At 42.0% G+C, this 72,089-nt stretch overlaps 1 protein-coding gene and 1 pseudogene across 2 annotated transcripts; both read left to right on the top strand.

Moving 5' to 3' along the window:
• The first annotated feature begins 45,137 nt into the window (after positions 1 to 45,137).
• On the top strand, positions 45,138 to 48,064 carry LOC109794055 (E3 ubiquitin-protein ligase JMJ24-like; annotated as a pseudogene). The gene is made up of 4 exons (XR_014433549.1): positions 45,138 to 45,143; positions 45,613 to 46,235; positions 46,368 to 46,719; positions 47,252 to 48,064. The product of XR_014433549.1 is annotated as an E3 ubiquitin-protein ligase JMJ24-like (transcript).
• Positions 48,065 to 50,471: 2,407 nt separating this feature from the next.
• Positions 50,472 to 54,374, top strand: LOC145957295 (uncharacterized). The gene has a single exon (XM_083073523.1). It carries the CDS (start codon positions 50,472 to 50,474, stop codon positions 54,372 to 54,374), a length of 3,903 nt encoding a protein of 1,300 aa, XP_082929649.1.
• Positions 54,375 to 72,089: the final 17,715 nt, after the last annotated feature.

Genomic DNA, 72,089 nt, shown 5'->3' with positions numbered 1-72,089 from the left:
CCGAAAGAATACTCTCAAAATAACTGAGCCTGGAGAGGCTTGCCGAAACAATACTCCCACAGAATAATTGAGCCTGGAGAGGCTTGTCGAAATAATACTCCCACAGAATAATTGAGCCTGGAGAGGCTTGTCGAAATAATACTCCTTCAGAATAATTGAGCCTGGAGAGGCTTGTCGAAATAATACTCCTTCAGAATAATTGAGCCTGGAGAGGCTTGCCGAAATAATACTCCTGCAAAATAACTGAGCCTGGAGAGGCTTGCCGAAATAATACTCTCTCATAATAACTGAATTTAATTTCTTTAGCACTTTTAATTTCTGTACAGCAAAAGCCAAATCAGAAGAAAAGGCAAAATACAGAAAAAGCCGAAAATGAAAAAAGGCAAGGATATAGAAAATCCAACAAACAGTTTGAACCGAATAACTAAGCCTGGAGAGGCTTACCAAAATAATACTCCACATCCTCCACAGTATGCAGAATAACTGAGCCTGGAGAGGCTCGCAGAAATAATACTCCCCAGAGAAACCTCAACTCAAGCTCACAGGCCAAATTTCCCAGCGAGAGCTATCAAAGCAAGATCGTCAAAATCCCCAATGGAAGTACGATCTCCCAAGCAGAATATCCAAGTCAAAGGACTTAAACTTCCTCAGTGAAGATAGCTCTCCAGCTCAAGCGTTGAGTGAGGCTAAGCCTGCAGAGGCTTCCTAAATAATACTCTGGGATACATAAGATCCCTAAATCCCGAGTCGCCTACTCAGAGGCACCCCTTCAAGAAAAATCACAAAAAGATCAATAACCATTCCACAAGAGGAATCCGGCACTCAGCCGAACACTGAACATCAAGATAATTCGCCTACTCAGAGGCACTCTTCCAAAAAAGGAAAAAAATATATCAATAAATATTCCCCAAACGGAATGTGGCATCCAGCCAAGCACCAAACATCAAGATCATTTGCCTAACAGAAGAGGCCAGTCAAGAAATGAATGACAAAATCCCCAGCGGATAAACAGCCTACACAGAGGCTACAAAAATCAGAAAATTCAAAAGAGATACCCGAATAAGGACAACCGGGATACTCCACCCACGTCAAAAGGACGTCAGCCAAACATAAGGCATCGCTCAACTCAGAGAGAGAGCATCTGTGTCTACACCCCAAGGAGTCAAAAATTCCCCATGGGTACCAACAATGCAATGCAAGTTGGGGCACAAGAACCTATGAATGACTGCACATCCCCTAGACGGATCCCTGCGTTATCCAGCCCTCAGCGGCACAAAATCAGAAAAACCGTCGAAGCAGCATCGTGGACTGTGGAGACAAAAATCATATCAAATCATTGCCGAAGTGATCAGAAGACACGGAAGCAGGCCTGGAGAGGGTAAACTCAACTGCTGAATGTTAAGAGGCAGGACCTGGAGAGGGTAAACTCACACTGCTGAATGTTAAGAGGCAGGACCTGGAGAGGGTAAACTCACACTGCTGAATGTTAAGAGGCAGGACCTGGAGAGGGTAAACTCAACTGCTGAATGTTAAGAGGCAGGACCTGGAGAGGGTAAACTCACACTGCTGAATGTTAAGAGGCAGGACCTGGAGAGGGTAAACTCACACTGCTGAATGTTAAGAGGCAGGACCTGGAGAGGGTAAACTCATGCTGGAGAGGGTAAACTCACACTGCTGAATGTTAAGAGGCAGGACCTGGAGAGGGTAAACTCGCACTGCTGAATGTTAAGAGGCAGGACCTGGAGAGGGTAAACTCGCACTGCTGAATGTTAAGAGGCAGGACCTGGAGAGGGTAAACTCACACTGCTGAATGTTAAGAGGCAGGACCTGAAGAGGGTAAACTTAGCTACCGAGGTTGTCAGGAGCGCCGAGGTATGCAACAACCTGGAGAGGTTACTCAACAATTTTCCACCGGAAGACGCTACAAGTCAGAAGGTCGGCGCATCACCCGGACAATTGGGTCAACTCCTTTACTTGTCAGCCGGTACACCAAAAGACCGTTTGACTAAGTAAAGGGGGGGCAGCTGTAGACCCCTAAAATTGTCCGGGTCGGAAATAAAGCTTGAAGACTCTCGAAGACTGAAGGAAGATCAGCCAGAAGGACTCCTGGAAGGCCCTAGGAGGGTTCTCTGTAGGTCTAGAGGTCTTAGAATAGCTCAAAATAAGGAAGTGGAGGGAATGAAGCCCAATACGGCCGTACTGAACTTAATACGGCCGTATTGAAGCTTCAATACGGCCGCAGTGAACTCAATACGGCGTATTGAAGTTTCTGAAACTTCAATACGGCCGTACTGAAATCAATACGGCCGTATTGAAGCTTCAATACAGCCGTATTGAACTCAATACGGCCGTATTGAAGTTCAAAAATTTCAATACGGCCGTATTGCTCCTGTAGGCCGTATTGCGCCTATTCCCTATAAATATGACGTCAATTGGACGTCATTCCACACTTTTGGAGATAGTTTTAACCCTCTCCTTGAGTATTCTGGGGTTTTTGAGCAGTGTTCTGCCCTAGAAATCACTCGGAGAGTTGATCCGACAAAGTTTTTGAGCCCCGAGCCATTTTGCTTGAGGATCGAACCTAGTCGAAGGGAAATCCTCCGGATTTCCATAGTTAAAAGTTTTTAGGAAGGAGCGAGCGAGCTTGTAGAGCGAGGGAACGCCAAAAAGCTTCCCAGTTTTACTCAATATATAAAAGCACGCTTCAAGAGGTTTCTTCTTAAATCCTTCCTTTTACTGCTTTCTGTGTGCATATTTAAACTGTCATCATGTAGATAATTAATTTATAATTGCTTATAATAAATAGGGGTAATTTAGTAATTTTACGCTGTTATTTTAGAAAATAATCTGTCATAGGGAACCCGAAAGGGGCGCTGTGGGGTGCTAACACCTTCCCCACGCGTAACCGACTCCCTTACCCGACTCTGGTTGTAATGGCCAAAGTTGATTTATAAAATCAATTGCCTTATCCCTTTTTCCAATGTTTTGAGTAAAACATTGGTGGCGACTCCACGAACCCTCCTTTTGCGAAAACCACTAATCCATGGAGGGTCCCGCTTGGGATTAATATGGATTGGTGAATCATTTAATAAAATTGCTCGTTTGACAAGGTCTCAGTTTGAGAATACGTCATTCTAGCAATCCATATTTTTAAACAATTAAACGAGTCCAACCATCCTTCGCGAATGCCGAAAGCCCGTTTGGGCCGGTGGCGACAATCCTTAACGGTGTTGGACCTTCCCCCTTGTTTGTCTTGATTACCAATAATGGAGTTGACGTGTTGATGGAATCATGCTTTGGAGTGCAAGAGGTGACATACTCAAAGATCCAAGAGGAGTTGGCTAGACATGAAGGTTTGGGCCTGTCAGGGCCCATCGGGCCCATTGGGCCTAGGAAGGCCCAAGTTGAACTTTTCATGGGCCATATTTTGTTATAGCTATTTTCATATGTTTTGTATACATCATGTTAGTATAGGTATCATATATTTTGGTCTTGTATTTTGGACCACATGATGGAGGACCATCCTTGAAGACTCATGTGGGCCCCATGACTAGGTCCATGGCTAGGAGGGTTGAAGAGGAAGAGGGTGTTCACACACCAAGGGACACTCTCTTCATGATCATAGAGTACTAATACTCTCCTAAGCTTCATTAGTTTAGGATTTATTTTGTTTTCCATTTTTACCCTTGTATTTTGGGGTATTTTAGTCCTAGGGTTTATTTCTTTGTATTTCCCATTTTTGCCCTTGTATTTTGGGGTAATTTAGATGCTTAGGATTTTAATTGGGCTAGGGTGCATCCAATAGGAGGTGACGCACACTTAGTGGTGTTGTTTGGTTATTTTTTTGGTGTTAGGTAGGCTTAGGCCCAATTGGAGGGCCAAGGATGCATGGACTTATCATGCACCTTGTTGTAGCCAACCTAAACCCTTAAAGATGCCAAACTTGGCCACCAAGTAGCATCTAGGGTTGCATTTGGCATTTCATTTAGGGTGCATTTCTCCCTAGTGAAATTCGGCCACTTACCCTAAATGCAACCCTAAATGCAAGCCTTCCTATATATACCCCTAGTCTAGCTCCTTGTAGATACTTTGGACATTAATGATAATGAGTGAGCTATTTGCCTCTTTGTCATTCTCCTTAGTCTAGGGACTCCACGGCCTCCCATCCCTTCTCCTCCTCTTAAACCACCTTGAGAGAGTAGAGTTAGGCCTTCCTTGGTTGGCCTTCCCACCTTAGGAAGTGAGCTAGCCAAAAGGAGCATCACCTCCACCAAACACATCCACCTCCACCTTGAGCGTCACCCTCCTTTACCCTAAACACCCATTCCTTTCCTTAGCACTAGGTTGCCTTTGGCTAACCTCCTCCCCTCTCCACCATAAAAGCAAAACCCTACTTAGGTTTCATCCTACACTTGGATGAGACTACCTTGAGCAAACCATCTTCACCTTCATTTCTTTGTGCTTCCGCCAACCATCCCTCCATTTTCTTCATCATTTTGGAGTCTCCTTGTTGAACCAAGATCAAGGGCGTGCATGGAACTAAGCCACATTCCATCAAGTGGTATCTAGAGCCATGGTTCTTCAAGGGTAAAAGTTTCCTTTCCTTGTCTTTATTTGAGTCATTTTTGGTTCTCTCTTATTGTTTCGGTCATTTTCTCTTCTTCTCCTTGTGACCGAAACTTTTCTTTGTGTTGTGGTTCATATTTGCTTCCTTGAACCTTCCATGCTTTAGGTTTCCTTGTTTTAGGGTTGTCATTTTCCATGTTAGGTTGAGTATAACATGATCATGCATTTTTCTTTTTGAATCTACCTATTGTTTTGTCATTTTTTACTTCCTATATTTGTCTTCCATTATATCCTTGTATGTGCCCAAACACTTTGCATGAAAACATGAAAAATACCATGATGCATACATCTTAAGTGGGCGTGCCATATAGAATGCTATCTAGGTCATTCATGCATGCTATTAGTTTCTAGCATGTTCCATGTTACCATGATTTTCCATGTGTGAATTTCCTTGCACATGCTATACAAACCGCCCATCCTTACCTTGCATTTTTCACTTGTTTAAGTTTATTTCTTGTTTACCAAGAACCCTAAAAAGAATCTAAGAGGTGCTGGACTTTTGTGCTAAACAACTTGACCTAAATAGTACAAAAACAAAATCCACTCAAAATATTCCTTAAGGACCTCTAAATTCACGCCACTTGTCTTGCTCCTATGCTATACATTTTGACCTAATTTTTGTGCCACCACAAGTGCAAAACCTAAGCAACTAATTGGGCTGAAAATTAAAAAAAAAAATTGGACCCAAGGACATTTTAAAGGTAAAAGGCCGTGACCAAAAGAGAACAAGAACAAAAAAAATATATACCTTGGACAAAAAGGACTTGTTGCTTGACTTGTGGACTTGGACCATTCCCTTTGCATTTGGAGTTGGACATATGACATTTTGGACTTATTTTGGGACTTATACCTTGGCTGGACCGAAATTACTAAAGGACTTAATCAAGTGAAACTTAAACACAAACCATTCTAGTGCCATTCTAGGTTTAATTCTTTTGAGTGCTAGCTTTTATTGATTGAGTCTTAATTTTTTTTGCTTGTCTTTCCTTTGATCTCTTTTGTTTGTCTCATCTTAATCAATCTGAGTTTAGCCTTTTATAATTAGCCTTTTCAGTTTTTATTCTTTGGAACTCTTGCTCTTGGTTGTTCTCATTGACTTGTAGGTGAAGCACCTAACTAGCAAAGTAGCAATCCTTTGGTGGATTGAGTGGAGGAGTGAACCAAAACCCAACCTAGCCTTTGGAAGGGTTTTCACTAAATCAAAAGGAGAGCAAACACTTTGGGGAGAGGTGCTAACCGTTTGCTTCTTGTGAAGGAACCCAAGTGAAGGAGTTTTGAAGACTTGAATTTTGTGTTACTTGTTTTCTTTGCTTAATTTTTTTTCGTTCTCGGCCACTTTGTGTTTTTGGCCTTGGTTTCTTTCTCTTGGTTTGTATTTGGCCATTATTAAACCTCTACAACTTGGGTTTTAGAGCGTGTAGAGAAGGTGATTTGAAAACCTTCACTAGGACCTCGACTAGTGTATGTTCTAAATTGCTTTCCATTGCATGCTTTATAGTTTTACTAGTATAATTGTTTAGGTTTTTATCTTTTGCTTCCAAAACGTTTAGAAGGCTTTTTTTTTGCCTACTAGGGGTGCGTGCACACACACACTTGGTAGTGTCAAAATTGTTTTTGTAAGAAAGGTAAAAGGGCTTAGTAATTTTTACTTGAAAAGGGCTTGGTTATTAAGTGATTCTTTGTAGTCCACCTCCCCTTGAAGGTTCAATTTGTATACTTAGGCCTTTTCTACTTATCTTGCACCTTTAAAACTTTTTGTGAAAACCTTTTAATCACTCAATCTTTGTGAAAACCTTTTTAACTCTTTGTGAAAATTTTGTGAAAACCTTTTGATCAAAGATGAGTGAGCATTCTAGTGTACATGGTCATAATTCTCATAGCACTAGGTCTAGTGTTAGGGATGAGCTTAGGCAATTGAAAGATTACCTAAGAAGAAAAGAGGAAGAAAATATAAAAAGAGAGGAAGAAATTAGAAGAAAAGAAAAAGAGCAAGAAAGAAATAATGAAGAAATAAGAAGGTTGCTAACTAGGTTAGTTGTGGGAGGAGAGGCTAGTGGTTCTAAACCAAGAGTCACTTCTCCTAAGTCTTCAAAAGGCAAAGGGACTTTGGTCCCTTCAACTATTCACGAAGAGGAGGGGCACCATACCTCCCCTCCAAGTGATGTCTTTTATAGTAGTCATCACAATGATGGTTACTACCAAAGACCACCTAGGAATCATAGAAATAGGGAGTCTTCCAATAGGGAACCCAACATCAATCTTCCCTCATTTCATGGCAAAGATAATGTTGAAACTTATCTAGATTGGGAAATGAAAGTGGAGCAACTTTTCTCTTGCCATGGAATAAGTGAGGATAGAAAGGTTTCTTTAGCAACCCTTAGCTTCCAAGGGCATGCTATGTATTGGTGGACCTCCTTAGAAAAAGAAAGGAGAATAAATCATGAGCCCCCAATCCAATATTGGAATGAGCTCCGTAGTGCCTTAAGAAGGAGGCATATTCCTCCATACTATGACCGAGAGCTTATGGATAAGCTTCAAAGATTGAAACAAGGGTCCTCTAGTGTGGAAGAATATAGGCAATCTATGGAGTTGCTAATGATGAGGGCTGGGATAAGGGAAGAAGAAAGGACCACAATTTCTAGATTTCAAAGTGGTTTAAACCTTGAAATAAGGGACAAAGTTGAACTTTTGCCTTATAGGGATTTGAATGAGTTAGTTCAACTTTGTTCAAGAGTGGAGCATCAACTAAAAAGAAAATCTTTTCAAAAAAACTCCACTCCATCTTATTCCAAGAATTTTAAGAAGGAGGGTCTTTCTTCCAAACCTTTTCCCAAAGAAAAAGAAAAAGAAACTTCTCAAAAGGCACCTTCCAAAGACACTAAGACAAGTGATATCAAGTGCTTTAAGTGTCTTGGCCGTGGGCACATTGCTTCACAATGTCCCACCAAGAAAACCATGATTTTAAGAGGTCAAGATCACTATAGTAGCCTTGATGAAGCTACTTCCTCATCTTCAAGTGATGAAGAAGAAGTCTTAGCACCCGAGGAAGAAACTTACCCATGTGAAGGAGACTTATTAATGGTAAGAAGGCTCCTTGGTAACCAATCTAGTGACTTAGACCAATCCCAAAGAGAAAACTTGTTTCACACAAGATGTAAAGTTTTTGATAACACTTGTTCTCTCATTGTGGATAGTGGATCTAGTTGTAACTGTTGTAGTTCTAGATTAGTTAACAAGTTAGCCTTAACTACTCTCCCTCATCCTAAACCTTACAAATTGCAATGGATCAATGAGGAAGGAGGGATTGTAGTTAACCAACAAGTAAATATACCTATCTCCATTGGCAAGTATAAGGATGAAATTCTATGTGATATAGTGCCATTGGATGCTAGTCATATTTTACTTGGGAGGCCTTGGCAATTTGACAAGAAAACCATCCATGATGGCCTCACCAATAAGATAAGTTTCCATCATCTAGGGAAGAAAATTGTCTTGTGTCCTCTATCACCTTCACAAGTAAATGAGGACCAAGTCAAAATGAAAGCCAAAAGAGAAGAAGAAGAAAAAACAAAAAAAAAACAAAAGCAAAAACAAAAGAGTGAAGAAAGAAAAGAGAGGGTATCAAGCTTAGAGGCTAGTGTTCCCTCTAAGGAAGTTGAACATAGAAGTCATTTTTCCCTTAAAAGTGACATTAAACAAACCCTTCTATGTGACCAACCTTTATACCTTCTCTACTTCAAAGAGACACTTGCTGCCACTAGTCATGAACTTGAGTCTCTACCTCCTAAGGTTCAACAACTTCTAAAGGAATTTGATGATCTATTTCCTCAAGAAGTTCCAAGTGGACTTCCACCTTTAAGAGGGATAGAACATCAAATAGACCTTATTCCGGGGGCTAGTCTTCCTAATAGGCCTGCCTATAGGACTAATCCCCAAGAGACCAAAGAGATAGAATCTCAAGTTGATGACTTGTTGAAGAAGGGATGGGTTCAAAAGAGCCTTAGCCCTTGTGCTGTCCCCGTTCTTTTGGTGCCTAAGAAAGATGGCAAATGGAGGATGTGCACTGATTGTAGAGCCATCAATAACATTACAATAAAATATAGGCACCCAATCCCTAGGCTAGATGATATGTTAGACGAATTGCATGGGGCAATTGTATTTTCCAAAATTGATCTTAAAAGTGGCTATCACCAAATTCGAATTAGAGAAGGTGATGAATGGAAAACCGCTTTTAAGACCAAGTTTGGTTTATATGAATGGTTAGTGATGCCTTTTGGCCTCACTAATGCCCCTAGTACATTCATGCGTTTAATGAATCATGTTCTTAGGGATTGTATAGGTAAGTTTGTTGTCGTCTACTTTGATGACATACTTATCTATAGTAAGACTTTAGATGAACATCTTGAACATCTAAGGCGAGTCTTAATAATTCTTAGAGTCAACCACCTTTATGCCAACCTTGAAAAATGTACATTTTGTCAAGAACAAGTGAAGTTTTTAGGATTCATTGTTGGCAAGGAAGGAGTCCAAGTTGACTCTGAGAAAATAAAGGCTATTCAAGAATGGCCCACCCCAAAGAGTGTTGGAGAAATTAGAAGCTTTCATGGCTTGGCTAGCTTTTATAGAAGATTTGTAAAAGATTTCTCCACACTTGCATCCCCTCTTAATGAGCTTGTTAAGAAGGATGTACCTTTCCTTTGGGGTGAAGCTCAAGAAAAAGCTTTTAAAACCCTTAAAGAGCAACTCACCAATGCACCCATTCTAGCTCTACCTAATTTTGAACAAACCTTTGAGCTAGAATGTGATGCATCTGGGCTTGGCATAGGTGCTGTGTTACTTCAAGGTGGTCACCCTATAGCTTACTTTAGTGAAAAACTCCATGGGGCTACCTTGAACTATCCCACCTATGACAAAGAACTCTATGCCCTCATAAGAGCTCTCCAAGTTTGGGAGCACTACTTAGTGACTAAGGAATTTGTCATTCACACAGATCATGAGTCACTCAAGTACCTTAGAGGGCAAGGGAAGTTGAACAAGAGACATGCAAAGTGGGTGGAATACCTTGAACAATTCCCCTACATCATCAAATATAAGAAGGGGAAGAGCAATGTGGTAGCTGATGCTCTTTCAAGAAGGCACACATTGCTTTCTACCCTAGGAACTCATATCCTTGGCTTTGATGATGTAAAGGAATTATATGAGCTTGATGGAGATTTCCAAGCCACTTATGCCAAGTGTCTCCAAAAGCCTTTTGATGGATTCTACCTCCTTGAGGGATATCTCTTTAGAATGGGAAAACTTTGTATACCCCAAGGATCCATTAGGAAGCTTTTGGTCAAAGAAAGCCATGAAGGGGGACTCATGGGCCATTTTGGGGTTGATAAAACCCTAAGCTTTTTAAAAGCTAAATTCTACTGGCCACACATGAGAATAGATGTCCAAAGGCATTGCTCCAAGTGCATCACTTGTTTGAAAGCAAAGTCCAAAGTAATGCCTCATGGACTCTATACTCCTCTTCCTATAGCTAGCTCCCCTTGGGTAGATATTAGCATGGATTTTGTGCTTGGGCTACCAAGGACTCAAAGGGGATTTGATTCTATCTTTGTGGTAGTGGACCGTTTTAGCAAAATGGCTCATTTTATACCATGCCACAAAGTGGATGATGCTAGCTATATTGCTAAGTTATTCTTTAGGGAAGTGGTCCGATTGCATGGGATACCCAAAACCATTGTGTCTGATAGGGATACTAAGTTCCTTAGTCATTTTTGGAAAGTATTATGGGAAAAACTAGGAACTAAGCTTCTCTATTCCACTACTTGTCATCCCCAAACCGATGGCCAAACCGAAGTAGTGAATAGATCCCTATCCACTTTGTTGAGGGTCCTACTCAAAGGCAATAAGAAAACTTGGGATGATTGTCTTCCCCACCTTGAATTTGCTTATAATAGGGTAGTCCACAAGACTACTAATCTTTCTCCCTTTGAAGTTGTATATGGTTTTAACCCCATCACCCCTCTTGATCTTTTGCCTCTCCCTAATACCCCTTCATTGTTTCACAAAGAAGGAGTATCTAGGGCTGAATTCATTAAGAAATACCATGAAAAGATCAAAGGGCAAATTGAAAAGCAAACTGAAAAATATGCCAAATACAACAACAAGGGAAGAAAGAAAGTTACTTTTGAGGTTGGCGATTGGGTTTGGCTTCATTTGAGGAAAGATAGATTCCCTACTCAAAGAAAGTCCAAACTCAACCCTAGGGGAGATGGACCATTCCAAGTCCTTCATAAAATAAATGATAATGCATACACATTAGATCTTCCTTCTGAGTATGGCACAAGCTCCACTTTTAATGTTTGTGATCTTACACCATTTTTAGGAGCTGAGGAATTACATGAAGATTCTAATCTGAGGACAGATGCTTCTCAAGAAGGAGGGGATGATGGAGGACCATCCTTGAAGACTCATGTGGGCCCCATGACTAGGTCCATGGCTAGGAGGGTTGAAGAGGAAGAGGGTGTTCACACACCAAGGGACACTCTCTTCATGATCATAGAGTACTAATACTCTCCTAAGCTTCATTAGTTTAGGATTTATTTTGTTTTCCATTTTTACCCTTGTATTTTGGGGTATTTTAGTCCTAGGGTTTATTTCTTTGTATTTCCCATTTTTGCCCTTGTATTTTGGGGTAATTTAGATGCTTAGGATTTTAATTGGGCTAGGGTGCATCCAATAGGAGGTGACGCACACTTAGTGGTGTTGTTTGGTTATTTTTTTGGTGTTAGGTAGGCTTAGGCCCAATTGGAGGGCCAAGGATGCATGGACTTATCATGCACCTTGTTGTAGCCAACCTAAACCCTTAAAGATGCCAAACTTGGCCACCAAGTAGCATCTAGGGTTGCATTTGGCATTTCATTTAGGGTGCATTTCTCCCTAGTGAAATTCGGCCACTTACCCTAAATGCAACCCTAAATGCAAGCCTTCCTATATATACCCCTAGTCTAGCTCCTTGTAGATACTTTGGACATTAATGATAATGAGTGAGCTATTTGCCTCTTTGTCATTCTCCTTAGTCTAGGGACTCCACGGCCTCCCATCCCTTCTCCTCCTCTTAAACCACCTTGAGAGAGTAGAGTTAGGCCTTCCTTGGTTGGCCTTCCCACCTTAGGAAGTGAGCTAGCCAAAAGGAGCATCACCTCCACCAAACACATCCACCTCCACCTTGAGCGTCACCCTCCTTTACCCTAAACACCCATTCCTTTCCTTAGCACTAGGTTGCCTTTGGCTAACCTCCTCCCCTCTCCACCATAAAAGCAAAACCCTACTTAGGTTTCATCCTACACTTGGATGAGACTACCTTGAGCAAACCATCTTCACCTTCATTTCTTTGTGCTTCCGCCAACCATCCCTCCATTTTCTTCATCATTTTGGAGTCTCCTTGTTGAACCAAGATCAAGGGCGTGCATGGAACTAAGCCACATTCCATCACCACATAGAGTAGCATTTTAGGTTTTAGGCTTGTTGGGCCTAGTTTTGGGCTTCATGGGCCTTTGGGCTTTTGGTACCCAATATTGGGCTCATTCTTCTTCTTATATTTTTTTCTATTCATTGTATTCATTAGACCAATGTATTTCGGTCATTAGAATAGGATTATATGAAGAAAACATTAATAGGAGAATTAGGTTTCATTTAGACATCATTTAGAAGTAATTTGAGTTGAATTTGAGTCACATGGTTTGCATGGGATGGATCCGGCCATGTGAGCTCCAAATTCACCTCAAATCATCTCCAAATGACATCTAAATGGAGGTAGCATCCGTGTGATTAAGAGAGGTGGCCAAAGTTTGAATTTCAAATTCAAATTTGAAATTCAAACTTGGCGCCACTTTTGCTCACTCAAGGTGCCGCCAAGTAGCTCTAGTCTTCTCCTATATATGCAACTTCCTACAACTTGTAATACACTTTTGAATATATGAATTTTCTGAACATGTATTCAGCCAAATTCCCTCAAGAGTCACCGAAACCATCCAAGAGAGAAAACCTTAAGAGAGTGCCTTCAATCCCCTTAGGAAACCTAGCTTCCTTCTCTTTGAAGTGTGCAATCCCTTGAGAATTGTGCTTGGATGCTTCCGTCCATGGATTAGAGCTTCTAATCCTCACGAATTCCTCTTCTAAAGGTGTTCAAGATTTCGGTCCTATCTCCTTGATTGAAGATCCGTGCATAAGGAGAGCTAAGGAAAAGCTACACCTTCCACTTCTCCTATTCTCTTCCATCACGTGTGCTCGCTTGGCGTAGTTGTTGGTTTGCATTTAATAACAAATGGCGTGCGATCCATTCTGAACGTACGCATCGGTTGATTCTTTCTTTTTATTAATATTATTAATGAATTACTAGGAGAGATGTATGAAATGCAAACCTAGATCTCTCCATGATTTATAATAAGAATGCATGATATGAGATGATGGCGTTGTCGCCACCGGCCCGAAACGGGCTTTCGGCATTCGCGAAGGATGGTTGGACTCTTTTATTTGTTTAAAAATATGGATTGCTAGAATGACTTATTCTCAAACTGAGACCTTGTCAAACGAGCAATTTTATTAAAAGGCTCACCAATCCATGTTAATCCCAAGCGGGACCCTCCATGGATTAGCGGTTTTCATAAAAAGGAAGGGTTCATGGAGTCGCCACCAATGTTTTACTCAAAACATTGGAAAAAGAAGTTTAAGGCAATCGATTCAAAAATCGACTTCGGCCATGACAACCAGAGTCGGGTAAGGGAGTCGGTTACGCGTGGGGAAGGTGTTAGCACCCCACAGCGCCCCTTTCGGGTTCCCTATGACAGATTATTTCTAAAAATAATAGTGCGAAATTACTAAATTACCCCTATTTATTCTAAACAATTATAACTTAACTATCTACATGATGACAGTTAAATATACACACAGAAAGCAGTAAAAGGAAGGTCTTAAGAAGAAACCTTTGAAGCGTGCTTTTATATTCAAGTAAAACTGGGAAGCTTTTTGGCGTTCCCTCGCTCTACAAGCTCGCTCGCTCCCTCCTAGAAAATTTTAACTATGGAAATCCGGAGGATTTCCCTTCGACTTAGTTCGAGACTCAAGCAAAAAGCTTAGAACTCGAGAACTTTGTTGGATCAACTCTCCGAGTGATTTCTAGGCAGAGCACTGCTCAAAAAAACCCAGAATACTCAAGAAGAGGGTTAAAACTCAGTGTCAAAGTGTCCAATGACGTCCAAATGACGTCTTATTTATAGGGAACAGGCGCAATACGGGCCCTGGAGTCAATACGGCCCGTATTGAAGTTTTGAACTACAATACGGCCGTATTGAATTCAGTACGGCCGTATTGAAGTTCAAGAAACCTCAATACAGCCGTATTGAGTTCAGTGCGGTCGTATTGAAGTTCAGAAACTTCAATACGGCCATATTGAGTTCAGTGCGGCCGTATTGTAGTTCAAAATGTTCAATACGGCCGTACTGAACTTTTGGGAGGCCGTATTGGGCTTCATTCCCTCCACTTCCTTATTTTGAGCTATTATAAGACCTCTAGACCTATAGAGAATCCTCCTAGGGCCTTCCATGAGTCCTTCTGGCTGACTTTCCATCAATCTTCAAGAGTCTTCAAGCTTTATTTCCTACCCGGACAATTTTAGGGGTCTACAGCTGCCCCCCCTTTACTTAGTCAAACGGTCTTTTTGGTGTATCGATTGACAAGTAAAGGAGTTGACCCAATTGTCCGGGGAATAAGCCATCCTTCCGACTTGTAGTGTCTTCCGGTGGAAAATTGTTGAGTAGCCTCTCCAGGTTGAGTATTAGTCGTCGCCTCTCCAGGCTCATTGCATACCTCGGTGCTCTCGACAACTGGGTAGCTGAGTACCGCCTCTCCAGGCTTGTGCATACCTCGGTGCTCTCGACAACTGGGTAGCTGAGTACCGCCTCTCCAGGCTTGTGCATACCTCGGTGCTCTCGATAACTGGGTAGCTGAGTATTGCCTCTCCAGGCTTGTGCATACCTCGGTGCTCTCGACAACTGGGTAGCTGAGTATTGCCTCTCCAGGCTTGTGCATACCTCGGTGCTCTCGACAACTGGGTAGCTGAGTACCGCCTCTCCAGGCTTGTGCATACCTCGGTGCTCTCGACAACTGGGTAGCTGAGTACCGCCTCTCCAGGCTTGTGCATACCTCGGTGCTCTCGACAACTGGGTAGCTGAGTACCGCCTCTCCAGGCTTGTGCATACCTCGGTGCTCTCGACAACTGGGTAGCTGAGTACCGCCTCTCCAGGCTTGTGCATACCTCGGTGCTCTCGACAACTGGGTAGCTGAGTAGCGCCTCTCCAGGCTTGTGCATACCTCGGTGCTCTCGACAACTGGGTAGCTGAGTACCGCCTCTCCAGGCTTGTGCATACCTCGGTGCTCTCGACAACTGGGTAGCTGAGTAGCGCCTCTCCAGGCTTATGCATACCTCGGTGCTCTCGACAACTGGGTAGCTGAGTACCGCCACTCCAGGCTTGTGCATACCTCGGTGCTCTCGACAACTGGGTAGCTGAGTAGCGCCTCTTAGGCTTTGAGATGATTTTGTCTCCACAGTCCACGATGCTGCTTCGACGGTTTGATTTTGATTTTGGTGCCGCTGAGGGCTGGATAACGCAGGGATCCGTCTAGGGGATGTGCAGTTACTCATAGGTTCTTGTGTCCCAACTTTCCTTTGCATAGTTGGTGCCCATTGAGGAATTTCTGTTTCCCTGGGGTGTAGACACGAAGATGCTCTTTCTGAGATGAGCGGTGCCTTATGATTGGCTGACGTCCTTTCGACGTTGGTGGAGTATCCCGGTTATCCTTATTCGGGTGACTCTTTTGACTTTATGATTTTGTTGCCTCTGTGTAGGCTATTATCCTCTGGGGGATTTTGTCATTGATTTTGATTAGCCTCTTCTGTTAGGCATATCATCTTGATGTTCAATGATTGGCTGAAAAGCCAAATTCCGCTTGGGGAATTGTTATTGATCTTTTGGATTTTTTTTTCTTTTTTGAAAGAGTGCCTCTGAGTAGGCGAATTATCTTGATGTTTGGTGTTCGGCTGAGTGCCGGATTCCGCTTGGGGAATGATTATTTGTCTTTTGTGATTTTTCTTGAGGGGGTGCCTCTGAGTAGGCGAGTGGGGATTTAAAGTTTATTTATCCCAGAGTATTATTTAGAAAGCCTCTTCAGGCTTAGCTTCACTCATCGCTTGAGTTGGAAAGCTACCTTCCACTAAGGAAGTTTAAGTCCTTTTGACTTGGATATTCTGTTTAGATGATCAAGCCTCCCTTGGGGAATTTTGCTGATCTTGGTTTGATAGCTTTCACTGGGGAATTTGGCCCGTGAGTGGAAGCTGAGATATCTCTGGGGAGTATTATTTCGGCGAGCCTCTCCAGGCTCAATTATTCTATACGAGTATTATTTCGGCAAGCCTCTCCAGGCTCAATTATTCTGTATGAGTATTATTTCGGCAAGCCTCTCCAGGCTCAATTATTCTGAGAGAGTATTATTTCGGCAAGCCTCTCCAGGCTCAATTATTCAGAGAGAGTATTATTTTGGCAAGCCTCTCCAGGCTCAATTATTCTGAGAGAGTATTATTTCGGCAAGCCTCTCCAGGCTCAATTATTCTGAGAGAGTATTATTTCGGCAAGGCTCAATTATTCTGATGAGGGAGTATTATTTTGGCAAGCCTCTCCAGGCTCAGTTATTCTGAGAGAGTATTATTTCGGCAAGCCTCTCCAGGCTCGGTTATTCTAAGAGAGTATTATTTCGGCAAGCCTCTCCAGGCTCAATTATTCTAAGAGAGTATTATTTCGGCAAGCCTCTCCAGGCTCAGTTATTCTGTACGAGGCGATTGATTTTCTAAATCTTTTGCCTTTTTTCGTCGTTTTTGGCTTTTTCTGTATTTTTTCCTTTTTTGTCATTTTTTTGGCTTTTTCTGTATTTTTGCCTTTTTTGTTGATTTCGACTTTTTCTGTATTTTTTGTTGATTTTGGCTTTTTCTGTATTTTTGCCTTTTTTGTTGGTTTTGGCTTTTTCTGTACAGAAATGTCTCTGAGGAGTATTATTTTGGCAAGCCTCTTCAGGCTCAGTTATTCTGAGAGAGTATTATTTCGGCGAGCCTCTCCAGGCTCAATTATTCTGAGAGAGTATTATTTCGGCGAGCCTCTCCAGGCTCAGTTATTCTGAGGGAGTATTATTTCGGCGAGCCTCTCCAGGCTCAGTTATTCTGAGAGAGTATTATTTTGGCAAGCCTCTCCAGGCTCAGTTATTCTGAGAGAGTATTATTTCGGCAAGCCTCTCCAGGCTCAATTATTCTGTACGTTTTATTGATTTTCTGAATTTCTGCATTTTGTTTGCTGCTGTCATACACAAGCAATTTTTCTATTTTTTCTATTTTATGCGACTGCCTCATGATGAGGTCTTTGAATGTGCAATTAATGTGCGTGATGCACAAAATGCAAGTTTAATTATTTTATTAATTTGTTTTTTTTAGAAAAAATGAATGGCTCCCCCTATCCTCTTCTTCTTGGAGGAATTTTGTCATCGACGTGAGGGAGGATTTCTGTTATTGTCAATACGGCCGTTATTCATTTCAGTATGCCCGTATTGAATTGAAAATTTGTTCATAACCCTAATTTTGGTACGGGCGTACTGAACATGATACGGGCGTATTGTTTTTCTGAAGTTTATATTTTTTTGTTTTTTTCAATAAACAGAGAATAAGTGATCTTCCATTACACCTATCATCTGTATGCATGTATGCAGTATGATGCACCTAATTCTATTTGATTCACTTTTCAAAAGAATTAACCGATGCGTTTCTCTGTTTGGATTTTTGTCATTCCTCTATACGGGCTGTGTGCTGCCGATTTCTGTAACCGAGGAATGATGCATGTTATATTGAGATTTGGTGTCATCAACCAAATGATTTTCCTTTCCTTTAGAAGATGTGTCAACCCTCCTATTGACTACTATATCTCCATGTTTCCACTAGATTATTCAAAAATCGTTTGGGACAAGAGAGAAAAGAAGGAAAGGATATTTTTTTTCGAAAGTTTGTGTTTTAGAGGGGATTATTTATTTTTTGAAAAATGGATTTTGTAAGAATGGCTTGGCCAATGGTAGGCTTAAGTGTTTAGGCTTGTTTGATTAAACACTTATGAAGTTAAGCACGTCTTGGTTATTAACATTTGTGATTTGACAACTTGGATAGCTTTTCTTGAGCCCCTTTGTTGAATTCAGTTGGTGGTACCATCATGGATTTATTCTGTTTTTCGATTGCCCTAACTTTTGCCTAAAACACCCATTTGTGGAGTTTTAGCGGGCTTTTGTTTTTGTTCATTATTTTGTAACCCTAATTTTTGCCTAGGTCACCCTTTTGTGGGATTCCTAGCGGGTCTTTTGCTCTTATTTTTGCGCAGTCCCCTTTTTGGGTTTCCTGCCGAGCTTTTTGTTTTTTAGGATTTTTGTCCTGAATGGATTTCTTTTTATCCATGACGGCACTTATTGAGGCCAAGGAAAGGTGCTCCAAGTTGTCACACACTTCCACATAAAAAAGATGTGGGTTTATTTTTAATAAGATGATTTTAACCTCATTTATGTTTATTCAAACAGGGTTAAATAATGCGGTCTAGAATTTTATTATAAGCAAGAAAAGAAGCAATAAGAAATAATGAAGAATGATTTTATTATAATCATAGTGGAAACATGTGCCCTATCGAGGCTCGGGGGTCGGGCTGTCCCCGAGGAGTAATCTCTAATAGTCATCAGGTCTATACATCCCTATCGGAAGGAGGAGAGCACTTGATGACGACGACCGGCCTTGATGCTTGTGAACCGGCCTTCCTAAAGATCTGGCTTAAAGAACGTCGAGAAGGATCTTGATTCCTCTTCGTTCTTTGATCTTTAACAGGGTTGTATCCTAACCCTTGTTTCCCCGGATTATCCTTGATGATGGGTAGCTCCGGAATTCCTTGGGAGTCCTTGCCAAGTCCTTGTCCCGGCAAGTATCCATTCTTGATGAGCATATGGGCTACCTTCTTCATTTCTCGGGGAAATGTTTCAACATTGGCAATTTCCAATGCTTGGAAGGCGGTTTCTAGAGCTTCCTCCGCTGCATCCACGTAAGGTATGCTGGATGGCTTGCTGATGAGTATATCGTCTTCAGCTTGTACAGTCACCAGCTTGTCACCCACAATGAATTTGACTTTCTGGTGGAGCGTCGAAGGAACAGCTTTCGCATCATGAATCCAAGGTCGGCCGAGGAGACAGCTGTACGCGGGAGTAATGTCCATCACTTGAAATTCGACGTTGAAGATAGTGGGTCCAATTTGGATTGGAAGATTGACTTCTCCCACCACTTCTCTTTTAGAACCGTCGAAGGCTCGAACGATCATGTTGCTCGGGCGCATTTGGACTCCCTTGATTGACACTTGATCAAGCGTTCTTTTGGGCATCACATTCAAGGAAGATCCGTTGTCTACCAAGACTTTTGCGATGTGATACTCCTTGCACTTTACGGAGATGTGCAAGGGCTTGTTGTGATTAGGTCCCTCGGCGGGGATCTCTTCATCGGTGAAAGTGAGGTGATCATTAGCCGTGATGTGACTAACAATCCCCTCAAACTTGTCTTGGGAGATGGTATGCGACACATATGCCTCGTTCAAAACTTTCAACAGAGCTTGCCGATGCGGTTCGGAGCTTAGGATCAATGACAACAGCGTAATCTTTGCTGGCGTCCTATGAAGTTGATCCACGATGGAGTACTCGCTCTGTCGGATAAACTTTAACAGCTCGTCTGTCTCCTCCTCGGATTCTTTTTCCTCGGTTTTCTTTTCTTCTTTTTCTTTATTCTTGGGGGCTTTATCATGAAGATCTTCGGGAGTGTAGATCCTGCCACTCCTAGTCATGCCCCCAAGTCCAGCGATGTTGGAAATATCGCTGTCGGCAGAAGAATGGATGTCGTATATCCATGGCACAGCCTTATTTGATTCGTAGGGAAAAGGCCTTGGAGCGATGATCCTTAACGGCGTTGGACCTTCCCCTTTGTTTGTCTTGATTACCAACAACGGAGTTGACGTATGCTCGCTTGGCGCGGTTGTTGGCTTACACTTAATAACAAACGGCGTGCGATCCATCTTGAACATACGCATCGATTAATTCTTTCTTTTTATTAATGTTTATTAATGAATTACTAGGAGGGATGTATGAAATGCAAATCTAGATCCCTCCATGATCTTTGATAAGAATGCATGATATGAGATGATGACGTTGAATATGCATGCATTGTGTTTATTCAACTAAGCATTATCATGTTTTTAGGATGTCCCTAAGATGATGCATGATATTGCTTGGTTTGGATAAATAACCCTTTTTTTTCTTTTTTTTTTGGGTATTTTGTATTTTTGTATTTTTTTGGGTGAAAAGGGAAACTACCTATATGAATGTGGTGAAGGTAGATGTTAACACCATGCAATGGAAGATTCTTATTCCTATTTATTCTTATTTTAAAAAGGAATGTTGTATGTTTAAAGAAATGCAATGTATGCTCAAACAATGTCACATAAACAATGCACAAACAATTCACTCATCCACGAACAGTCACGAGCGAATCACGAGGTAGGGGTATCCTGCAGAAAAGTGCATATTCAAGGTGGTTCTAACTGTTCTCACCGGTCTGAGGCCCCCAAGGTGCCCCCATTATAGGGACCCAATTCCTCTCGTCGTAAGTCGATGGAAAGTTCCAACGCACTGTCGGACTTGAGTTCATGGTTATCACCTTGAGTGATGCTTTCCGACAACGGTCTACGGGCACCTATAGACCCATTCGACAACCGGCCGTACTAACATCCACTCCTTATGGCTTACCAATCATGCCCCCGGGTATAGAGGAAACTGTTGTGTGCAAAGGTTTGTGTGCAATTTATATTTCAAACAATTGCAGAAACTAAACATACAACAGTTATTAAAGCCATATAAATAAAGCATGTTATCATACAAACAAGGGGTAATGAAGTAATTTTAACTATTATTTGTTAAAAATAATCTGTCACTAAATGGGACTGACTCTCGAGGCTTCCCCAGTGGAGTCGCCATCTGTCGCCACCGGCCCGAAACGGGCTTTCGGCATTCGCGAAGGATGGTTGGACTCTTTTATTTGTTTAAAAATATGGATTGCTAGAATGACTTATTCTCAAACTGAGACCTTGTCAAACGAGCAATTTTATTAAAAGGCTCACCAATCCATGTTAATCCCAAGCGGGACCCTCCATGGATTAGCGGTTTTCATAAAAAGGAAGGGTTCATGGAGTCGCCACCAATGTTTTACTCAAAACATTGGAAAAAGAAGTTTAAGGCAATCGATTCAAAAATCGACTTCGGCCATGACAACCAGAGTCGGGTAAGGGAGTCGGTTACGCGTGGGGAAGGTGTTAGCACCCCACAGCGCCCCTTTCGGGTTCCCTATGACAGATTATTTCTAAAAATAATAGTGCGAAATTACTAAATTACCCCTATTTATTCTAAACAATTATAACTTAACTATCTACATGATGACAGTTAAATATACACACAGAAAGCAGTAAAAGGAAGGTCTTAAGAAGAAACCTTTGAAGCGTGCTTTTATATTCAAGTAAAACTGGGAAGCTTTTTGGCGTTCCCTCGCTCTACAAGCCCGCTCGCTCCCTCCTAGAAAATTTTAACTATGGAAATCCGGAGGATTTCCCTTCGACTCAGTTCGAGACTCAAGCAAAAAGCTCAGAACTCGAGAACTTTGTCGGATCAACTCTCCGAGTGATTTCTAGGCAGAGCACTGCTCAAAAAAACCCAGAATACTCAAGAAGAGGGTTAAAACTCAGTGTCAAAGTGTCCAATGACGTCCAAATGACGTCTTATTTATAGGGAACAGGCGCAATACGGGCCCTGGAGTCAATACGGCCCGTATTGAAGTTTTGAACTACAATACGGCCGTATTGAATTCAGTACGGCCGTATTGAAGTTCAAGAAACCTCAATACAGCCGTATTGAGTTCAGTGCGGTCGTATTGAAGTTCAGAAACTTCAATACGGCCGTATTGAGTTCAGTGCGGCCGTATTGCAGTTCAAAATGTTCAATACGGCCGTACTGAACTTTTGGGAGGCCGTATTGGGCTTCATTCCCTCCACTTCCTTATTTTGAGCTATTATAAGACCTCTAGACCTACAGAGAATCCTCCTAGGGCCTTCCATAAGTCCTTCTGGCTGACTTTCCTTCAGTCTTCAAGGGTCTTCAAGCTTTATTTCCTACCCGGACAATTTTAGGGGTCTACAGGCGTTGAATATGCATGCATTGTGTTTATTCAACTAAGCATTTATCATGTTTTTAGGATGTTCCTAAGATGATGCATGATATTTGGTTTGGATAAATAACCCTTTTTCTTCTTTTCTTTGGGTATTTTGTTTGTTTTTTGTATTTTGGGTGAAAAGGGAAACTACCTATATGAATGTGATGAAGGTAGATGTTAACACCATGTAATGGAAGATTTTTTATTCCCATTTATTCTTATTTTAAAAGGAATGATGTATGTTTAAAGAATGCAATGTATGCTCAAACAATGTCACATAAACAATGCACAGACAATTCACTCATCCACGAACAGTCACGAGCGAATCACGAGGTAGGGGTATCCTGCAGAAAAGTGCATATTCAAGGTGGTTCTAACTGTTCTCACCGGTCTGAGGCCCCCAAGGTGCCCCCATTATAGGGACCCAATTCCTCTCGTCGTAAGTCGATGGAAAGCTCCAACGCACTGTCGGACTCGAGTTCATGGTTTTCACCTTGAGTGATGTTTTTCGACAACGGTCTACGGGCACCTATAGACCCATTCGACAACCGGCCGTACTAACATCCACTCCCTATGGCTTTCCACTGATGCCCCCGGGTATAGAGGGAACTGTTGTGTGCAAAGGTTTGTGTGCAGTTTTTATTTCAAACAATTGCGAAAATTTAAACATTCAACAGTTATTAAAAGCCACATAGATAAAACATATTATCATACAAGCGAGGGGTAATGAAGTAATTTTAAACTATTATCTTAGAAATAATCCATCACTAAATGGGACTGACTCTCGAGGTTTCCCCAGTGAAGTCGCCATCTGTCGCGACCCGCCGAAACGGACATTGGCATTCGCGACGATGGTTGGACTCTTTTTTAAGTTTGAAAAGTGGTGGATTGTTAGAACGACTTATTCTCAAAGCCGAGACCTCATCGAACTAACAATTTTATTAAATGATTCACCAATCCATGTTAATCCCAAGCGAGACCCTCCATGGATTAGTGGTTTTCGCAAAAAGAAGGGTTCTTGGAGTCGCCACCAATGTTTTACTCAAAACATTGGAAAAAGGGATAAGGCAATTGATTTTCGCAAATCAACCTTGGCCATTACAACCAGAGTTGGGTAAGGGAGTCGGTTACGTGCGGGGAAGGTGTTAGCACCCCACAACGCCCCTTTCGGGTTCCCTATGACGGATTATTTCATAAATAACAGTGTAAAATTACTAAATTACCCCTATTTATTAGAAACGATTATAAGCGGAATATTTACATGATGAAAATTCTAAATATGCAATGCAACAATCAGAAAGCGGTAAAAGAAGGGATTTGGAAAAGAAACCTTTGAAGCGTGCTTTTATATATTTAAACAGACGTTAGGAGGCTTTTTGGCGCTCCTTCCCACTACACGCTCGCTCGTTCCTTCCCTAAAAATAATTTTTACTCCGGAAATCAAAGAGATTTCCCTTCGACTAGTTCGAATCCTCAAGCTAAATGCTCAAAACTCAAGAACTTCGACGGATCGGCTCTCGGAGAGATTTCTAGGGCAGAACACTGCTCAAAAACCCCAGAATACTCAGCCAGAGGGTCCAAAAGTATGAAAAAAGTGTCCAAATGTGTGGAATGACGTCCAAATGACGTCCTATATATAGGAGTGAGGCGCAGTACGGCCTCTGACATTAATACGGCCCGTACTGAAGTTTTGAACTACAGTACGGCCGTATTGAATTCAGTACGGCCCTACTGAAGTTCAAAAACTTCAGTACGGCCGTATTGGTTTCAGTACGGCCGTATTGTAGTTCAAATTGTTTAGTACGACCGTACTGAACTTCTAGGAGGCCGTATTGAGCTCCAATCCTCTCACATCCTTATTTTAAGCTACTCTAAGACTTCTAAACCTATGAAGAATCATCCTAGGGTCTTCCAGGGTCTTCCAGGAGTCCTTTCGGCTGACTTTCCTTCGGTCTTCGAGAGTCTTCGAGTCTTATTTCCGACCCGGACAATTTTAGGGGTCTACACTTATGTATTCAAAAGACTTATCAAGGTTACTATATTTCTGAGGGGTTTCTTTTTAAAGAAAATAAACTTTGTATTCCCCAAGGATCTATTAGGAAACTCTTGGTAAAGGAAAGCCATGAGGGTGGGCTCATGGGGAATTTTGGGATTGAGAAGACTCTTTTACTTTTGAAAGAGAAATTCTTTTGGCCTCATATGAAAATAGATGTTCAAAGATTTTGTAGTAGATGCATAGCTTGTCTTCAAGCTAAATCTACCACAAAACCTCATGCACTATACACCTCCTTGCCAATATCCAATGCTCCTTGGGTAGACATTTCAATGGATTTTATCCTTGGTTTGACTAGAACCCAAAGAGGAAAGGATTCCATCTTTGTGGTAGTGGACTGTTTTAGTAAAATGGCACACTTTATTCCATGCCACAAAGTGGATGATGCAAGCAACATTGCTAAGTTATTTTTTCAAGAAATAGTGAGACTTCACGGGTTACCTAAGATTATAGTCTCGGATAGAGATGTTAAGTTCCTTAGCCACTTTTGGAAAACTTTATGGGTAAGGTTAGGAACTAAACTTCTATTTTCTACCACCTGTCACCCACAAACTGATGGGCAAACTGAGGTAGTCAAGATGTCTCCTTTTGAGATTGTTTATGGTTTCAACTCTTTAACCCCTTTAGACTTATTACCCCTACCAGATGTTTCTTCTTTTATCCATAAAGAAGGAACATCTAGGGCTGAATTTGTTAAAAACTTACATGAGAGGGTTAGAAATCATATCCAATCCCAAACGAAAAATACACAAAATATAATAACAAGGGTAGAAAGGAAGTTGTCTTCAATGAAGGTGACTGGGTTTGGATCCACCTTAGGAAGGATAGGTTTCCTTCCAAAAGAAAGTCTAAACTTAGTCTTAGAGGAGATGGACCCTTTCAATCCTCAAAAGAATAAACAATAATGCCTATGTCTTAGATCTTCCATTTGAGTATGGGGTTAGTCCTAGTTTCAATATATCTGACTTATCTCTTTTTACAGGACTTGCTGACCAAAAGGAGGACTCCTTGGATTTGAGGACAAATCCTCTTCAAGAGGGAGGGGACGATGGAGGAGGCCCATGGGCCAAAGGCCCAACTACTAGGGCTATGGCCAAAAGGATACAGGAAGAATGGGCCCATGCTCAAGAGAAGCCCATTATACTTTTCAGTTTGACTTTGACTCAAGCCCAAGTAGTTTAGGTAGTAGAATAGGTTTGGGTCTTTGGGCTTGTATTGCATTTTAGGCCTTGTATTTCGGCCACCTAGATTAGGATTTTCATTTCATGGCAATGTGAATTTAGGGTTAATTTAGGTTAGCATGTGCAAGCTCATTTGCATGTAATTAGTATGGCATTTAGTATGCATTTCGGCCATGTGCACACATGCACATGGTGTGACCGAAATGCTACTCAAATGGATACCAAATTACATCCAAATGAGAGTGCACATGGGGTGGTGACCGGTTGGCACCAAAATTTGAATTTGAATATTCAAATTTTGGCGCCTAAGGTTAAGTTAAACCATACCATGGTTTAACTTAACCTTAGGTCAAGCTAAACGTGCTCATCACTCTAGCATCCCTATATATTCACCTTAGCCGGATTGTGTACACATTTTTGGATATTGAATGAGAATTTACTCTTACACAAATTCTTCCCTCTGAAAGTCTCTCCCTAGAATCCTTCTTCTACCCTACTTGAGATCCTCTCTTTGTAGAATTAGGATTCATCATCTTCTATCCGAAATAGTTGAGTGAACCTTGGTTACACTTGCTTCTTCTCATTGCTTCAAGTCCTTGCCATTCTTACAAGGATCCGAGAAGAGGTTCTATGAAGCATCCATGAGGTTTTCTTCAAGAATAACTTCATCATCATCATCATCTTCCTCAATGTTGTCATCTTTTTCATTTTCTTCATCAGAGGATGAAGATGCTTTAAGTGCTATACTTTTTCTTCATTTTGTCACTATTTTCATTTTGACTTAGTCTCATTAATTCCATATCATGCTCTTGAAGTTTTCCAAATAGAGATGCAAGAGACATGGTTGTTAGATCTTTTGATTCAGCAATTACAGTCACTTTCGGTTGCCATTCCCTACTCAAACATCTCAAAACTTTGTTAATAAGATCTTCATTAGGAAACACTTTTCCTAGGGATGCAAGATGATTGATTATATGTGTAAATCTCTTTTGCATGTCTTGAATACTTTCATTTTGATTCATTCTAAATAATTCATATTCATGGATGAGAGTGTTTCTCCTAGATCTTTTAACATCATTTGTGCCTTCATGTGTTATTTTTAATGTGTCCCACATTTCTTTTGCATTTTTACAATTTGAAATTCTGAAGTATTCATCTATTCCTAGTGCAGAAGTAATTATATTTTTGGCTTTCAAATTGTTTGAACTTTTCTTCTATCATCATCACTCCATTGATCTTTGAGTAAATCTTTTATTTCATGACCTACTACAATAGTGGGAATGAAAGGACCATTTTCAACAGAATCCCATATGTTTAAATCTATGGCTTCTATAAAAATTTGCATCCTAGATTTCCAATAATGATACCCTTCACCATTGAATATTGGAGGTATATTAATAGAGTTTCCTTCAGAAAATAAAAAAAATTTGTTGAGGCCATTTCAATTCTTGAAGCTTTTAAGCCTTATACAAGAAACTTGCTCTGATACCACTTGTTAGTCACTTAGCCTCAATTAACTTAAGAGGGGGGGTGAATTAAGTTTTCTAAATTTTCCTCTTATAAAAATTTTTCCGAATTACTTTCTTATCAATTTATTTCCTTAGTTGTATGTAAAGAACGAATGATGATGAAAACTACACAATTACAATTAATAACAAGAAATTAAAAGTGTAGGGAAAGAAGAATTGCAAACTTGATTTTATACTGGTTCGGCCAATCCTGCCTACATCCATTCCTCAAGTCTCCCACTTAAGATTTCCACTACTCTTGTAAACCTTACAAGACTTGAATCCTCCAACACCTCAGAACTCCCTTTCCTTGTGTTGAGATTCAAAAACCAACAAGGAGAAAAACCCTTTCTCCTTTACAGATCCAATGATCTATTGAGTTTTACAGAATGTGATGGCTTCCTCCTTCCATGACTGACGTAGAGTATGAAGGGGAAATCTTTGCCCTTGATCTAGGCTCACCAAGAGGGTAGACAAAGGTAGGTTTATGGTGGAAAAGGAAGTTAGGCGTGACAAGGAAGATGGTGGTGGCGGAAGTGTTTAGGGATGTGGTGTTTGGGTTGTTCAAGTTGGCTCACTCCAAGTGTAGGTGGAGGCCACTCTAGGGTTTCACTCTCCAAGGGTGGAGAATGAAGGAGGCTAGCCGAAGTTAACCTAGTGACTAAGGATGGGATTTTGAGGCATGAAATGCTCACTCAATATCATATAATCCAAAGTATTTACAAGTGGTGGGGTGTTGGGTATTTATAGGAGGGGAGGCATCTAGGGTTTCATTTGGGACATGCATGGCCGAAATTCATAAGGCAAATGCACTCCAAATGACATGCCAAATGAACCCTAGATGCTACTTGGTGACCAAGTTTGAAATCTATGGGTCTAGATTGGCTACATCAAGGTGCATGATATGATCATGCAACCTTTGCCCTCCACTTGGGCCTAAGCCTTTCTATCACCAAAAATAGATCCAAAACTCACCAAAAATGCGTCACCCTTCTAGTGTAATACCCTAGCCCAAATTAAAAACCTAATCATCTAAAGCACCCCATAATACAGGGGTAAAATGTGAAATACAAAGAAAATTAATCCTATGACTAAAATACCCCAAAATACAAGGGTAAAATTGGCAACTAAAATAAACCCTATACTAATGAGGCTTAGGAGAGAACTAATACTCTATGATCATGAGGAGAGTATCCCTTGGTGTGTGAACACCCTCCTCCTCTTCAACTCTCCTAGCCATGGACCTAGTGATGGGGCCCACATGTGTCTTCAAGGATGGTCCTCCATCATCCCCTCCTTCTTGAGAAGCATCTGTCCTCAGATTAGATTCTTCCTCCAAATCCTCAGCTCCTAAAAATTGTGTGAGATCACAAACATTAAAAGATGAGCTAGTGCCATATTCAGAATGAAGGTCTAATATATATGCATTGTCATTTATTTTGTGAAGGACTTGGAATGGTCCATCTCCCCTAGGGTTTAGTTTTGACATCCTTTGAGTAGGAAATCTATCCTTCCTCAAATGAAGCCAAACCCAATCCCCAACTTCAAAAGTGAGTTTCTTTCTTCCTTTGTTGTTGTATTTGGCATATTTTTGAGTTTGTTGTTCAATTTGACTCTTGATCTTTTCATGGTATTGTAGACCCCTAAAATTGTCCGGGTCGGAAATAAGACTCGAAGACTCTCGAAGACCAAAGGAAAGTCAGCCAGAAGGACTCCTGGAAGACCCTAGGATGATTATCTGTAGGTTTAGAGGTCTTAGAGTAGCTTAAAATAAGGATGTGGGAGGATTGAAGCTCAATACGGCCTCCTAGAAGTTCAGAACGGCCGTACTGAACAATTTGAACTACAATACGGCCGTACTGAAACCAATACGGCCATACTGAAGTTTTTGAACTTCAGTACGGCCGTACTGAATTCAATACGGCCGTACTAAAGTTTTTGAAACTTCAGTACGGCCGTACTAAATTCAATACGGCGGTACTGTAGTTCAAATCTTCAGTACGGGCCGTATTGATGTCAAAGGCCGTACTGCGCCTCACTCCTATATATAGGACGACATTTGGACGTCATTCCGGACTTTTTCCAGACTTCTGGACCCTCTTGTTGAGTATTCTGGGGTTTTTGAGCAGTGTTCTGCCCTAGAATTCTCTCCGAGAGCCGATCCGACGAAGTTCTTGAGTTCTGAGCATTTAGCTTGAGAATTCGAACTAGTCGAAGGGAAATCTTTTTGATTTCCATAGTAAAGATTAATTTTTAGGGAAGGAGCGAGCGAGCGTGTAGTGGGAGGGAGCGCCAAAAAGCCTCCTAACATTTGAATATATAAAAGCACGCTTCAAAGGTTTCTTCTTCAAAATCCTTCCTTTTACTGCTTTCTGATTGTTGCATCGCATGTTTAATTTATTCATCATTTAGATATCTTATTCATAGCCGTTTATAATAAATAGGGGTAATTTAGTAATTTTACACTGTTATTTATGAAATAATCCGTCATAGGGAACCCGAAAGGGGCGTTGTGGGGTGCTAACACCTTCCCCGCACGTAACCGACTCCCTTACCCAACTCTGGTTGTAATGGCCAAGGTTGATTTGCGAAAATCAATTGCCTTATCCCTTTTTCCAATGTTTTGAGTAAAACATTGGTGGCGACTCCAAGAACCCTTCTTTTTACGAAAACCACTAATCCATGGAGGGTCCCGCTTGGGATTAACATGGATTAGTGAATCATTTAATAAAATTGTTAGTTCGATGAGGTCTCAGTTTGAGAATAAGTCGTTCTAACAACCCACCATTTTTCAAAACTTAAAAAGAGTCCGACCATCGTCGCGAATGCCAAGGTCCGTTTCGGCGGGTGGCAACAGATGGCGACTCCACTGGGGATGCCTCGAGAGTCAGTCCCATTTAGTGATGGATTATTTCTAAAATAATAGTTTAAAATTACTTCATTACCCCTCGCTTGTATGATAATACGTTTTACCTAGTTGGCTTTAATAACTGTTGGATGTTTAAATTTCCGCAATTGTTTGAAATATAAACTGCACACGAACCTTTGCACACAACAGTTCCCTCTATACCCGGGGGCATGAGTGGAAAGCCATAGGGAGTGGATGTTAGTACGGCCGGTTGTCGAATGGGTCTAGGTGCCCGTAGACCGTTGTCGGAAAACATCACTCAAGGTGATAACCATGAACTCGAGTCCGACAGTGCGTTGGAACTTTCCATCGACTTATGACGAGAGGAATTGGGTCTCTATAATGGGGGCACCTTGGGGGCCTTGGACCTGTGAGAATAGTTAGAACCTCCTTGAATATGCACTTTTCTGCAGGATACCCCTACCTCGTGATTCGCTCGTGACTGTTCGTGGATGAGTGAATTGTTTGTGCATTGTTTATGTGACATTGTTTGAGCATACATTGCATTCTTTAAACATACAACATTCCTTTTTAAAATAAGAATAAATAGGAATAAGAATCTTCCATTACATGGTGTTAACATCTACCTTCATCACATTCATATAGGTAGATTCCCTTTTCACCCAAAAAAAATACAAAAAACAAAATACCCAAAAAAAAGAAAAAAGGGTTATTTATCCAAACCAAGCAATATCATGCATCATCTTAGGGACATCCTAAAAAAATGATAATGCTTAGTTGAATAAACACAATGCATACATATTCATCGCCATCATCTCATATCATGCATTCTTATCAAAGATCATGGAGGGATCTAGGTTTGCATTTCATACATCCCTCCTAGTAATTCATTAATAATAGTAATAAAAAGAAAGGATTAAGCGATGCGTATGTTCAGAATGGATCGCACGCCATTTGTTATTAAGTGTAAGCCAACAACCGTGCCAAGCGAACGCACATCAACTCCGTTGTTGGTAATCAAGACGAATAAAGGGGAAGGTCCAACACCATTAAGGATCACTGCTCCAAGGCCTTTCCCTTACGAATCAAATAAGGCTGTGCCATGGATATACGACATCCATTCTTCTGCCGACAGCGATATCTCTAACATCGCTGGACTTGGGGGCATGACTAGGAGTGGCAGGATCTACACTCCCGAAGATCTTCACGATAAAGCTCCCAAGAATAAAGGAAAAGAAAAGGAGAAAACCGAGGAAAATAAAGAATCCGAGGGGGAGACTGATGAGCTGTTAAAATTTATCCGACAGAGCGAGTACTCCATCGTGGATCAAATTCATAGAACGCCAGCAAAGATTACTCTGTTGTCGTTGATCCTATGCTCCGAACCGCATCGGCAAGCTCTGTTGAAAGTCTTGAACGAGGCATACGTGTCGCACATTATCTCCCAAGACAAGTTTGAGGGGATTGTTAGTCACATCACGGCTAGTGATCACCTCTCTTTCACCGATGAAGAAATCCCCGCTGAGGGACCGAACCACAACAAGCCCTTGCACATCTCTGTAAAGTGCAAGGAATACCACATCGCTAAAGTCTTGGTAGATAATGGATCTTCCTTGAATGTGATGCCAAAAAGAACGTTCGATCAAATGGCAATCAAGGGAGTCCAAATGCGCCCGAGCAACATGATCGTTCGAGCTTTCGACGGTTCTAAAAGAGAAGTGGTGGGAGAGATCAATCTTCCAATCCAAATTGGACCCACCATCTTTAATGTCGAATTCCAAGTGATGGACATTACTCCCGCATACAGCTGTCTCCTCGGCCGACCTTGGATTCACGATGCGAAAGCTGTTCCCTCTACGCTCCACCAGAAAGTCAAATTCATTGTGGGTGACAAGCTGGTGACTGTACAAGCTGAAGACGATATACTCATCAGCAAGCCATCCACCATACCTTACGTGGATGCAGCGGAGGAAGCTCTAGAAACCGCCTTCCAAGCATTGGAAATTGCCAATGTTGAAACGTTTCCCCGAGAAATGAAGAAGGTAGCCTCCATGCTCACCAAGAAAGGATACTTGCCAGGACAAGGACTTGGCAAGGATTCCCAAGGAATTCCCGAGCTACCTATTATCAAGGATAATCCGGGGAAACAAGGGTTAGGATACAACCCTAATAAAGATCAAAGGACGAAGAGGAACCAAGATCCTTCTCGACGTTCTTTAAGCCAGATCTTTAGGAAGGCCGGTTCACAAGTGTCAAGGCTGGTCGTCGTCATCAAGTGCTTTTCTCCTTCTGATAGGGATGTATAGACCTGATGACTATTAGAGATTACTCCTCGGGGACAGCCCGACCCCCGAGCCTCGATAGGGCACATGTTTCCATTATGATTATAATAAAATCATTCTTTATTAATTCTTACTGCTTCTCTTGTTGCTTGCAATAAATCTCTAGACCACATTATTTTTAACCCTGTTTGAATAAACATGAATGAGGTTAAAATCATCTTAATAACAATAAACCCACATCATTTTTATGTGGAAGTGTGTGTGACAACTTGGAGCACCTTCCCTTGGCCTCGACAAGTGCCATCATGGATAAAAAGAAATCCTTTAAAATAAAAGAAGCTCGGCAGGAAACCCAAAAAGGGGGCTGCGCAAAAATAAGAGCAAAAGACCCGCTAGGAATCCCACGAAAGGGTGACCTAGGCAAAAGTTAGGGTTGCAAAAATAAATAAAAACAAAGGTCCGCTAAGACGCCACAAAAGGGTGTTTTAGGCAAAAAATAAGGACAATCAAAAAAACAAAAGAAATCCATGATGGTACCATGAACCGAATTCAAAAAGAAAGGTTCAAGGGAAGCTATCTAAGTTGTCAAATCACAACGTCAATAACAAGATTTTCTTAACTTCATAAGTGTTTAATCAAACAAGCCTAAACACATAAGCCTACCTTGGCCAACCATTCTTACAAAAACCATTTTAAAAAAAAATAATCCCCTCTAAAACACAAACTTCTGAACAAAAAATATCTTTCCTTTCTTTTCTCTCTTGTCCCAAACGATTTTAGAATAATCTAGTGGAAACATGGAGATATAGTGGTCAATAGGAGGGTTGACATGTCTTCTAAAGGAAGGGAAGGATCACTTGGTTGATGACACCAATCTCGATATAACACGCATCATTCCTCGGTTACATAAATCGGCAGCGCACAGCCCGTCTAGAGGAATGGCAAAATCCAAGCAAAGAAACGCATCGGTTAATTCTTTTGAAAAAATAAATCAAATAGAATTAGGTGCATCATACCGCATACATGCATACAGATGATAGGTGTACTGGAAGATCACTTATTCTCTGTTTATTGAAAAAACAAAACAAACAAAAAAAACAAAAAAACAAAAAAAACAAAAAAAACAAAAACTTCAGAAAAAACAATGCGCCCGTACCATGTTCAGTACACCCGTACGAAAATCAGGGTTATGAACAAATTTTCAACTCAATACGGGCGTACCGAAATGAATACGGCAGCATTGGCCATAACATCCACACCAATACAGGCGTATTAAATTCAATACGGCCCGTATTGGCCCATTCTCATTCATCACAACATCTTCATTCCTCTGCATACTTCATTTGTGAGTGTGTTTGAGATCCCTCCAACAGAAAAAGCCGAAAAATCGACAAAAAAGGAAAAAATACAGAAAAAGCCAAAAATCAACAAAAAAAGGCAAAATACAGAAAACCCAACAAATTGTACAAAATAACTGAGCCTGGAGAGGCTTGCCGAAATAATACTCGTACAGAATAACTAAGCCTGGAGAGGCTTGCCGAAATAATACTCGTACAGAATAACTGAGCCTGGAGAGGCTTGCCGAAATAATACTCGTACAGAATAACTGAGCTTGGAGAGGCTTGCAGAAATAATACTCGTACAGAATAATTGAGCCTGGAGAGGCTTGCCGAAATAATACTCTCTCATCACACAGAATAATTGAGCCTGGAGAGGCTTGTCGAAATAATACTCCCCAGAGATATCTCATCTTCCACTCACGGGCCAAATTCCCCAGTGAGAGCTATCAAACCAAGATCAGCAAGATTCCCCAAGGAAGGCTTGATCATCCAAACAGAATATCCAAGTCAAAAGGACTCATACTTCCTCAGTGGAGGATAGCTTTCCAACTCAAGCGATGAGTGAAGCTAAGCCTGAAGAGGCTTTCTAAATAATACTCTGGGATATATAAAATTTTAAATCCCCATTCGCCTACTCAGAGGCACCCCTTCAAAAAAAAAATCACAAAAGACAAATAAACATTCCCCAAGTGGAATCCGGCTCTCAGCCAAACATCAAGCGTCAAGATGATCTGCCTAACAGAAGAGGCTAATCACAATCAATGACAAAATCCCCCAGCGGATAATAGCCTACACAGAGGCAACAAAATCAGAAAAACAAAAAGAGTCACCCGAATAAGGATAACCGGGATACTCCACCAACGTCGAAAGGACGTCAGCCAACCATAAGGCACCGCTCATCTCAGAAAGAGCATCTTCGTGTCTACACCCCAGGGAAACAGAAATTCCTCAATGGGCACCAACTATGCAAAGGAAAGTTGGGACACAAGAACCTATGAGTAACTGCACATCCCCTAGACGGATCCCTGCGTTATCCAGCCCTCAGCGGCGTCAAAATCAAAAACAAACCGTCGAAGCAGCATCGTGGACTGTGGAGACAAAACCATCACAGATTCCTGGAGAGGGCAAACTCACGCTACCAAAGTGTACAGAAGCACGGAGGTATGCAGCTTCCGGCTCGGGCGGCGAGCGAAGCAAAGCCTGGAGAGGCGGTACTCACAACTTCCAGCTCGGGCGTCGAGTGAAGTTGAGCCTGGAGAGGCGGTACTCACAGCTTCCAGCTTGGGCGGCAAGCGAAGCTAAGCCTGGAGAGGCGGTACTCACGCTACCAAAGTGTTCAGAAGCACGGAGGTATGCAGCTTCCAGCTCGGGCGGCGAGCGAAGCAAAGCCTGGAGAGGCGGTACTCACATTGCCAAAGTGTTCAAAAACACGGAGGTATACAACTTCCAGCTCGGGCGTCGAGTGCAGTTGAGCCTGGAGAGGTGGTACTCACGCTACCAAAGTGTTCAGAAGCACGGAGGTATGCAGCTTCCAGCTCGGGCGGCGAGCGAAGCAAAGCCTGGAGAGGCGGTACTCACATTGCCAAAGTGTTCAAAAACACGGAGGTATACAACTTCCAGCTCGGGCGTCGAGTGAAGTTGAGCCTGGAGAGGCGGTACTCACGCTATCGAAGTGACCAAAAGCACGGAGGTATGCAGCTTCCGGCTCGGGCGACGAGCGAAGCAAAGCCTGGAGAGGCGGTACTCAACCTGGAGAGGCTACTCAGCAATTTTCCACCGGAAGACACTACAAGTCGGAAGGATGGCCTTTTCCCCGGACAATTGGGTCAACTCCTTTACTTGTCAACCGGTACACCAAAAAGCCGCTTGACTAAGTAAAGGGGGGCAGCTGTAGACCCCTAAAATTGTCCGGGTCGGAAATAAGACTCGAAGTCTCTCGAAGACCAAAGGAAAGTCAGCCAGAAGGACTCCTGGAAGACCCTAGGATGATTATCTGTAGGTTTAGAGGTCTTAGAGTAGCTTAAAATAAGGATGTTGGAGGATTGAAGCTCAATACGGCCTCCTAGAAGTTCAGTACGGCCGTACTGAACAATTTGAACTACAATACGGCCGTACTGAAACCAATACGGCCATACTGAAGTTTTTGAACTTCAGTACGGCCGTACTGAAACCAATACGGCCGTACTGAAGTTTTTGAAACTTCAGTACGGCCGTACTGAATTCAATACAGCCGTACTGTAGTTCAAATCTTCAGTACGGGCCGTATTGATGTCAGAGGCCGTACTGCGCCTCACTCCTATATATACGACGTCATTTGGACGTCATTCTGGACTTTTTCCAGACTTCTGGACCCTCTTGCTGAGTATTCTGGGGTTTTTGAGCAGTGTTCTGCCCTAGAATTCTCTCCGAGAGCCGATCCGACGAAGTTCTTGAGTTTTGAGCATTTAGCTTGAGAATTCGAACTAGTCGAAGGGAAATCTTTTTGATTTCCATAGTAAAGATTAATTTTTAGGGAAGGAGCGAGCGAGCGTGTAGTGGGAGGGAGCGCCAAAAAGCCTCCTAACATTTGAATATATAAAAGCACGCTTCAAAGGTTTCTTCTTCAAAATCCTTCCTTTTACTGCTTTCTGATTGTTGCATCGCATGTTTAATTTATTCATCATGTAGATATCTTATTCATAGCCGTTTATAATAAATAGGGGTAATTTAGTAATTTTACACTGTTATTTATGAAATAATCCGTCATAGGGAACCCGAAAGGGGCGTTGTGGGGTGCTAACACCTTCCCCGCACGTAACCGACTCCCTTACCCAACTCTGGTTGTAATGGCCAAGGTTGATTTGCGAAAATCAATTGCCTTATCCCTTTTTCCAATGTTTTGAGTAAAACATTGGTGGCGACTCCAAGAACCCTTCTTTTTACGAAAACCACTAATCCATGGAGGGTCCCGCTTGGGATTAACATGGATTAGTGAATCATTTAATAAAATTGTTAGTTCGATGAGGTCTCAGTTTGAGAATAAGTCGTTCTAACAACCCACCATTTTTCAAAACTTAAAAAGAGTCCGACCATCGTCGCGAATGCCAAGGTCCGTTTCGGTGGGTGGCGACAGGTATTTCTTAATGAAATCCGCCCTAGATACTCCTTCTTTGTTAAACAAGGAAGGGGTATTAGGGAGGGGTAAAAGATCAAGAGGAGTGATTGGGTTAAAGCCATAGACAACTTCAAAGGGGGAAAGATTAGTAGTCTTATGGACTACTCTATTGTATGCAAATTCTAAATGGGGGAGACAATCATCCCAAGTTTTCTTATTCCCTTTGAGGAGTATCCTCAACAAAGTGGATAGGGATCTATTTACTACTTCGGTTTGGCCATCGGTTTGAAGATGACAAGTAGTAGAATAGAGGAGCTTAGTTCCTAGTTTTTCCCATAAAACTTTCCAAAAGTGACTAAGGAACATAGCATCCCTATCGGACACAATTGTTTTGGGTAGACCATGCAAACGGACCACTTCCCTAAAGAAAAGTTTAGCTATATAGCTAGCATCATCCACTTTGTGGCATGGTATAAAATGAGCCATTTTGCTAAAACGGTCCACTACCACAAAGATGGAGTCAAATCCCCTTTGAGTCCTTGGAAGCCCAAGCACAAAGTCCATGCTAATATCTACCCAAGGGGAGCTGGCTATAGGAAGGGGGGTATAGAGTCCATGAGGCATTACTCTTGATTTAGCTTTCAAACAAGTAATGCATTTGGAGCAATGCCTTTGGACATCTATTCTCATGTGTGGCCAATAAAATTTAGCTTTCAAGAAACTTAGGGTTTTATCAACCCCAAAATGGCCCATGAGACCTCTTTCATGACTCTCTTTGACCAAAAGTTTTCTAATGGATCCTTGGGGTATGCAAAGTTTGCCCATTCTAAAAAGATACCCCTCAAGAAGATAGAATCCATCAAAAGGCTTTTGGAGACATTTGGCATAAGTGGCTTGGAAGTCTAAATCAAGCTCATACAATTCCTTTACATCATCAAAGCCAAGTATTTGTGTTCCTAAGGTGGAGAGCAAGGTGTGCCTCCTTGAAAGAGCATCGGCTACCACATTGCTTTTTCCCTTCTTATATTTGATGATGTAGGGGAATTGTTCAAGATATTCCACCCACTTTGCATGCCTTTTATTCAACTTCCCTTGCCCTCTAAGATACTTGAGTGACTCATGGTCGGTGTGAATAACAAATTCCTTAGTCACCAAGTAGTGCTCCCAAACTTGGAGAGCTCTTATGAGGGCATAGAGTTCCTTGTCATAGGTGGGATAATTCAACGTGGCCCCATGAAGTTTTTCACTAAAGTAAGCAATGGGGTGACCTCCTTGAAGTAACACAGCACCTATGCCCAAACCGGATGCATCACATTCTAGCTCAAAGGTTTGATCAAAATTTGGTAGAGCTAGAATGGGTGCATTGGTGAGTTTCTCTTTTAGGGTTTTGAATGCTTTTTCTTGGGCTTCACCCCAAAGGAATGGTACATCCTTCTTAACAAGCTCGTTAAGAGGGGATGCAAGTGTGGAGAAGTCCTTTACAAACCTTCTATAGAAGCTAGCTAAGCCATGAAAACTTCTAACTTCTCCAACACTCTTTGGGGTGGGCCATTCTTGGATAGCCTTTATTTTCTCGGAGTCAACTTGTACTCCCTCTTTGCCAACAATGAAGCCCAAAAATTTTACTTGCTCTTGACAAAAAGTACATTTTTCAAGGTTGGCATAGAGGTGGTTGACTCTAAGAATTATTAGGACTTGCCTTAGATGTCCAAGATGTTCATCTAAGGTCTTACTATACACAAGGATGTCATCAAAGTAGACAACCACAAATTTTCCTATGCAATCCCTAAGAATATGATTCATTAGGCGCATGAAAGTACTAGGGGCATTAGTGAGGCCAAAAGGCATCACTAACCACTCATATAAGCCAAATTTGGTCTTAAAAGCAATTTTCCACTCATCACCTTCTTTGATTCGAATTTGGTGATAACCACTTTTAAGGTCAATTTTGGAAAAGATGATGGTCCCATGTAATTCATCTAACATATCATCTAGCCTAGGGATTGGGTGCCTATATTTTATTGTTATGTTATTGATGGCTCTACAATCAGTGCACATCCTCCATTTGCCATCTTTCTTAGGCACCAAGAGAACGGGGACGGCACAAGGGCTAAGGCTCTTTTGAACCCAACCCTTCTTCAACAAGTCATCAACTTGAGCTTCTATCTCTTTGGTTTCTTGTGGGTTAATCCTATAGGCGGGCCTATTAGGAAGACTAGAACCCGGTATGAGGTCTATTTGATGTTCTATTCCTCTTAAAGGTGGAAGTCCACTTGGGACTTCTTGAGGAAATAGATCATCAAACTCCTTTAAAAGTTTTTGAACCTCATGAGGTAGAGACTCAAGCTCATGACTAGTGGCAGCAAGTGTCTCTTTGAAATAGAGAAGGTACAAAGGTTGTTCAATCAAAAGTGTGTTTTTGATATCATTTTTAAGGGATAAAACACTTTTGCGAACAACTTCTTTAGAGGGGACACTTGCCTCTAAACTTGGTACCTCCTCTTCCCCTGCTTTATTTTTAAGGGCAAGGTCTTTTTTTTCTTTCTTTGGCTTTCTAATTTTTTTTTCTTCTCCCTCTCTTTTGATTTTCATCTTAAATTGGTCCTCACACACTTGAGAAGGTGATAGAGGGCATAACACAATCTTTTTACCTAAGTGATGGAAACTTATTTTGTTGGTTAGGCCATCATGAATAGTTTTTTTATCAAATTTCCAAGGCCTTCCAAGTAGAATATGACTAGCATCCAATGGCACTATATCACATAAAATTTCATCTTGGTATTTGCCAATGGAGATAGGTATATTCACTTGTTGATTAACTACAATACCTCCCTCCTCATTGATCCATTGTAATTTGTAAGGTTTTGGGTGAGGTACAGTAGTTAAGGCTAGCTTTTCCACTAATCTAGTACTACAACAATTGCAACTAGATCCACTATCCACAATAAGAGAACAAGTGTTTTCTAAAACCTTGCATCTTGTGTGAAACAAGTTCTCTCTTTGGGATTAATCTAGGGTACTATATTGGTTTCCAAGAAGCCTTCTAACCATTAATAAGTCTCCTTCACAAGGGTGAGTTTCTTCCTCGGACCCTAAGTTTTCTTCATCACTTGAAGAAGAAGAAGCAGCTTCATCAAGGCTACTATAGTGGTCTTGGCCCTTTAAAATCATGGTTTTCTTTGTTGGGCACTGAGAGGCAATGTGCCCTCAACCAAGGCACTTAAAGCACTTGATGTCACTTGTCTTAGTGTCTTTGGAAGTTGTCATTTGAGAGGTTTCTTTTTCTTTTTCTTTAGGAAAAGGATTGGAAGAGGGGCCCTCCTTCTTGAAACTCTTGGAATAAGATAGAGTGGAGTCTTTTCTAAAAGTTTTTCTTTTGAGTTGATGCTCCACTCTAGAACAAAGTTGAACAAGCTCATTCAAATCTCTATATGGTAAAAGCTCAACTTTGTCCCTTATTTCAAGGTTAAGACCACTTTGGAATCTTGAGATGGTGGTCCTCTCTTCTTCCCTTATCCCAGCCCTCATCATGAGTAACTCCATAGATTGCCTATATTCTTCCACACTAGATGACCCTTGTTTCAATCTTTGTAGCTTATCCATAAGCTCACGGTCATAGTATGGAGGAATATGCCTCTTTCTCAAGGCACTACGAAGTTCATTCCAATATTGGATTGGGGGCTCATGATTTATTCTTCTTTCTCTTTCTAAGGAGGTCCACCAATACATGGCATACCCTTGGAAGCTAAGGGTTGCCAAAGAAACCTTTCTCTCTTCACTCACTCCATGGCAAGAAAATAGTTGTTATACTTTCATTTACCAATCCAAATAAGTTTCCACATTGTCTTTGCCATGGAATGGGGGAAGAGTGATGTTGGGTTCCTTATTGGAAGACTCCCTATGTCTATGATGCCTTGGGGGTCTTTGATAGTAACCATCATTGTGATGACTACTAAAGAAGATATCACTTGGAGGTTGGGTATGATGCCCTTCCTCCTCATGAACACTTGAATACATATGCCCCTTTCCTCTTGAGAGTTGAGGAGAAGTGACTCTTGGTTTTGAACCACTAGCCTCTCCTCCCACAACTAGCCTAGCAAGCAATCTTTTTATTTCCTCATTGTTTCTTTCAAACTCTTTTTCCTTTTGCCTTAATTCCTCTTCTCTTTTCATATTTTCTTCTTCTTTTTTTCTTAGGTACTCCTTGAGTTGCCTAAGCTCATCCCTAACACTAGAACTAGTACTACGAGAATTATGACCATGGACACTAGAATGATCACTCATCTTTGATCAAAAAGGTTTTCACAAATTGTTTTCAAAAAGGTTGAAAAAGTTTTCACAAAGAGTGAGTGATAAAATGGTTTTCACAAAAGGTTTTCATGGTGCAAGATAGGTAGAAAAGGCCTAAGTGTACAAAGTGAACTTTCAAAGGGAGGTGGACTACTAGGAATCACTTAAAAACCAAGCCTTCTCAAGTAAAAATCACAAAGCCCTTTCCACTTTTCTCACAAAAACAAGTTGGCACAACAATAAGGTGTGTGTGTGCACGTTACCCCTAGTAGGCAAAGGCCTTCTAAACGTAACTTGGAGTAAAGATTAAAGTCCTAACAATTATACTACCAAAAGCTATAAAGCATGCAAAAGAAAAGCACTTAAAACATATTCTAGTCGAGGTCCTAGGTGAAGGTTTTCAAATCACCTTCAACTACACGAACTAAAACCAACTTGAAGAGGTTTAGAAATGGCCAAATTACAAACCAAAAGAATGAAACCAAGGCCCAAAAACACACTAGGCCGAAAAAAAGAAAAAATTAAGCAAAATTATGAAAACACAAGTCTAAGTCTTCAAACTCCTCCACTTGGGTTCCTTCACAAAAAAACAAACTTGTTAGTCCTCTCCAAGTGTTTGATCACTCCTTTTGGTGTGGTGTAAATCCCTCCAAAGGCTAGGTTTGGATTCGGTTCACCCCTCCACTCAAATCCACCAAAGGTGTGCTAGTTTGCTAGAGAAGTTCTTTACCTACAAACAAAGTGAAACCAACCCAAAGAGCAAGAGTCCAAGAAATAAAACTGAAAAGGCACAATTAGGAAGGCTAAACTCAGAGAGAATTGATGGAGACAAAACAAAAGAGGCCAAAGAAAAGACAAACTAAAAATTAAGACTCAATCAAAATAGGAAGCACACAAAAGAGTAATCCTAGAAAGCACTAGAATGGATTAGTGTTTTAGCTCACTTGATTAAGTCTTTTAAAGCTTAGGTCCAGCCAATATTAAGGTCTCAAAATAAGTCAATAATGGTCTTAGGTCCAATCTCCCAAAGAGCAAAGGTAATGGTCCAAGTCCACAAGTCTAGCAACAAGTCCTTTTTTTTTTTTTGGTCCAATTTTTTTTTGATACTATATTTTTTTTGTTCTATTGTTCACGTCAATTTTTTTTTTGATGTCCTTTGGGTCCAAATTCTTTTCTTTAATATTCAGCCCATTGTTGCTTAGGTTTTGCACTTGTGGGTGGTGAAAATTAGGTCAAATTTTAGAAGAGAGAGAGGAGGACAAGTGGCGTGATTTTAGTGGTGTTTAGGGTATCTTTGAGTGGAAAATGTTTTGTACTATCTAGTACAAGTTGTTTTGCACAAAAATTTCAGCACACCACTTAGATTCTTTTAGGGTTTCTTTAGGCATACAAAGTTGACTAAACCAAGTGAGAATGCAAGGAAAGTGGGCAGCAATTTACATGCATGTGCAAGGAAGCATTTTTACACATGGAAACTTCAAGGAAATTCAAGGAACATGCTAGAACTAAATAGCATGCATGAATGACTCCTAGATGGCTCCTATATGTCACGCCCACTTAGAATGATGCATCATGGTATTTTTGTTCATGTGTTTCATGCAAGGTGTTTGGCACATACATGGAAATTATGTAGACAAAATATAGGAAACATTAAATGACAAAACTTAGGTGGATTCAAAAATTAAAAAGCATGTTCATGGCATGTTCTTCATGTTCATGTGAGACTCAAGAAAATGAAAAAGCATGGCAACACCTAATAATGGAAACCTAAAATGGCAAGGAAGGCTCACAAGGAACAAGGTGTGAACCCAAAACTATTCGGCCACACAAAAGAAAACAAGGAGGAGAAAATGACCGAATAGAAAAAAAGACAACCAAGATGACAAGAAAGACAAGATATTACCCTTGATGAACCTTGGCTCTTGATACCACTTGATGGCTTCCTCCTTCCATGATTGACGTAGAGTATGAAGGGGAAAGCTTTGCCCTTGATCTAGGCTCACCAAGAGGGTAGACAAAGGTAGGTTTATGGTGGAAAAGGAAGTTAGGCGTGACAAGGAAGATGGTGGTGGCGGAAGTGTTTAGGGATGTGGTGTTTGGGTTGCTCAAGTTGGCTCACTCCAAGTGTAGGTGGAGGCCACTCTAGGGTTTCACTCTCCAAGGGTGGAGAATGAAGGAGGCTAGCCGAAGTTAACCTAGTGACTAAGGATGGGATTTTGAGGCATGAAATGCTCACTTAATATCATATAATCCAAAGTATTTACAAGTGGTGGGGTGTTGGGTATTTATAGGAGGGGAGGCATCTAGGGTTTCATTTGGGACATGCATGGCCGAAATTCATAAGGCAAATGCACTCCAAATGACATGCCAAATGAACCCTAGATGCTACTTGGTGACCAAGTTTGGAATCTATGGGTCTAGATTGGCTACATCAAGGTGCATGATATGATCATGCAACCTTTGCCCTCCACTTGCGCCTAAGCCTTTCTATCACCAAAAATAGATCCAAAACTCACCAAAAATGCGTCACCCTTCTAGTGTAATACCCTAGCCCAAATTAAAAACCTAATCATCTAAAGCACCTCATAATACAAGGGTAAAATGGGAAATACAAAGAAAATAAATCCTATGACTAAAATACCCCAAAATACAAGGGTAAAATTGGCAACTAAAATAAACCCTATACTAATGAGGCTTAGGAGAGAACTAATACTCTATGATCATGAGGAGAGTATCCCTTGGTGTGTGAACACCCTCCTCCTCTTCAACTCTCCTAGCCATGGACCTAGTGATGGGGCCCACATGTGTCTTCAAGGATGGTCCTCCATCAGAATGACTCTCTTGAAGAGTGAATATTACACTTTTATGATCTTAAAGAACTCTTTAGAGATTTTGCAAATGACTTTGGCCAAGTAGATTTTGTAAATGATTTTCACAATAGAGTTTTTTTTTCTCTGAAAAATTATAGGTATTTATAGACAATTGTTTCTTAGGTTATGTCTTTTCATGAAGAGTAACTTTCTATAATTTTTCAGAAAATAGGCTCTGGTAATCGATTACAAGACTTGGTAATCGATTACAACGGTTTAAGTTCAAAATGTTTGAAACGTATAATTTAAATTCAAATTTTGAAAATTTATCTTCTGGTAATCGATTACAATGACTGGTAATCGATTACTAGAGAGCATTTTAACATTTGAACCTTGCACAAAGAAGTTTTCTTTCTCTAGTAATCGATTACATCAAGTGGTAATCGATTACCAGACACATATCACCTGATTTGGCTTATGAAAACTTAAGATATAGAAAGTTTCTATTTTCCAGTTAAAAATATTTTTGTTTAATCTTTTGAATACTTTTTTTGCTTTCTTTTCAAACAACTGATGAAGGTAGTTCTAGGAATAGAGATTATTCAAAGAACTTACAGATTTAGGGATTTCAAAGATTAATCTGAAGAATTGTATATCAAATAGAGAAAAAGATTACAAGAAGATTATTTTCAAAAGATTAGATAGTGGTGCATTACACCAACTGACTAAAACAACCAACAACACCAAATTAGAAAATCCTAACAGAATTATCAAAATTAAACTGATTATCAAAATTAAACTGATTATCAAAATTAAATTGATTGGCTGCCACGTGGCTTCCTTATTAAATTCCTACATCAATTCCCCTGCCTTCAAAAAATCCTTGACCTCAAGGATTAAAATCTGGATACTTCTTCAGGTCAAAGAAGAACTCCCTAGTCGCATCTTCTATTAACTGGTGTTTCCACTTGACTAACACCTTGGTGACAACGTTGTTGCCTCTCTTGACAGTTGTTCTATCCAGAATTCTCTCAGGTTCTTTGCCTCCCATAACATCATCAGAATCTGTAGGAAGGGAACTTGAAACTGGTGTTTCACCCACATGCCTTTTAAGCTGTGACATATGAAAAGCATCATGGATTTTAGACCCTAGTGGAAGCTTCAGCTTGTAAGCTACAGCTCCAATCTTATCTTCAATCAGAAATGGCCCAACGTACTTAGGTGCTAGTTTGGCATTAGGTCTGAATGCTACTGAAATATGCTTGTATGGATGGAGCTTGACATACACAAAATCACCAATTTCATAGGATCTATCACTTCTCTTCTTATCTGCCAATTGCTTCATTCTTTCTTGAGCCCTTTTCATGTGAAACTTTACTAACTTTAATGCCTCCTGTCGTTTCTGCAAACTTCTATCAATTACTTCCACCTTTGACTCCCCTGGTAAATAAGGAAGGTAAATTGGAATTCGAAGGGCATGCTCCTCTACGAATAGAACCTCGTCCTGTAGCATCATTATCTGAATCTGGGTTCTTCTGTAAAGTTTCTAAGATTCGTTGATCCACTGATGCATCAATCGCTTGCCGAATTGAAGAGGTAATCTCCATTATGCATGCTTCGAGTTTCGATACGATCTTGTTTTCCAACCTCTCCTCTTGTTCACGTACCGCTGCTTGAGAACGAGTTGCTTCTGCCATAACTGCCGATGGAAGGTCCAAGCTGATACCACTGATGAAGGTAGTTCTAGGAATAAAGATTATTCGAAGAACTTACGGATTTAGGGATTTCAAAGATGAATCCGAAGAATTGTATATCAAATAGAGAAAAAGATTACAAGATTATTTTCAAAAGATTAAATAGTGGTGCATTGCACCAACTGACTAAAACGACCAACAACACCAAATTAGAAAATCCTAACAGAATTATCAAAATTAAACTAATTATCAAAATTAAACTGATTATCAAAATTAAATTGATTGGCTGCCACGTGGCTTCCTTATTAACTTCCTACATCGACAACTTATATTTTAATGACCAAGTGAAATTTGTAAATTTTAAAAGTTCATTTTACATACTAATCTAAGCAGTCAAGACTTATCTATTTATTACTTGAGATCTTGCTTCTTGATCAGCTTGCTTTAACTTTACCTTTATTTTCTTCAATGCTTTAGCATCATCAAAATTTTGTGCATATTTTCTTCCACAGATACCTATTACTGATTATCATCGTCGCTGTCCAAGTTGCTCATATGATTTGTGCCTTAATTGCTGTCAAGATCTTTGAGAAGCAACTGCAAACTGCAATAAAGAACCCCAAACAGAGCAAGCAAAAACTACTGATCGAAACTTATTAAGTTTCCTCATTGGAGATCCAATGAAAACGGAAGTATTCCATGTCCCCCTAAGGAGTATGGTGGATGTGGTTATTCATCATTAAATTTAAGCCGAATTTTCAAGATGAACTGGGTTGCAAAGTTCGTGAAAAATGTAGAGGAAATGGTTAGTGGCTGCAGAATTAGTAATGCTGATGGTCCACCGGAAACTGGGCTGAATGCTCTCAGTCTTTGCCAGTATTCTCATAGGGAAGCTAGTGATGATAATTATCTTTATTGTCCAGCATCTGACGATATAAAAACTTATGGGATTGGAAATTTTAGAAAGCATTGGAAAACTGGGGAGCCCATTGTTGTGAAGCAACTATTTGATGGGTCATCCATTTCAAGCTGGGATCCAATAGTCATATGGAGAGGGATTCTAGAGACAACAGATGAGAAAGTGAAAGATGAAAACAGAATGGTTAAGGCCATAGACTGATTAGATGCGTCTGAGGTACACATCTATACCTTAACTCTTTTTAGTGATTGAGATTCTGTTGGTTTTATCTATTTCACTGTTTTTGGTTCATAATTTTTGCTAAATTCTCTGCATTATGGCTGCATTTTATTATTTTTATATTGATAGATTGATATTGAGCTCTCTCGATTCCTGAAAGGATACTTTGAAGGGCATATTCATGAAGATGGTTGGACACAGTTATTGAAATTGAAGGATTGGCCTTCACCTAGTGCATCTGAAGAATTTCTATTGTACCAAAGACCCGAGTTTATCAGCAAACTACCTTTACTTCAGTATATTCACTCCAAGTGGGGCATTTTCAATGTTGCAGCTAAATTGCCTCATTACTCCTTGTAGAATGACGTAGGACCCAAAAGATATATATATATATATATATATATATATATAATATGGGATTAGTGATGAACTTGGTAGAGGTGACTAGGTGACAAATCTCCACTTTAATATGCGTGACATGGTATGTTACTTTATCCTCATTATGTTATTTTATAGTTTGAGTTTGAATAAATGAAGTCATTATCAACTACTTTATGGTATTCTGGTTCCTAGACACACGGCAACTTTTTTATAATCTTAGTTCAAATTTCAAGTGTCTTAAGAATATCATTTGATGTTTCATTGTTAACTTATGTCTGGTTATGTATTTATCATGGTTATGTAGATGAGTAATTGAAGTTTCTTTATAATCTGACTTCTTATATCAATAAATGCAGGTTGACATTTGTAAATAATTACAAATTGTTAATGATAAGTGTTTAATGACAATTTACGATGTGCTATCTGAATTCAAATGTCTCAACATGTGGATTGGTTACCCAAACTCTGCTAGATACTTTGCATTTGTGTTTAATATTTTAAAGTTCTTTCTCTCTCTGTTCTCCCTCTTATCTTGTCTAGAGTAAAATAATGGAGTTTTGATTTATTCAAAGAGAAGGAAAGAAGGGGGCTATGAGTAAAGTATCAAATAATAATTCACTGCATTTCAACAGGTGTACCTTTTGGTTCATACAAATGAAGTAAAGCTGAAGGAGTGGCAGAGAACTAAAATTGAAATGACGCAAGCTGAAGCTTGTAAGGAATCTGAGGTGAAAGGATCATATGGGGATACTAAAATATCTTCAAGGGGGAGTTCACCTGATTCATCACTTGGTACAAAAAGTAGTGTACTGGATATGGATTCAAACCAGAATAAGTCCATTATGGATCAAGGGTTCGGAATTCATTCTAGTGGTGAAGGTCATATGGTCAATTGTAAACTTCCGTTCACACAAAATGGAGATGTCTCTGAGAAAACACATCCTGGAGTTCTTTGGGATGTTTTTCGTCGGCAGGATGTTGCAACATTGACTAAATACTTGAGAATACATTGGAAGGAATTTGGGAAGCCTAGGAAATGAATTTGTAAGTCTTCAAAAAAGAAATAATTAAAATTACATTGCTTCCCCTTTTTTATTTGTTAATTAACTAGTTTTGATTTTTTTTATTGCTGATCGTATTCTCTGGATTCATGGTTGCATTGCCCCTTTATGATGGGGCTATTTTTCTTGACAAACAACATAAAAGAAAGTTGGAGGAAGAATTTGGTAAGATCTTATATTTTTCTTTCTTTGAATTGTTAAGAGTTAGATATAGAAGTGGTATGAGTTAGTTTGACATAGGTGGGATTACATAGGATTTTGCCTTGACCTTGTGAGCTCCATCCATCACACCCCCTAAGTTGACTAAATCTTGTAGAGCTTATTTAAATGATTGTAATGAAAGAGATTGAAGGGGAACGGTAATTCCCCATTTTTGAGAATAGAATTTTTTTTGACCAGAAATGAATATGGGAGGACAATTCCCCTCTCATTCCCCTAGTATTTAGATGTTTTTGATTGATGAAGTAGGGAGGGAAAAGGAAACTAGTTGTTGTCCTAGTTATCGAGTTAAGTGGAATAAAAAGGGGGTCACTTGCCTTCCCCTCGTCAAATTTTTTTACAAAAGTTTAAGCTTCTCCCTCCCATCAAACATTGCATAAATCTCTTACGTTCCCCTTTTCAAATTGAGGGCAATTGGGGGACCTTTTTTTCTTGTGGGGGGCGGGGTGGGGAAGGCAATGTAGCATCGCCTTGTAATTTAAAACATGTCATTTACTATTTTACCCCTATAAATTATGTTACTTAAAAAAGTTTGTTTAGAGTTTTAGATATTGAAATTTTACACTTTCAACTTTTTTTTTTTTTTTGTATAAATTTACTGGTATAAGAGAAGATAGTGGGCTCTTGTGTAAGGCCTCATTGTAGTTGAGAGTGATTTTCTCATGTGTACTGTTTATTATTGGAAACTTAGTACTGATGTGCTAAATTGTGGGAAACCCTAGAAATATCTGCATGCAATTAATTTCATTTATCTTCCTTTTTAATGGGGATTAGTATCTTCCTAAATAGGAGTGAAGCCTTGGTCATTTGAACAGAATTTGGGGGAAGCTATATTTGTTCCTGCTGGTTGCCCTTTCCAAGCAAGGAATGTTCAGGTGAGTTCATTTATCTCGTCAGTTCACTCAATATACTAATTACCAAGTAGATAACCTTCATAGTTTTATATCCGTTACTTGAACCACACAAAGGTAACCATTATTAATATTATCTCTTTAGGTTTTTTTGAATATTTAATCTAGTACCTGAGTTACTAAAAGTGATCATATTCTATGAATATTTTACTTTTTTGAATATTTTTTTTATTATAATTACATTGATGTTCCTAATATTTTCCCAAATTACACTTACCTACCCTTTTGATATAGAAATGACACTAACCTGCCTTACCAACAAGAGGCAAGTTAAATTATATGATATGGAGGTCAATGTATTATGTATCATATTCTAAATCTTCTGAAAGACCAGAACTCTCTTAACTAACGGAATCAACTCTTTGGAAATTAAAAATTCTTTTATAAGATTTAGTTAATTTATATTGCAATTTTTTAACTGAATTGTTTATTTACTTTGGTTTTAGCCTTGGTTCATTACAACACAGATGTGACAATTATCATATAATATTATTTTTATTTTTATTTGTCATAGTATGTATAATCAATTTCTATATTTCAGTCCAATGTTCAGTTGGGCCTTGATTTCTTATCTTCGGAAAGCCTGGGTGTGCTGTAAGATTGGCAGAGGAAATCCGTTGTCTACCTAATGAGCATGAAGCAAAGCCCAAGTATTGGAGGTCAGAATAGAGAAAAGTTACTTCTAAATAAGTTTTATTTCTTGTTGCCAATTGCGCCTATCCCTATTTTAAAATGCTTGTGTTCATATTTTATTTTTTGTTAACCTGTTAGTGTTGGTGTGTACTTCTTGAACATATATGCAGGTCGGGAAGATATCCCTTTATGCTGCTAGTTCAGCTTCAGAAACTTGTACTTGACCCAAAGTATGCAAATTTCACATTTGTTTTAGTCAATTGTATTAGTTCTCTCTCTTTCCCAGTGCCCTTGCCCTTAAAAATGGAAAATAAATTGTTTTGCTTGACTGAGGATTCTTATCCTGTGGCTTTAAGTTTTGTTCATCATGAATTTTAGAATTGCTCGGAAAAAAAATAATTATGAGATCTGTACCGGAAGGTCCCTATCGGTCACGTTGACCAACACGTGCCGTTCTGTCAGACACCTACGCCATGATGTCGGAGACATCGGTCCAGCCAACGTCCGAGACGAATGTTACTAACGGCTCGGCATAAGACCGAGCCGGAGAGTCCCCCGTAGGGCAAGATAGTTAGACAACTGTTGATCAACCCAACTAATAATAGCGCCCCATCCCTTTACCTATCGGATCGGCGAAATATCGTACCGATAGGTGAAGAACGGCTATTAATTATGATTAGCAGGTAAGCGCATGGTTAAGTTAGTAAGTAAGTAATTAACATCGTATTACCTAATTTAGTAAACACCTGAAAAGGCCCACAATGCTCAGGCCCACGTCAGGCACTATAAATAGGTCACACATAACGAGGTATGTCACTGTTCACTTTTACCCTAGATATTCGTGCATATACTGACTTGAGCGTCGGAGTACCCTTTGCAGGTACCTCCCCCATCCCTTGGAGATATCGTTGGAGCTCTTATTCGGTCCCCTTTCACCCAGAAGAAAAGGAGTGTGCCCTCAGACAGGTACATTTTGGCGCCCACCATGGGGCCGAACCGAGAGCTATTCCGAGATTATTATCGAAAGAATGGTGAAGACGAGAAAGAATAACGTGGAAGAACACCAGTCCGAGGACGAGCATCAGTCAGTGGCCGAGACGACGGAAGAGACAAACTTGAACAGTATGATGCGACAGATGAAGGAGGAGATGGCCGCTATGAAGCAACAGCGGGAGAGAGATGCGGCTGAAATGGCTGCGCTACGGGCGGAAAATACCGCCCTCAAGAACCAGTACCACGATCCTACATGGAAGCCCTCCGAGACAACCCACACTCAAGGGTCGTTCCATTCGCATGGCCAGCACACCTCAGTCCCTTATACTTCTGTTGCCCCTGCCGCCCACGCCTCGGCCAGTCGACCGATACAGCCCATGCCAGCAGGATCACACCGACATCCCTTTACACCCAATATCATGCAGTCCGTCCTCCTTGACAATTGGAAGTCCTTGTCTCTCGACAAATACGATGGAACCACCGATCCAGATGAACACGTTGACGTGTTCTTGACTCAGGTCACATTAAGCACCACCGACGACGCCGCCATGTGCCGAATCTTCCCGACGTCGCTAAAAGGGCGAGCGTTGAGCTGGTTCACTCGGCTCCCGGCCAATTCGATCGACTCATTCGGCACCTTAGCCTCTCAGTTTACCATCCAGTTCGCTACAAGCCGACCACACCAGTTGACTTCTCTATCACTAGTTAGCATCCGCCAGGAGAAAAAGGAGTCTCTCCGGGCGTTCATGAGCCGATTCAATAAAGCGGCATTAGAGATCAGGGACCTCAACCCAACCGTCGCCTTACACCATCTAACCACCGCGTTGAAGCCGGGTCCCTTCGCCAACAGTATTTGCAAAAAGCCACCGGCAGACATGGATGACCTTCGACGCAGGGCCGACAAGTATATGCAGATGGAAGAACTAGCCGAGTTTCGCAACCAGGCCAGAGCAGAAGTGGTGAGCAAGACAGAAAAGCCAATAGAAAACAACTTTCGCGGTCGTCCAAAAGAACTCGTACCCCGCGAGCGGCCACCCCGTGGTCCGAAGTATACACAGTACACACCACTGAACACCAGCCGGTCAGCAGTACTAGAACAAGCATTGGCTTCAGAAGTGCTGACTATCCCGAAGAGAGCATCGACCCCTCCCCGAGCCGATACAACCAAATCCTGCAGATTTCACCGCAATCGTGGGCATTCAACTGACGAATGTTCAGCCTTGAAAGACAAAATTGAAGATTTGATCAAGCAAGGACAGTTGCAAGGTTTTGTGAACCGTCCTGACCGGCCCCGACACGGCGAACAATCACAGAGACGTGACCATTCCGAACACCGCAGAGCAGAAATGCGCTCGTATAGAGAGCGCAGTCGGTCACGGGATAGGCATGAAGAACAGCAAGCAACACAGCCACGGCGAGTTATTAACACCATTGCTGGCGGATTTGCTGGCGGGGGCTCATCTTCATCGGCACAACGAAGACACCTGCGAGCTGTCCGACATGTGCATGCCGTGGAAACAAATCGTTGCCGTTTGCCAACCATTACCTTCACCGAGGCCGACTTCAAGGGAATCGACCCAGATCAGGACGATCCGATGGTGATCAGCGTTGAAATTCACAATTGCATCGTCCGTAAGACATTGGTTGACCAAGGAAGTTCAGCGGACATACTATATTGGAATACGTTCAAGCAGTTGGGAATTCCAAAGTCCGAACTGGTCCCTTACGATGAACCTTTGGTGGGATTCTCTGGTGAACGAGTCAAAACAAAAGGATATATCAAGTTATCAACACGATTTGGGTTCGAAGGGGCGGAATACCGAGACATCTCGGTTAAATACGTGGTTGTTCATGCGAGCACCTCCTATAACATTCTGCTCGGTCGGCCATCCCTGAATCGGCTCGGAGCAATCGTATCTACTCCTCATTTAGCTATGAAGTTTCCGGCACAGTCAGGAGGGGTTATCACGGTACACGCCGATCAAAAAACTGCACGCGAATGCTACTTTGCCAGCTTGCGGCTACCGAAAGTGCAAGACGAAACGATCAAAGAGCCACAGAAAGTCCACTCGGTAACCCAACAGTCCTCCATAGACCTCGACCCCCGAATCGGGCATGACGAAAGGGTCGAGCCTATTGAAGAAAGGCAACCACTCCAAGTTGGAACCCTTGATACCCAACTGACTTATTTGGGAACTGTTCTGACGGAACAAGAGAAAGCAGCCATCGGACAGGTAATACTTGATAACCGAGATCTATTTGCATGGCACCCCTCCGATATGCCGGGTATCGATCCAGAGTTTTTGTGCCATAAGCTCTCAATTAGTAGGGAGGCAAGGCCGATCGCCCAGCGGCGTCGGAAGACCGGAGAGGAGAAGAAGGCGGCAATCGATGCTGAGGTAGCCAAATTATTAGAAGCACAGTTTATACGGGAGATCCACTACACGACGTGGCTGGCTAATGTGGTCATGGTCCGAAAGCCGAACGGGAAATGGCGTATGTGTACCGATTACACGAACTTGAATAAAGCTTGCCCGAAAGACACCTACCCATTGCCCAATATTGATCGTCTCGTAGATGGGGCGTCTGGCCACCGTTTCCTATCCTTCTTAGACGCGTATTCGGGGTATAACCAAATTCGCATGCACCCTCACGATGAAGACAAAACAGCATTCATCACCGAGACAGCCAACTATTGCTACCGTGTAATGCCGTTCGGTCTGAAGAATGCCGGTGCCACATACCAGCGCCTGATGAATAAAATTTTCCAGAGTCAGATTGGTCAGTGCCTCGAAGTTTATGTTGATGACATGGTCGTCAAATCTGATGAAGTTTCTGCCCATGTACGCCACCTGGCCGAGGTATTCCAAGCACTCAGACAACACCAAATGAGGCTGAACCCCGAAAAATGTGTGTTCGGTGTATCAGGTGGAAAATTCTTGGGATTCATGTTGTCAAGCCGGGGCATCGAGGCAAACCGAGACAAGTGCCAAGCCATACTGGAGATGAAGAGCCCCACCACTCTCAAAGATGTACAAAAGTTGGCAGGGCGGCTGACTTCGCTTTCACGGTTCCTTCCCCGGCTTGCCGAGATATCTCAACCTATCCTCGCCCTGCTGAAGAAAGCAAAACAGTTTACATGGACTCATGAATGTGAAGAAGCGTTCCAACAGTTTAAGCATCGCCTTAGTTCACCTCCCATACTGTCCAAACCTACTGCCGGCTCTGACATGGTCATTTACCTTGTCGTGTCAGGACATTCGGTCAGCGCTGTCTTAATACAGGAACAGAGGGATCAAAGGCCGATATACTTCACCAGTCGAACACTGCAAGAAGCCGAGAAGCGTTACCAATTAATCGAAAAGGTAGCTCTAGCGCTCGTCTACACGGCTCGCAGGCTCAGGCAATACTTCCAGAGTCATAGGGTGGTTGTCCGAACCGACTGCCCGATTGCGAAAGTTCTTCGTAAACTGGAAGTCGCTGGCAGGATGATGGCCTGGTCGGTCGAACTCTCAGAGTTTGACATATCGTTCGAGCCAAGAGGACCCATCAAATCACAGCATTTGGCCGACTTCGTCAATGAGCTTACCCCAGCAGGTAGTTTTCACGACGAGCCGTGGACAATGCATGTCGACGGCTCATCCAGTGCGCAGGGAAGCGGGGCGGGAATAATTCTAGCCAGCCCTTCGGGCATCACGGTCGAACAGTCACTCCGGTTCGGTTTTCGGGCATCTAATAACCAAGCCGAGTACGAAGCACTGCTGGCCGGTATGAGACTAGCAGCTGAGATGGGTGTGTCAAAGGTCGTATGCTGTACCGATTCAAAGATCGTGGCCGAACAAGTCAACGACAATTTTCAAATTAAGGATGCTAATTTGTTGCAGTATTACCACCTCTTCCAAAAGCTCAAAGAGGAGTTCACTGACGTACAAATCTGACACGTTCCCAGGAGCACCAACGAACGAGCCGATCAGTTGGCTCGACTTGCTAGTAGTCGAAAACCAGGACAGCTGAGAACAACCATTCACCTGGAAATCCCTGCCCCAAGTGTGGCGATTGAATGCATGGCGGCCGATACTGACACACCGAACTGGATGACTCCTATTCGGAACTACATCCTCCAACAAGAGTTGCCCACCGATCCGAAGGAGGCAAAAAAGCTTCGCACTCAGGCCGCTCGGTACTCCATAGTGGCTAACGACCTCTACAGGCGAGGATTCTCCACTCCGTTGCTCAAATGCATTGATAACTCGCAGGCGGATTATGTGATGCGGGAAGTTCATGAAGGTATCTGTGGATCCAATTCCGGAGGCCGTACCCTAGCTGCAAAAGTGTCACGAGCCGGTTATTATTGGCCAACTCTGAAGGGGGATTGCGCTGAGTTCGTCAAACGTTGCATACAATGTCAGCGACATGGAAACCTCATCCATGCCTCCGCCGCCGAGCTGCACAGCATCAGCTCTCCATGGCCGTTTGCCTTATGGGGCATTGACGTACTTGGCCCGTTCCCCGTGGCAAAGGGACATGTTAAGTTCCTCCTCGTGGCAGTAGATTACTTCACAAAGTGGATTGAGGCCGAGCCGCTCGCCTGCATCTCCGCTGCTAACGTCCAAAAGTTTGTATGGAAGAACATCATCACCCGTTTTGGCATCCCATATGCCATCATCTCCGATAACGGCTTACAATTTACAGACAAAAAGTTCAACTCATTCCTCGAAAACCTTGGCATTCGGCACAGATTTACATCGGTGGAGCACCCTCATTCAAACGGCCAAGCCGAAGCAGCCAACAAGGTTATCCTAACTGAATTAAAAAGAAGACTCGGCTCGGCAAAAGGAGTGTGGGCCGATGAATTGCCAGAGGTTCTCTGGGCGTACCGGTGTACACCACAATCCACTAATAGAGAAACACCCTTCCGCCTCACATACGGCACTGATGCGATGATCCCGATTGAGGTTGGAGAACCATCTTTCCGGCGACAAAGCTTTCAGGAGGAATCTAACGACGACGCACTCCGAGCCGAACTCGATGTCCTCGAGGAAGTGCGGGACAAGGCACAGGTGGTGGTCGAGGCATGCAAACAGCGAATGACTCGACGTTTTAATTCCAATCTAAAGCCAAGAACTTTTCACGAGGGCGACCTTGTGTGGCGTGCAACGGGGGCAGCCAGGCGTAACTCTTCTGAAGGAAAGCTCTCTGCCAATTGGGATGGACCATTCCGGATACGACATGCACTCCACAATGGGGCCTACAAGCTAGAAGAGCTATCCGGCAAGGTTATTCCAAGAACCTGGAATTCTACCCACCTAAAGACATACTACAGTTAAATTCGAATTTGTAATACTTGAACTATGTAATTGTATCGCGGTGCACTCTTTTCCTTGACTGATCTTTTTCCCTCTTGTAAAAATGTGAAAAGAGGTTTTTGATTAGCAAGGTTTTTAACGAGGCACCTTCTTATCAATGAAAATACATCTCCCACTTAATTATCTCCACTTATTTCTTCAAGTCTTCCCTCCCGAGAAGTCTCTCGGCCAAGGACGTGGCTTAAATTTAATTACAAGTCTTCCCTCCCGAGAAGTCTCTCGGCCAAGGACGTGGCTTAAACAATTACAAGTCTTCCCTCCCGAGAAGTCTCTCGGCCAAGGATGTGGCTTAAATTTAATTACAAGTCTTCCCTCCCGAGAAGTCTCTCGGCCAAGGACGTGGCTTAAACAATTACAAGTCTTCCCTCCCGAGAAGTCTCTCGGCCAAGGATGTGGCTTAAATTTAACTACAAGTCTTCCCTCCCGAGAAGTCTCTCGGCCAAGGATGTGGCTTAAATTTAATTACAAGTCTTCCCTCCCGAGAAGTCTCTCGGCCAAGGACGTGGCTTAAACAATTACAAGTCTTCCCTCCCGAGAAGTCTCTCGGCCAAGGATGTGGCTTAAATCTAATTACAAGTCTTCCCTCCCGAGAAGTCTCTCGGCCAAGGACGTGGCTTAAATAAATAATTACGTCTTCCTTCGCGAGAAGTCTCTCGGTTATGGATTTAACTTAGAATTACCCAAAAATTGCGAGAATTTAAATTTCATTCAAAAGGCCCTAATCGGCCTGGAAGTACATGCAAGGGGGGGGGGCGCTATCGGCCCAGCATTACAAAATAAAAATTTCAAGACACGACCTCAGGCTCTCCCTGGTTCGCATCATCCTCGGCAGCAGGCTCCTCGTAGGCCGTTTCCTCCTCATTCGGCCTGGCGGGCTGCTCTGGGGCCTCAGCATCGGCCTCTTGGTCCGGCGGAATCGAGCTTAAGTCCACCAACTTCCCCTGAAAGAAGTCCTTCGTCATATCCAGTTGAAAGTCAGGGGGGAAGTCACCAAAGTAGCTAGCTTGCCGAGCAGCTTGGGCAAAGCCAGCCTCATGCTGGGACAGGAGCTTGTCGCGAGCCTTTTCCCTGAAGGAACCAAAAGATATTTTCTCGGCCTCCAGTTCCTTCTCGAGCACCGTAGCCTTCTCAGTTTCATTCTTCAAAGACGTCTCCAAGCGCTGGACCTTTAAGGTGAGATCGTCAACCATACGCCCCCGGCGGTCAACCTCGGCCTGGAACTTGCCGTTAGACGTCTGAGCATCGGTCAACACCGTCAGCGTCTCTCGCAGCGACTTCTCCTGCTCAGCTAGTTGACGGCGAAGTCTATCAGCCTCCCCATTCGGTTCCATGACGATGCTTTGAGCCAAAGCCACAGCCCGAACTTGGAACTCACAGAAGAAGTTCCACTTCTGCGCCGAACTCATCCGGCCCAAAACTGCCTACCCAGCCTCAGAAGTCAAGTCTTGGCTTAGGAAATCCTGCGCGTTCACATTACTGGCCAAGAAGTTTGGCCCAACCAAGCTCTCCGGAGCATTGGGATTGGCTAGCCGCTGCTGCTTGGCTTGGCGGCTCTCCTCCACAGCCCTCCCTTCAGTAGGTTTTCTTTTTTCGGGCTGCCGAGAGGAACCCTTGCCCCCTTTCTTGGGATTGGTAGGTTGCCCCGCTCTGCCCTGTCGTGGAGCCGGTTGATTCCCACCTGCACGCGTCTCGGTCGGGGTCTTGTTTCCTGTGACCCCTGCCACTCGGCTCCCGATCAGATTGCGGATGTTCAAGTCATGGTCAAAGTTCGCCATAATACCTGCACATCATTAGTCAAAATCAATGGTAACGCAGGAATTTAAACAAACAAGAGTTACTATACCGATTAGTTCCTCGGTGACGTTGGCCGATTCGAATAATCGGACCAGGGGACAACACGGTAATGGCCGTGGCAATTTCTCCAAAACATCCAAGCTCTGCCTTTCCTCCGGCGACATTCGGGATTTCGATACGGTATCGTACTTTCTCGGCCTTCGGGTCCAATACAGGGGAAAGACCGAGTTCCCCTCATCGTCAAAAAAGTATTTATTCCCCGTCTCGGGTCGAATCATCACCTTTATAAAACCCACTTTAAATTTTTTGTAAGAAGTGGTGAATGGCTGAAGCAAGCAATCACTGTGTCGAATCAATGACAACCACTTCGCCTTCTTCGTCGGCCGAGAGGAGTAGTAATATAAAAATAAATGTGGAGTAGGTTGGAGGCCAAGAGCTAAGCACAACCGTCTAAATCCTTGCATTGCTGCCCAGGTGTTGGGATGGACCTGAGAAGGCGCCACGTTCAGAAGACGAAGTATACCCGAGAAATAATTATCAAAGGGGAGGGATATCTTCAAATCCCGAAACATATAGTCATACACATAAAAGAACGGGTATTTGGACGACCCTTGGCCTAGATAAACAAAATCCGGATTAGGAACCCCATCACCTCGGCATGGCTGGAAAAAGATAGCAGACGGCTCCTCGTCTTCGGGAAAGTTTAAAAATTTCATTGCCGATACGAAGTTAACAAGTGATTTCTTGGTCGTATACCGGGAGTACACACTACCAACTTCCCCGTGTACCCATGAAAATCAAGGCGTCGATACGGGAGGAAAGCTTCTTGATGAACCCCCACCCCCACTTGGACGGTCATCAGAACCTATAGCCGAGGCGGAACCACTTCCACTAACGCTCTGGGCCTGCTCAGATCCAGAAAAGGACTCGGTGCGATCTCCATTAGAGGCCGAAGCTGAGGCAGCGTCCCGGACCGGAGATATTCTTCGTCTCGATTCCCCTTCGTCACCGGAGGAGTCGATATGAACAATATTTAAATTTGCCATTACGTACCTGAATGCTAAACTTCACAGATCTTCCTTCGACGAACACTCGAATGTTGATTTACTAATTCGGATCCGGAGATAATGATTGTGCGCGTATGTGGAGCCCCCTCTTCATGCCTATTTATAGATCCTGCATGTTACACATTCAAACGTCGCAGCCTTGGGAAACCGTTGGATCAATTTAATCCAACGATCCTCAATACGCAACCCCTCGTATGCTCCACCTAAGCCCAACTGACACAACCTTTGGCGTTCCACACTTGATGCGAACCCTAGCATGCGCCATTCCATGCATAATGATGGCAACCCTTGACATCCCATCAGCAGTTGTAACCCCTCACGCGTAATTAATGCCTGTCAGTTATGCACCAGAGAATTTAATGCTTGCCAGCTACGCATCAGAGAGGCACTTTAATCATAACCCCTCACATTCCTGAATCTTTCATCGTATCCCAATCGGAACAATTAACCCTTTGCGTCGCTTCCCTCCTCAAGGCTGGGGGGCTTGTGTACCAGAAGGTCCCTATCGGTCACGTTGACCAACACGTGCCGTTCTGTCAGACACCTACGCCATGATGTCGGAGACATCGGTCCAGCCAACGTCCGAGACGAATGTTACTAACGGCTCGACATAAGACCGAGCCGGAGAGTCCCCCGTAGGGCAAGATAGTTAGACAACTGTTGATCAACCCAACTAATAATAGCGCCCCATCCCTTTACCTATCGGATCGGCGAAATACCGTACCGATAGGTGAAGAACGGCTATTAATTATGATTAGCAGGTAAGCGCATGGTTAAGTTAGTAAGTAAGTAATTAACATCGTATTACCTAATTTAGTAAACACCTGAAAAGGCCCACAATGCTCAGGCCCACGTCAGGCACTATAAATAGGTCACACATAACGAGGTATGTCACTGTTCATTTTTACCCTAGATATTCGTGCATATACTGACTTGAGCGTCGGAGTACCCTTTGTAGGTACCTCCCCCATCCCTTGGAGATATCGTTGGAGCTCTTATTCGGTCCCCTTTCACCCAGAAGAAAAGGAGTGTTCCCTCAGACAGGTACAAGATCCATATAAATTTAACTCATTAATAGAAAGTGTTAAAAGAGTGTGTTGCTCTCATTGTACTAAAAGATAATGATCTAAAACACATCGCATGGAAAACTCTTTTTAAGGCTTTTTGAATTTAAGGATTCGTTAGAATGATATTTCTGCATTCAACATGAAAGTGGAAATGTGCCACACTGGCACTGCCATGCACTTTAATACATTCTCCCACGTCCTAAACTCCAAGGAAAACTACGGTATCATTAGTAATTCTGTGTGATTTGATTTCAAGTTTTCTCCATACAATTGCAGATCCATGTTTAGGTAAAATATCCGGAGCCAACAGAATTGGGGATGGAATTTGTGAAGTCTATGAGTGAGGAAGATTTCTATGTCTACCCTGAGGCATATATGTTGCTTACAAGGAAAACTAACAAACCATTTTCCTCATTCTCGGAATGGGGAAGGGTTGGGCTGATCCTGAGATCTGCCGCCAGCGCTTGGAAAAAATGAATCTCAATAAAAAGCCAAAGATCACTAGTACAAAATAAGCATTTTACGTCGGTTATTTAGGGGTTTTTACGTCAGAGAAACGTCCGACGTAGAAGTGGGAGACGTAAATTTTACGTTGTGGTGCGAAAACCGACGTAAATTTATGTCGGACATGCCAAGGTCCGACGTAAAAAGTCATACAAAATTTAAATAAAAAAAAGAAAACAAGTGCAGTAGAACGACCCGTTCTTCTTGGAGAACAGCCCGTTCTTCTTGGAGCACGGCCCGTTCTGCTTGGAGAACGGCCCGTTCTGCTTGGAGAACAGCCGTTCTGCTTGGAGAACGGACCGTTCTGCTTGGAGAACGGACCGTTCTGCTTGATAAACCCATGACTGCGTCTCCAAACCCAGAAGGCCTTGTACAAATTTCTGCTCCTATCTGCAGCCAGATAAACATTACGATACATTCGAACGAAATAAAGAAATGAGGGAAGAAGATAAGAAAGGAACCTTCGAACGTAGGAAATGAGCGAAGAACGGGAACGAAATCTGAATGCTCCCAAACAATGGCGTTACGTGTTGGCTGCGAAATCTGAACAAAATTTGAACTAAATCTGGTGAAGAATGGAGAGGCGTTACGTGTTGGCTGCGAAGCAGGGAGAGCGGGAAGGAAATCTGGTGAAGAAGGAGAGGCGCTACGCAACTTAAATTCAAAAATTCAACTTCTTTTACGTCGGACAACAAAGGGACCGACGTAAATTCAAAAATCTATGTCGGTTGTAGTTGAGGTCCGACGTAGATTATTTAATTTACGTCGGTCCCTTTGTTGTCCGACGTAAAAAAATTTGCGTTATTTTCAAACATGCCACCGCGTTGTTTTTACGTCGAATATGTTGTAGTCTGACGTAAAAATACAGACGTAAAAAGCCTCTTTTGCACTAGTGGATGCTACCAAGTCCCAAAAACAAAAGGCAACGAAGGAGAAAAGGTAAGGAATGGCAATCTGATTTGAGGACTTCTCATGGTAGACTAGTAGAAAAACTCACAAAATTTAAGTGATATTTTATCTAGGCTTTTAAAACATACGATTTACAGTATTTTTAGTTTACAGTTTGTCTCATTACAAATAAGTTTTCAAACATACTTACTCATTGGCACCTGGAAGGAAATTCATTCGTCTGTGATCATCTCAATTTTTTCATAAGTTGTTAAGTCACGATCAAACATTAAGTGTTTTTCATTTTAAATCATTGTTTTTTTCTCTTGTTTGGTGTATATCTTGAAGAATGTATAACGGTTAATCCACTTAAAACAAAGGTAACTCACATGAATAGCAAAGATATGTTTTATTCCATGTAGCAATTTTTTGTTCAGCTGTTCTCATGTGGGTTTGAAACTAATCATGATACCATATCTAACTTCAAAAGGGAATAAATTTGTAGTCTTGTGGACTACCCTATTGTAGGAAAATTGAAGCCTTCTAAACGTCAATGAGCAACGGTAAAGGTGCTAGGCAATTATACTACAAAAGCTTTTAAAACATGCAAGAAAACAATTAAAGCATAGGCTAGTCGGATTCCTAGGTAAAGGTTTCCAAATCACCTTCAAACTATACGAAATTACTACAAGGAAACAATCAACCAAGGGGAGATGGGATCACACTAAAGGCTTCCCAAGACACCCCTTAAAAGGCCTTATACAAAGTCAAAAGAAAAAATTGGCAAGAAACTAAACAAGGTAACAAAGAAATTTGAGTGGAAAATTTAGTGACAAATCGGTCACCAATTCTTGTCTAGGGTGTCTTCTCTTTAAGTCCTGCACCAATGAGCAAACTTTGGTCGGTCTCTCCAAGTGTTTAAGCACTACTCCTTTTGTAGTGGGAATCCCTCCAAAGGTCTAGTTAGAGTTTCGGTTTGCTTCTCCACTCAATCCACCAAAGGTTTACTAGTTGTCTAGAAATGTTCTTCACCTACACTTAAAATGAAACCAACCTAAAAGCAAGAGTCCAATAAATAAAAACTGAAAAGGCACAATTAATGAAAGGCTAAACTTAGAGAGAATTGATTGAGAGAAAACAAAAGAGGTCAAGAAATGACAAACTAAAATTAAGGAACATTTAAAAGGGAAGCACACAAAAGAGTAGTCTTAGAATGACACTAGAATAGATTAGTTGTTTTAATCCACTTGATTTGGTCCTTCACAAGTTTCAGTCCAGCCACCTTTAACCTCTCAAAATAGGTTCAATAAGGTCAAAATTCCAACTCCAAAAGCATATGTAAAGGTCCAAATCCACAAGTCTAGCAACAACTCCTTTTTAGTCCAATTTTTTTTTTTGTTCTTTTTCCTTTTTTCTCTCTTTTGGTTGTCGCCACCCGCCGAAACGGACATTGGCCTTCGCGACGATGGTCGGACTCTTTTTAAAGTTTTGAAAAATGATGGATTGTTAGAACGACTTATTCTCAACCTGAGACCTCATCGAACTAACAATTTTATTAAATGATTCACCAATCCATGTTAATCCCAAGCGGGACCCTCCATGGATTAGTGGTTTTCGCAAAAGAAGGGTTCTTGGAGTCGCCACCAATGTTTTACTCAAAACATTGGAAAAAGATATAAGGCAATTGATTTCATAAATCAACTTTGGCCATTACAACCAGAGTCGGGTAAGGGAGTCGGTTACGTGCGAGGAAGGTGTTAGCACTGTCGCCACCAGCCCGAAACGGGGCTTTCGGCATTCGCGAAGGATGGTTGGACTCTTTTATTTGTTTAAAATATGAATTGCTAGAATGACTTATTCTCAAACTGAGACCTCGTCAAACGAGCAATTTTATTAAAATGGTTCACCAATCCATGTTAATCCCAAGCGGGACCCTCCATGGATTAGTGGTTTTCGTAGTAAAAGGGTTCGTGGAGTCGCCACCAATGTTTTACTCAAAACATTGGAAAAAGGGATAAGGCAATTGATTTTATAAATCAACTTTGGCCATTACAACCAGAGTTGGGTAAGGGAGTCGGTTACGCGTGGGGAAGGTGTTAGCACCCCACAGCGCCCCTTTCGGGTTCCCTATGACAGATTATTTCTAAAATAACAGTGTAAAATTACTAGATTACCCCTATTTATTCTAAGCAATTATAAATTAACTATCTACATGATAACAGTTTAAATATGCACACAGAAAGCAGTAAAAGGAAGGACTTTAAGAAGAAACCTTTGAAGCGTGCTTTTATATATTTCGTAAAACTGGGAAGCTTTTTGGCGTTCCCTCGCTCTACAAGCTCGCTCGCTCCTTCCTAAAAACTTTTGACTACGGAAATCCGGAGGATTTCCCTTCGACTAGGTTCGATCCTCAAGCAAAATGGCTCGAGGCTCAAGAACTTCGTCGGATCAACTCTCCGAGTGATTTCTGGGCAGAGCACTGCTCAAAAAAACCCAGAATACTCAAGGAGAGGGTTAAAACTGTGTCTGAAAGTGTTTAATGACGTCCAATTGACGTCATATTTATAGGGAACAGGCCCAATACGGGCTACGAAATCAATACGGCCGTATTGAAATTTTTGAACTTCAATACGGCCGTATTGAGTTCAATACGGCCGTATTGAAATTCAGAAATTTCAATGCGCCCGTATTGAGTTCACTGCGGCTGTATTGAAGCTTCAATACGGCCGTATTGATTTCAGTACGGCCGTATTGAAGTTTCAGAAACTTCAATACGCCGTATTGAGTTCACTGCGGCCATATTGAAGCTTCAATACGGCCGTATTAAGTTTAGTACGGCCGTATTGGGCTTCATTCCCTCCACTTCCTTATTTTAAGCTACTCTAAGACCTCTAAATCTACAGATAGCCATCCTATGGTCTTCTAGGAGTCCTTCTGGCTGACTTTCCTTCGATCTTTGAGGGTCTTCGAGTTTTATTTCCGACCCGGACAATTTTAGGGGTCTATAGCTGCCCCCCCTTTACTTAGTCAAACGGCCTTTTGGTGTACCGGCTGACAAGTAAAGGAGTTGACCCAATTGTCCGGGTGATGTGCCAACCTTCTGACTTGTAGCGTCTTCCGGTGGAAAATTGTTGAGTAGCCTCTCCAGGTTGTTGCATACCTCGGCGCTTCTGACAACCTCGGTAGCTAAGTTTACCCTCTCCAGGGTCAACTTCACTCGATGCCCGAGCTGGAAGTTGAACACCAATGTGCCTCTGACGACGCTGATGGTTGAGTACTGTCTCTCCAGACCTTAAGTACTGTCTCTCCAGACCTTGAGTACCGTCTCTCCAGACTCTGAGTATCGTCTCTCCAGACTTTGAGTACCGTCTCTCCAGACTTTGAGTATCGTCTCTCCAGACTTTGAGTACCGTCTCTCCAGACTTTGAGTATCGTCTCTCCAGACTTTGTTTGAGTACCGTCTCTCCAGACTTTGTTTGAGTACTGTCTCTCCAGACTTTGAGTACTGTCTCTCCAGACCTTGAGTACCGTCTCTCCAGACTCTGAGTATCGTCTCTCCAGACTTTGTTTGAGTACCGTCTCTCGAGACCTTGTTTGAGTACCGTCTCTCCAGACCTTGTTTGAGTACCGTCTCTCCAGACCTTGTTTGAGTATCGTCTCTCCAGACTCTGAGTATCGTCTCTCCAGACTCTGAGTATCGTCTCTCCAGACTCTGAGTACTGTCTCTCCAGACTTTGAGTACTGTCTCTCCAGACTCTGAGTACTGTCTCTCCAGACTTCGAGTACTGTCTCTCCAGACTTTGAGTATCGTCTCTCCAGACTCTGAGTACTGTCTCTCCAGACTTGTGCATACCTCGGTGCTCTCGACAACTGGGTAGCTGAGTATTGCCTTTTAGGCTTTGAGATGATTTTGTCTCCACAGTCCACGATGCTGCTTCGACGGTTTGATTTTGATTTTGGTGCCACTGAGGGCTGGATAATGCAGGGATCCGTCTACGGGATGTGCAGTCATTCATAGGTTTTTGTGCCCCAACTTGCATTGCTTAGTTGGTACCCATGGGGAATTTTTGTTTCCTTGGGGTGTAGACACAGATGCTCTTCTTGAATTGAGCAATGCCTTATGTTTGGCTGACGTCCTTTGACGTCGGTGGAGTATCCCGGTTATCCTTATTCGGGTATCTCTTTTTGATTTTCTGATTTTTACTGCCTCTGTGTAGGCTGTTATCCGCTGGGGATTCTGTCATTGGTTGTGATTGGCCTCTTCTCTTAGGCGTATCAGCTTGACGTTCAATGATTGGCTGAAAAGCCAAATTCCGCTTGGGGAATTGTTATTGATTTTTTCGATTTTTCTCTTTTTTGAAAGAGTGCCTCTGAGTAGGCGAATTATCTTGATGTTTGATGATTGGCTGAATGCCGAATTCCGCTTGGGGAATGATTATTGATTTCTTTTTTGGGTTTTTCCTTTTTGAAGGAGTGCCTCTTGAGTAGGCGACTGGGGATTTAGGGATCTTATGTATCCCAGAGTATTATTTAGGAAGCCTCTGCAGGCTTAGCCTCACTCAGCGCTTGAGTCAGAGAGCTATCTTCCACTGAGGAAGTTTCAAGTCCTTTGACTGAATATTTTGCTTGGATGATCGCGCTTCCATTGGGGATTTTGACGATCTTGCTTTGATAGCTCTCGCTGGGGATTTGTTCCATGAGCTTAAGCTGAGGTTTCTCTGGGGAGTATTATTTCTGCGAGCCTCTCCAGGCTCATTTATTCTGTACAGTTGGGGAGTATTATTTCAACAAGCCTCTCCAGGCTCAATTATTCTGAGAGAGTATTATTTCGGCGAGCCTCTCCAGGCTCAGTTATTCTGAAAGAGTATTATTTCGGCGAGCCTCTCCAGGCTCAGTTATTCTGAAAGATGTGAAATCTTTGTCTTTTTTTTTTTTTTTTTTTTTTTGTCGACTTTTGACTTTTTCTGTATTTTTGCCTTTTTTGTCATTTTTTGGCTTTTTCTGTATTTTTGCCTTTTTTGTTGTTTTTCGGCTTTTTCTGTACAGAAATGTCTTAATTATTCTGAGAGAGTATTATTTCGGCGAGCCTCTCCAGGCTCAGTTATTTTGAGAGTATTATTTCGGCGAGCCTCTTCAGGCTCAGTTATTCTGAAAGAGTATTATTTCGGCAAGCCTCTCCAGGCTCAGTTATTTTGAGAGAGTATTATTTCGACAAGCCTCTCCAGGCTCAGTTATTCTGTGGGAGTATTGTTTCGGCAAGCCTCTCCAGGCTCAGTTATTCTGAGAGTATTCTTTCGGCAAGCCTCTCCAGGCTCAGTTATTCTGAGAGTATTCTTTCGGCAAGCCTCTCCAGGCTCAGTTATTCTGTATGACGCTGTTGATTTTCTGAATCTTTGCATTTTGTTTGCTGCTGTCATACACAAGCAATTTTTCTATTTTTTCTATTTTATGCAATTGCCTCATGATAAGGTCTTTAAATGTGCAATTAATATGTGTGATGCATGCAATACAATTTTTTATTTTTGTTCATTTATTTAGAAAAGTGAGTGGCTCTCCCTATCCTCTTCTTCTTGGAGGACTTTCTGTCATTGACGCGAGGGAGTATTTTTATGAGCCTTTATGCAGGAGATTTATGGATTTTATAGGAACCCCTCCAATTTTCTTTTATTGACCGATTATTAATGGAATTTCGTACAATTTTTATGAAAAACCAATTCAGAGGCATAATCACATGGTCAAGAAAGAAAAGAAACAAATGGATATTTTTATTGATATTCACAAGTGTTTTTACAGAAAGATATACAGAAGGAAATTTCTGAAGAATGGCTGGCCAAGGTAGGCTATACATTTTTGGCTTAAACAATTATATCTGTAATTGTCGCTCTTCCCGTTCCCCTAATCGTTTCGGGTGAGATGCCTGAGCCAGGAGTGTAGATACTGCAAGACGCTTGCTTCTAGAAGATTATCACTTGAACCGCCTTTCGGTTTTCGGTTCAAGTGATCGTTGCTTGCTTTGTTTTTATATCTTATTCTTTTGCCCATAACTTTTGCTTAGGACGTATCCTAACGGGGTAAATTTGCCTTTGTTTTGCCTAGTACCCTTGTACTGGCAGGCTTTTTATTTTGCCCTAACTTTTGCCTAGGACGCCCTTTTTGGGTTTTCATCCTAGCGGGCCTATGCAAGCAACGTCTTCAAGCGTAGTACTTCTTTACCACGTCAGCGTTAACTGGGTATAGAAGTTCTTCTCCATCCATGTCTGTGAGGATCAATGCTCCTCCTGAGAAGGTTCGTTTTACCACGTATGGTCCTCCGTGATTTGGGGCACACTTTCCGATTTTGTCCTTTTGAGTTGGTAACAATTTCTTAATTACCAACTTTCCCTCATGGTAGACTCGAGGGTGGACTTTCTTGTCAAAAGCCTTTTTGGTCTTCCTCTGGTAGGCTTGACCATGGCATATGGCGTTCAGCCATTTTTCTTCAATGAGGTTCAACTGGTCATACCGGCTTTGAACCCATTCTTCCTCGGAAAGTTTTGTTTCCATAATTACCCTTAGAGAAGGTATCTTGACTTCGATGGGTAGAACTGCCTCCATCCCATAGACGAGGGAGAATGGAGTAGCTCTTGTAGATGTGCGTACTGCAGTCCTATAACCATGAAGAGCGAAGGGTAACATCTCGTGCCAGTCTTTAAATGAGGCAACCATCATTTGCTCTATTTTCTTGATGTTCTTATTGGTTGCCTCGACTGCCCCATTCATCTTTGGCCGATATGGGGAAGAGTTGCGGTGTTGGATCTTGAATTCTTGGCACAGTTCTTCCACCATTTTATTATTCAGATTAGATCCATTTTCAGTGATGATTTATTTCTCCATGCTTCCACTAGATTATTCTAAAATCATTTGGGACTAGAGAGAAGAGAAAGGAAAGATATTTTTGTTCTGAAGTTTGTGTTTTAGAGAGGATTTATTTTTCAAAAATGGTTTTTGTAAGAATGGATGGCCAAGGTAGGCTTATGTGTTTAGGCTTGTTTGATTAAACACTTATGAAGTTAAGAAAATCTTTGTTTATTGACGTTGTGATTTTGACAACTTGGATAGCTGCTCTTGAACCTTTCTTTTTGAATTCGGTTCATGGTACCATCATGGATTTCTTTTGTTTTTTGATTGTCCTTATTTTTGCCTAAAACACCCTTTTGTGGCGTTTTAGCGGACTTTTGTTTTTGTTCATTTTTGCAACCCTAACTTTTGCCTAGGTCACCCTTTTGTGGGATTCCTAGCGGGTCTTTTGCTCTTATTTTTGCGCAGACCCCTTTTTGGGTTTCCCGCCGAGCTTCTTTTATTTTAAAGGATTTCTTTTTATCCATGATGGCACTTATTGAGGCCAAGAAAAGGTGCTCCAAGTTGTCACACACACTTCCACATAAAAATGATGTGGGTTTATTATTATTAAGATGATTTTAACCTCATTCATGTTTATTCAAACAGGGTTAAAAAATGTGGTTTAGAATTTTATTATAAGCAAGAAAAGAAGCAATGAGAAAGAATGATTTTATTATAATCATAGTGGAAACATGTGTCCTTATTTCATCACTGATATGGGTCCCAATGTTGACCTCTTTCAATTCTTGACCCTGCCCCAAATTCACGGTCTCCAATTTCTCTTGACACGGTTGGAGTAGACGAGTTTTCTTGATCCAGCAGTCTTTGCAGATCCGGAGAGATGGTCTCCTCATCACTGTCCAACTCAACCCTTTTATCCTCAACTTTTGGATCCCGGTCAGAGCGAACAATTACAGACATAATTATTTTATTGGTTCTGTTTAGGTTTAGAATTATTAATGTTAATGAGGAAAGAGAGAAAAGAACAAAAAAGAGAGTAATGTGAAAAATGCCTCTTTATTGATATGTATTAAAACTGTACAAAAACCCTTATTTACATGAAAAGGTTCTCATGATCTCGGGTACTGATCATGAGTCCCTAAAAGAGAAATATGAAGGGGCCCTATCGTGGCTTGTTCTTCTCTCTACTCCTGCTTTGGCAGAGGATTCTTGTTCACGTCGGGCGCTGTCGAATCGAAGGTGACCCACCCGGCATCAATAAGGTTTTGGACCTTGTATTTGAGAGCTAGGCATTTCTCTGTTGAATGCCCTGGTGCCCCCGAATGGTATAAACATTTGTCTTGTGGCTTGTACCAATCGGGGTAAGGTGGGTCGATCTTCCTTGGTGGAACATGAGCTAGAAGTTTGGCTTCTACTAGCTTCGGCAGGAGATCGCTATAAGTGGTCGGAAGTTTATCAAACTTCTTCACAGGGGTGAATTGCGATCTTCCTGACTTCGAAGTGGAAGAAGATGAAGAAATGGTTATGGCGTTGACTCCTTCCTCCTTCTTCTTCCCGAAGGTCTTCTTAGCTTCGAATGATTGGGAGGGCTTTGCTAGCTTCCCACTTTTTAATCCTTGTTCCACCCTTTCTCCAATGGTGATTGTCGCCACCGGCCCGAACGGGCCTCGGCGGTCGCGAAGACGGTCGAGCTCGCTTTTATTTTAGTTTTGAAAATGTATTGGATTATTAGAACGACTTGTTCTCAAACTGAGACCTTGTCGATCTTATCCAATTTATTTATTAAAAGTCTCACCAATCCATATTAATCCCAAGCGGGACCCTCCATGGATTAGTGGTTTTCGCAAAAGGAGGGTTCGTGGAGTCGCCACCAATGTTTTACTCAAAACATTGGAAAAAGGGATAAGGCAATTGATTTTATAAATCAACTTTGGCCATTACAACCAGAGTCGGGTAAGGGAGTCGGTTACGCGTGGGGAAGGTGTTAGCACCCCACAGCGCCCCTTTCGGGTTCCCTATGACAGATTATATTCTAAAATAACAGTATAAAATTACTAAATTACCCCTATTTATTATAAGCGATTATAAATTAACTATCTACATGATGACAGTTTAAATATGCACACAGAAAGCAGTAAAAGGAAGGATTTAAGAAGAAACCTCTTGAAGCGTGCTTTTATATATTGAGTAAAACTGGGAAGCTTTTTGGCGTTCCCTCGCTCTATAAGCTCGCTCGCTCTCTCCTATAAAATTTTGACTATGGAAATCCGGAGGATTTCCCTTCGACTAGGTTCGAATCTCCAAGCTAAGTGCTCGGAATTCCAGAACTTCGTCGGATCGACTCCCAGAGAGATTTCTAGGGCAGAACACTGCTCAAAAACCCCAGAATACTCAAGGAGGGAGTCAAAACTGAGTGTGAAAGTGTGGAATGACGTCCAATTGACGTCATATTTATAGGGAATAGGCGCAATACGGCCTACAGAAGCAATATGGCCGTATTGAAATTTTTGAACTTCAATACGGTCGTATTGAGTTCAATACGGCCGTATTGAAATTCAGAAATTTCAATGCGCCCGTATTGGTTTCAGTACGGCCGTATTGAAGTTTCAGAAACTTCAATACGCCGTATTGAGTTCACTGCGGCCGTATTGAAGCTTCAATACGGCCGTATTAAGTTCAGTACGGCCGTATTGGGCTTCATTCCCTCCACTTCCTTATTTTGAGCTATTCTAAGACCTCTAGACCTACAGAGAACCCTCCTAGGGCCTTCCAGGAGTCCTTCTGGCTGATCTTCCTTCAGTCTTCGAGAGTCTTCAAGCTTTATTTCCGACCCGGACAATTTTAGGGGTCTACAGCTGCCCCCCCTTTACTTAGTCGGACGGCCTTTTGGTGTATCGGCTGACAAGTAAAGGAGTTGACCCAATTGTCCGGGTGATGCGCCGACCTTCTGACTTGTAGCGTCTTCCGGTGGAAAATTGTCGAGTAGCCTCTCCAGGTTTTGCTTTGCTTGCTGCCCAAGCTGGAAGCTGTGAGTACCGCCTCTCCAGGCTTAGCTTCACTCTTTGTTCGAGCCGGAAGCTAAGTACCCTTGTGACAACGGTAGCAGTGTGAGTTTCGCCTCTCCAGGCTTAGTCTCGCTCTTTGTTCGAGCCGGAAACTAAGCACCTTTGTGACGACGGTGAGCAGTGTGAGTTTCGCCTCTCCAGGCTTTGCTTTGCTTGCTGCCCAAGCTGGAAGCTGTGAGTACCCGCCTCTCCAGGCTTAGCTTCACTCTTTGTTCGAGCCGGAAGCTAAGTACCCTTGTGACAACGGTAAGCAGTGAGTACCCCCCTTTCCAGAGATAGCTTCGCTCATTGCTCGAGCCGGAAGCTGCATACCTCCGTGTTTGTGACGACGGGGTAGCGTGAATATCTCCTTTCCAGGGATTTGTGATGATTTTGTCTCCACAGTCCACGATGCTGCTTCGACGGTTGTTTTTTGATTTTGTGCCACTAAGGGCTGGATAACGCAGGGATCCGTCTAGGGGATGTGCAGTCATTCACAGGTTGCTGTTCCCCAACTTGCATTGCATTGTTGGTACCCTTGGGGAATTTCTGACTCCTTGGGGTATAGACACAGATGCTCTTTCTCTCTGAGTTGAGCGATGCCTTATGTTTGGCTGACGTCCTTTTGACGTTGGTGGAGTATCCCGGTTATCCTTATTCGGGTAACTCTTTTTAATTTTTGGATTTTGTTGCCTCTGTGTAGGCTGTTATCCGCCAGGGGATTTTGTCATTGGTTGTGATTGGCCTCTTCTGTTAGGCAGATCATCTTGATGTTCAATGATAGGCTGAGAGCCGGATTCCGTTTGGGGAATGATTATTGATCTTTTCGATTTTTTCTCTTTTTTTGAAAGAGTGCCTCTGAATAGGCGAATTATCTTGATGTTTGATGATTGGCTGAATGCCGAATTCCTCTTGGGGAATGGTTATTGATCTTTTTGATTTTTTTTTCTTTTTGAAGGGGTGCCTCTTGAGTAGGCGACTGGGGATTTGAAGTTCAGTGTTCGGCTGAGTGCCAAATTCCGCTTGGGGAATGGTTATTGATCTTTTTTATTTTTCCTCTTTTTGAAGGAGTGCCTCTTGAGT

This window comes from Cajanus cajan, chromosome 4 (assembly GCF_000230855.2).
Source record: "Cajanus cajan strain Asha chromosome 4, NIPB_CcT2T_4, whole genome shotgun sequence".
In the NCBI taxonomy this organism is placed as follows: Eukaryota; Viridiplantae; Streptophyta; class Magnoliopsida; order Fabales; family Fabaceae; genus Cajanus; species Cajanus cajan.
Note: the sequence above shows the minus strand (reverse complement) of the source record. Positions and strands in the feature narration are given on the sequence as shown.

Excerpts from the sequence above, each read along its gene's own strand:
- LOC145957295 (XM_083073523.1), top strand. The coding sequence starts at position 50,472 with ATGGTGAAGACGAGAAAGAATAACGTGGAAGAACACCAGTCCGAGGAC.